Raw genomic sequence first — 72,089 nt, forward strand, 5'->3', positions numbered from 1 at the left:
TAGGTGCATTAATTGACATGACTTGGTGGTTTTATATCTAGCTGAAAATTATTAGAGAGTAAAAATCAGTTTTAATATTTAATTCATTTGGCTCTTTCCAACCACCAGCCCAAAAAGCTAAAGATGAGCCTTTAGATGAGAGTGATGAAGAGAAAGAACCAGGCTTCTTTGGAAGATTACTAGACAGAATCAGAGGAAATTAATCATGACATCATGGCAGAACTTTCTAGGTGGGTGGGACATCATCAATTCATGTGTTTTCCCCATTGTTTTTTTTTTTTTCTTCAAATCTAAATGTTTTTTTTTAATTAGTGCATCAAAACATTTCATGAAAAGTTTGGCTTGTGTTTGATTTCAATTTATGACTGTTTACATGGTTTGCATGAATACTTGCAAAATTCAAATTTTGAGAGAGAACGTTCATCAAGAGTCAATGAGCCCATAAAAAGAATATGTGATTTGTGAGTTAGTCACATGTTGCTTTTGATAAATTTGAATTAATTATAACAATCATGAGAGATTTCATTCAGGTAAAATACCCTATCCAGAAAGATCTGCCCATGGTCAGTTGAGTACGATGTATTAAAAATGAATTATCCATAGAATATAGTAAGTTGTAAAATGAGTAAAAAAAACTTTCAATTCAATATGTTTTTAGATGATCAGGCATGCAATTTGAATCTTTTCCACCCTTTTATTTTGTTTACCCTTCCCAGGAGCCAACATTGTGACTGACGACCCGCAGGGCATGGTGGGAAGGATCCGTCTTGGTCTAAACACTCCTAATTCTCAAGAGTTTGCCACAAAGGTAGCAGATGATATCAATGAGAAAGAAGATGATACCAAAAGATCCAGCAAATCCTGAAACCCTCAGACATTTTAGATGCATATCCAATCACAATTAACTTGTTCATCATTGTGATGGGCCAGAAGAGAGAAGGGATATTGTCTTCAACTATGGCAAACTGGATCAATTGCACTGATTGAATTGAATTATGGCAAGCCATTTGTGCGGGATGTGTGTCACAATATCCTAGACACTATTTTAAACCGTGACAAGTCATCAATTTCTTTAATTTAATTCAATTATGGCAGGCTATCTATTTAGGTGGTGTGTTGCAAAGTCCTAAAAATTGTTTCTAACGTATGGGAAACCATTTGTGTAGGAGGTCTGTCACAAAGGACTCCAACTATGGCAAGCCATCCATGCCATTATTTTTTCTCAATATTCCTGGTATTGGTCAAGTGCAAGTCATAACACTAATTATCAGATATTGCAAGTTTATGGTCCATTAAAGGAATTAAAAAAAAATGCACATACTTTCAAAGAATGATAGTTGGTGTAATTTCATGCATGAAGAGCCTGTCATAGGAAAATGGAATCTCAGTTCTTTTTATTCTTGGAAATAGGATCCCCAGCTGATGGTGGTATTGATCGAGTGAAGACCTTGGCCCTGTCTTACAAAGAGTTGCAATTGATCCAATCAACCACAGCTATGGAAAGCCAGCAATGTCAACATTTTCACTGCATGTTTGTTCAAAACATTTTCTAGATATGATGTATATTCATACATTTATTGTTTTCTTGAAAATTCATTGTGCTCCTCTTTGTTTACAAAGGAATTTGTGCAAATTTCCTGGAGTAATAATTATGACATTGATGGATTTCCATATAGCTGAGGTTGATGGGATCAATCGTAACTCTTTGTAAGATGGGGCCTGGATGTGTAATAAAATGCTTCATGAACCTGGGAGCGTTTTACAAAGAGTTAAGTATGACTTAAGAGTTGTACTTACATGTCCAGTTGCATGCCGGTCAAAGGCATCACTGCATTGGTCAAATTAAATTCTAATAGGATGCGCGCTACTGCGTATTGATAATATTGCATGTTACATATTATGTGCGCATCAGCACTAAGCATGACTCTAAATCATACTTGTAAAACACCCCCGGTAACAATCTAAATTGTTATTATCCAGTGTAAGAAAAATTGGTCAATATCCCGAGGTGTGGAACTAGAATAGAAGACTGACTGGATCTTGGTGAATTTATGAGGAGTGTATAGAGAAAGGTATACATTGGAATTCACATTCATTATTTTTATTTCCAAAGTCACAAGCTGCTTCTGATGTATATGACAATACTGTGTAAGGGCAGTTCCCATGAATATGATTATTTCTAAGAGGTTCTTCCAGTTGCAATTTCTTGAAAGGGAAATCAAAATATCACAAATTTTGCTTCCTTTCATCACCACCCACCCATCCATCAACCCTCAATCTTATCTTGCAATACAGTACGCACTTTAACTATCATTCAGTTACCATGTCATTCTCCATTGTCTGAAATAGAGCAATAACTTATCGTACTAATCACTAAACATGATTTTACAAAAGGAAGAAGTATGACAGCTGTGGAAATTGATATTCACCATTAACTGATGAAATTTTGTATGTTTGAACCACTTGTACTCCTTTTAAGGTGCATATTCTTTTTCATTGTGATAATATAATCGTACAATATATTTTTATTTAACTGTAACCATTGGGTCATTATTATGGAGAAGTTAGAATAAGGTTACGTGAGTGGTAGATGAAGGTTCATAGCTGGCCAGTGATAATGATGAACATTTGGATGTCCATTCCTGAATAATGCTCCAGTCACAATGGGTAAATCGACTCCATACCAACAAACTCTGCCATGTTATTACCTATGACTTACCATCAGTAGGTTTGGAGTCTATTCCTGTTAGATGTGACTGTAGCATTAGGGTATGCAGGTCTATCAATATCTATCCGTCTTACAAAGAGTAGCAATTGATCGGATCAAACACAACTATGGAAAGCCAGCTACGTCAACATCTAAAATGCATGTTAATTCAAACTATTTTCTAGATCTGATATTCATTCATCGTTTTTTTAAATTTTAGTGTGCTTCTCTTTGTTAACTAAGGATATTATGCAAATTTCCTGTACAAGAAATTATGATATTGATGGATTTTCATATAAAGGTTGATAAGATCAATTACAACTCTTTGTAAGACGGGGTCCTGGTTTCCTTCTGATAAAGCAGTGCAGTATGTTCTTAGCATGTATTAAAGAATATGAAACCATCATTTAACATCCTATCCATAGGACACATTATTATTATTATTATTATTATTACTTATTATTTGTACTGCGCTTTTCCCATTAGGCCCAATGCGCTTACAATGAATTAATTAAATGTAATATTTTAAAAACTACAAAGTACGAAAGAGATGAGTTTTTAATGACTTTTTGAAAATTGCTAATGTTGGAGACTGTCTAATTATTAGTGGCAGGTCGTTCCAGGATTTTGAAGCCGACACTGTAAAAGTTCTGTCACCAGCTAATGTACGAGTTAATGAATATGTGAGGCGAAGGTGATCACTGGCCGACCTAAGTGCTCTAGTTGGTGTATACAGATTCAAGCAGTTACTTAAATACTGTGGAGCCTGTTTATTCAGTGTTTTGTAGACAATCAAGAGTAATTTGAACGTAATTCTCTGTTTAAAAGGAAGCCAGTGAAGAGAATTAAAGAGTGGTTGGGAAGGATGATCTCGGGAAACCTGTAAAATTAATCGTGCTGCCCAATTTTGTAGTCGTTGAATACGAATTAATTGATTAGAGGGAATTGTAGAAAGGAGCCCATTGCAATAATCAATACGAGACAGAACCAATGAACGAACAGCATTGTGACAGGCAGACTGGTCAATGAACCTTCCGATTCTAGAAATGTTCCTTAAATAAAAAGTGACTGTACTACAGATATGAGAGATATGGTACGACATTGACATGCGGGAATCAAATATGACACCAAGGTTTCTTATTTTTTCTGATGGTCTAAAAAGTGTACCATCAACATCAAGTTGAACATTTGGAAGATTGCGCAAGTTATAAGTAGAGGCCGCAACAAAAAATTCAGTTTTTTTGTCATTTAATTTTAGCTTATTCACTATCATCCACTGTCTTATATCTGATATACAATTCTGGAGTTTAACCAGTGCATTATTGAGAGCTCCAGGAGTCTTCGGATCAAAAGAAACGTATAGTTGTATGTCGTCAGCATAAAAATGATAATTGATACAGTGATTTCGGATGATGTCGCCAACTGGAAGAGTATATATTGAGTAGCCTATGGGTCCGACTATTGACCCCTGAGGGAGTCCAAATTCTAGAGTTATGGGATTTGACAATGTGCCGTCAATATCAACTTGCGAAGTCCATCCAGACAGGTATGATTGGAACCAGGATAAGACTTTGGACCTAACGCCTATTCTATTGAATAACCGAGATATGAAAATGTTATGATCTATTGTGTCAAACGCGGCAGATAAATCTAACAGCACCATAAAAACTACATTATTTGAGTCGAGAGAAAACATGATATCATTTTTTACTTTGATCAGAGCTGACTCGGTGCTGTGACCTGGCCTATAGGCAGATTGGAGAGGATCAAAAATATTATTAGATTCAATATGATCAGCTAGTTGAGTACATGCCGCCTTCTCGATGAGTTTACCTAGAAATGTTAAGTTTGAGACCGGTCTATAATTACTGATGTCATTTACGTCCAACCCTGATTTCTTCAAAAAAGGTTTGATGATTGCTGAATGTGCTTGATCAGGGAAAATACCTGTAGAAAGAGATTGATTGATTACATTTGTGAGCAATGGTAATAAATGAACAATGTTTTCTTTCAAAAACCATGTAGGAATCGGGTCAAGTCGGGAGGATTTAGTAGCCGAAGACATAATGATTCTGGATACATTTGACTGAGAAAGCACCTGAAATTCTGCGAAAAGTGGAATATTTTGATTTTCAGTATCACTAAACTGAATGTTAACAGGTACAGTACATGCATCAAGTTCAGCTCTTATTCTCCTTATCTTGTTGACAAAAAACAAAGAGAATTGATGAGCTAATCTGGTTGCAGATTCGTATAAGGGAAGTTGATTCGACTTCTTGTTCAAAAGTGAATGAATGATCTGATATACCTCCTTGACAGAACACGAACCTAACTTTTCTTTCAAGAAATCTTCTTTAGCGGTATCAATGATTTGGCATACATTCCTATTAGCTTCTATGAACAATGTGCGATCTGAATCTAGTCGTGTTTTACGCCATTTACGTTCTGCTTTACGTCGGTGCTGGCGAGCAACAAGTACAGACTGATTAAACCAGGGTCTACGTCGCTTCAGAGGGCGGGACTTGGTTGAAGATGGTGCACAGGTATCGAGTACCTTAGTGACGCCAGAAACATACCAGTCAAAAAGAGACACATTATCTAAATCTTCTGGTTGAGATGAAACTAAGTCAAGTAAAGCATTACTGAATTGAGCTTTATCAATCTTGCGATAATTACGTAAGGAAGAAGTAACAGAGACTGGCTCTGATTTCTGATGAGCCAATAAAAAACGAATCATATAATGATCAGAAATACAAGTGTCGAATGTGTGACACTGTAAGATAACTGAGTCATCTCTGGTAAAAACTAGATCTAAAGTATGACCAAGATTGTGTGTTGGACCTTGGACATGCTGAATGAGCCCAGCCGAAGAAATGGTGTTCCTCATGTGAAGCACATCATTTTTATTCATATCTTCCCAATGGACGTTGAAATCACCTAATAACACCAATTTTCCTGGACATAGTGATATCTCACATATGTATTCATCAAATTCCTTCAAGAAGTCAGAACTTGTGAATCTATTTGCTGAAGAAGGGGGTGGTCTATACACAATGAAAAAATGGATAGAGCTTTCATCTCAAGCATTATCTATGTTGATTAAAAGGGGAAAGGCCAAAATTTGAATCCTTGATCCAAACTTTGGATGGCAAATGTTGTACTGCCCTCACCTCCCCCCCCCCCCCCCCACGTTACTTTTCTTACATCTTCACATTGACTCAATTATTAACAGAATCATAGTCTGCTTGAATATATGACAATGGAAATAAGTCAAAGATGATTTATTAATGATTTTATTTTTTAGCTATGCTTATAGATAGGATGATGATTTGGGGGCAAGAGGAGTGTTATATCTGACATGAGTGCTGCAGTCAAAGAAAATGAAATACAATTCTAGGGCTTGATTTACTTTTATAATTCTCGATATGTTTATCAACATTTTAAAAAGAAAGATTTCTTGCATAATTTATCAATTTATATTTACGATAGATGCATTCTGATAATTTGTTTTGGTAATATATCTGTTAACCTGTTGAATACTGTAATCATAATTCATATAAGCTTTGTACATGGGCAACCTCTTTACATTTAGGAAATGGGTTAAAGTATAAAATGCTTCTTAGATTTTCAGGACCCTGTTTTATAATCTTTCTAATTTATAACTGTGCCTGTTATGATGATTACCATAGAAACCTTGGTTTTGATTGGCTTTTCAGCAGGTGTTGCTATAAAAGCTACTGCTAATGCTAGAAATATCATAAATTGTCATCATTGTGTATTAACTCCAGTTAAGCTTCCAGAATGAGCTGCAAAAGGGATTAATCCTTAAAGGTTATATGGTTGACACCAATATTGTATGGTCAGGACTTTTTTTGCTATATGACATACAGTAGGCCAAATCATCCAATCCATTGTCCTATGATTCATAAACCATGTCCTAGGGCCCGTTTTATAAAGGACTTGTAACTGTTGTAACTTTGCCATTATGGCAACTACCATGGCAACAGGGTTCAGCAGCCAATCAAAATCAAGGTTACCATGGTAGTTGGCATAATGGCAAAGTCACAACAGTTCTAACTCTTTATGAAACGGGCCCCTAGTCTAGTTATTAGAAAATTATTTAGTGATTTTGACTGCCCATGTACTTGTTTAAAAAAAAACACTTGCTTGTGAATATTCACCTGTTGCAAATACAGAGCAGAGATGTCTCTTTGTCCGCTTGTCACCCTACTCATTCTTGTAATATTCACCCCAAAAAAAGCATTCTAAAACTAAAATAAAGAATATTTGAAGAGAGGATTTCAATCTGCATTTGGGAAGGGTTTGCATGGAGAATGAAATCACATTCAAGATATTGGTACTCAGTGGAGCTGTTATCTGAAAAAATATTTAATGATTATTAAAATTGAAACATACGAATGGCATGTGTGCTTTCAATATTATATCATATGGAAATTTAATATTCAACTATTTGACATAATTTCAATGATAGTTAATTGATAGAAGTGTTACAATTTTTTGCCGTTTTTATGTAACCAAACCCAAAGTCGACAATGCTCTGTTTAAGCGCATGATACCACATACATGAGTCATGATCTAATCTGATTCTATGTTGACTCTTCATTGCATCATTAATGTAACTTTATATAAACACTCATTGCAAGTAGGTTGGAGAAAGAATGATTGAGAAATTATCGTAAATAAATATATTCATGAAATATCAAGTGCTTCCAGTGTTTATTTTAGTGGATTTTGAACCAATGTGGATTATTCTTTAATCAAAGTATAGATGAGCCAGCAAGAGAGAGAGAGAGAGGGGGGTAAGGGAGGATGTGGGCCTCTTTAGCAAGATTAATGATGGAGAGAGAGAGAGAAGGGGATGATAAGAAGAGTATTTGGAATTTGCCTTTAGGGTCGGAAAATTAATGATTAAGCAAACGAAACAGAACAGACATCAAACGGAATCTGTCCTAATAGCAACTGCCGACATCATGACATGAGCAAGGGTGAATGAGAACAGCAAATTTGTAATGGACTTTGAAGACTTGGTAAAGGTTTAATAATTAAAACTGTTGTCTGACGGTCCAATTTGAAAAAGAGTTCCTTGAGCATCGCAATGAAAATTTGATATTTTTTCTCTTATTTTCCAAAACCGAGAAAAACCGAGAAAATCTAATTGAAATCAAAAGAAAGTTATTGAAATTGAAACTTTAACAATATTTTTTTATACAATTCAAATCATTCATTAGGTGGGCTGATGACATGATACAACATATTCAGCCAACTTAAAATGTTTTGGCTCATTACGCCACTGTAAATAAGTCATTTGTTCTTAAGATAGTGCCCCTTTCACAAAAAAAGCTTGCCCTTTTCCCCCTTAGGCCTCCCCCCCCCCCCCTCCACTTTTAAATTCGCTCCGCCGCCCCTGCCGACTCGCAGTGGCACCGCATTCTGTTGCTTCACATGTACACAAACAACGCAAACCGCACCTGCGCGCACCTCAGAGACATTTTTCTGCACGCCATCAACGGCCGAGTAGCTCTGCATAGGAGGATATATATGGTGTCACGCGCGTAAAACATTCCCCATAGACTCGTGTGTGGCACTTTTGAAAAATTCATTAAAAAATAAACGTGAAATTGGAGGGTCGAGTGTTTACTACCATTGGATAGGATATATATCTGGCATTCCATATCTGACCAGAAAAGGGTATCGTAGCCAGCTCATTTTAATAATAAATCGCCATTCATGAAGATAACTGTGCAAGGGATCAAATTTATCAACTGAAACAGTGAATAGCCCTAATTCTTTCGCCAGCTAGTCAAAAAATAGTTCCAAAGTCATTGATCTATTTTCCCAATTTGGACAAAAGAAGTTCAGTAGTTACCATTTCAGCGTTAGATTTTCAATTATGTTCATACACTTTTGTCAATCAGCAATATCAAATTGAAAAAAAAAATCGAATTTGTTGGGTCGAACGAATATCTAAAGCCTTCATGTTGTAATTAAGCTCATTGAAACATATGCTCTCAGGTATAGGTCGTAAGACAAAGACACACTAGTAGCCCGATTTCGACAAGGCAGAAAGAAGGCCGGAAGCAAAGCTCACACTTTTCGACAGTTTTTTTCCCCGGAGCTTTACACACAAAATAAAAAACGTTTTCTCCGGCCGACTTTTGTAAAGTAACAGCTTAGTGGTGGTTCAAGGACCACCATGTCCATGTTTATTGAAACACGCAGCTTATTCTTATCTAAAACATGCTTAAATTATCGAGTTTCAGATCAAAATATCAAAAACTTCCTGCTCGCGCTTCGCGCTCGCATTATCAATGTAGCCAGATATCCATCCTTTGCATGATTTACAAAACATGAATAGAGTGTCCAGTTTTAAGCTCTGAAGTATAAGTATCCTGTTCATGATTACAAAAAGTGCTTAGAATATCCACTTTTAATGAGATCGGAATGTCAAAAAATTATAACTAGCGCTTCGCGCTCTCTTTATATATTTTTTTAATCAGGACACTGATGTAAACAGCAATTTAGCTGATCTGTTTTGAAAAATAGATAATATGAATAAATTTAATTGTTAAAATATTTATCGTATTCATGGCTAATTGAAAAACAATTATTAAAAGGTCCATTTTCGATCAGGCCAGAACGTGTATTAGTAGTTATATATTTATCTTATTATGCGCATCGTGTTAAGGATCACAAACATTGCCCAGAATATTCAATTTTCAGAACAAAATACATGACTAAAAAAAAAAATAGCTCGCGCTTCGCGCTCGCAGTATTTAGATATGGCTTATGAGATTAAGTATATTTATGTTGTTTTAAACGAATAAAGCTAAGAATTGACTGTTAGGACTATACCCCTTCAAATTAACAAACAAAAGTAAACTTCGAGCTGCCGATCGGGGAAAATATGGCTGAACATTTTTTTTTCGCCCCCCCCCCCCATTGGCAAAAGCTGGATCCGTCCATGATTTAAGCTATATAAAAATTGAGTATTATTATTACTTATCAGGTAGTTACCATGCAGACGGTACTTTCTGATTCACTGCCTATTAAATGCGGAGTCCCTCAAGGAAGCATTTTAGGCCCCATTCTTTTTATGTCTTACATCAATGATATGTGTACTTGTATTAACGAATCTAAATTAATTTTATATGCTGATGATAGTGTCTTGCTATATTCGGATACAAATCCCAAGATAATTGATAAAAAACTTAGTGCTGATTTGGCTAATTGCATCGAATGGATGTCTGACAACAAGCTTAGTTTACACGTTGGGAAAACGGAAAGCATTTTATTTTGTTCTAAACGAAAGTTAAGATATACACACGATTTCAAGGTTTCATATAATAATCAGGTAATTGAAAAAAAAGATTCAGTAAGATATTTGGGAATTAATTTAACAAGTAACCTATCATGGACGGGTCTGGTAGACTCAATCGCCAAAAAGGCTAATTCACGCTTGAAATTTTTGTATAGATATCAAACCTGTTTGAATATGAAGTCTAGACGTATTTTATGCTTTGCGTTAATACAATGTTTATTCGACTATGCTAATGCGGCTTGGTACGGTAGTCTGGGTGTTACGGATAAGAAAAAGCTAAGAATAATTCAAAATAAAATTGTGAGATATATAAATGTTTTAGAACCAAGAGCACATGTCGGATATAATGAACTTGAAAAGGCAGGATTGCTTCATGTAGATCACAGGTCACAACAATTAGTATTACACCACGTGCATAAAATATTCTATTCGGATAAATTAGATCATTATATAGCAAATAATTTCACCCGGGTATCAAATATCCATAGGTACGATACTCGAAATAGTAATTTTAATTTCGTATTACCAAAACGTGAAGGACATATTGGAAACACTTTTTATTTTAATGGCATCCAATCTTGGAATGCTCTTCCTGATAAAATAAAAGCCGTTAAATTCTTTTGTCAATTTAAGAGTGCATTAAAAAATCACCTAAAACTGGAAACTGCCCGAGAACAGCATTACCAGTAAAATAACACATTTTGTACAGTTGGTTTCTAGTATTGTAGATAATGTATACATTAGGGTATGTTAAAATATAATCTTGTTTTACATATTAGGAAGATTATTGTTTGCTTCAGATGTTTGCAAATTATATGACTGATGGATATGTTTGTATGTATTTTATTTTTTCCCCCCAATATTCCAGTACTTTTCGTAGTTTATATTTTTTGTTACAATATGTTAATGTTTTATACTAACTATAGGACCCCATTGGAAATAAGCCTTTCGGCTTTCATGGGCTATCCTGTCAAGGTATTTCCTCAATTTCATTGTAACCTCCTGTGATATTCTTGACGAATAAAATCAATCAATCAATCAATCAATCATTAATTATTATTAACACAACTCTACGAGCAAAGGTCATATTTCCAAAACACCAATCCAGATCAGGTCATATATCATTCATGAACATTAATCGTTCCATTAATCGTTTAATGCTCTACAAAGTACGAATCGACGGCGTCCATGCTCATAATGTTGATAAAAAATCTATGGAGACGTACAAAAGGGGCTCGATTGACCATAGTTGTAACCGTGATCACCCTCGTTATGGTACTGTGGTATCTAAATTTTGTTAAATTCTATGGCACAATTAGACATGACGGATCTGAATATATTATATATGAACCAACGTTCGAGGAATTGATGAGCTTGTATCAAACAACAACTCATCAAGGTGAGTGGTTTGTTTTCAACCGCAATAATCAGGTCTTTTTTGTTCTTATTTTATAATTTTAAAGTTTTCCATGATAATTCCAGAATCTAGAAATGTTCAGGGTATTACATGATTAGGGTGTACTACATTTTGTCAAAGCAGGTACGGGCCTGCTCTAAACTTTTTATTATTTTTATTATTCAAGTAGGTCGTCTATTTGATTTTGTTCAAATGTGAATGCATCATAAAATATAATGAAACACATTGAGAGATATATGTCATTAACTCACCTTACAGAGAAAAGGACATCAAACGAATCTCATTTGAACCATTTCAGGATATTTTTTGTTTGGGGGAATTTAAGGAACCTGTAATATTCAAATTCAAATGAGGGTAATTATTTTTGTATGTGGAAGCAGAGGTAAAACTATCAATCCATTCATCATAATGAATGATCACCTTCAGAGACAGCATTTTCTTGTTTTATCACCGTTGTCGTTAAACAGCAAATGATCATAATAATTGTGAATCCATACTGTGTACTTTCTATATGATTACACTCAACTGCATTACGCTAGCATGTAAAACCATGAAATAATAGTTATAATCAAATCATAGCCAGAGGAGAGAATCGGATAATTTAAGCCTATGCCTATTAGCTTTTTGAAATGCACTACAACATGCAGAACCTGTCTTATTTATTAAAAACTCTCTTGGAAATGTTTTCATAAATAAAATGTTTTTCTTCAAATGTTTTTTTAATCGGCAATGTATGATTTTCTTGAGTAATTATCCTTATGCCTATAACATTATCATTTTCGCGTATTACTCCAGCCAACCTCAGCGATATTCCTCCTCCTTCTCGACGTCGTGCTCAGCTGATGAAACCATTGTCCGTGGACGCCAGAGAAAATGCAAGGTAAAATTAAATAAAATGCATTTAATGCATAATTCACTTATCCATAAAATTCATACATATTAAGCATGTATTTTTTCAATAATTAAACATGGCGTCACATTTAAAACGCTCAATCAAAATAGCTTGACGCCGACCTTCTCTCAATGTATTCAGTCGATAAGATAATTTTTGTTACAATGAGGTTATACTTTTTTGTTAATTTGAATTTTTAAAATTATGTCGCCATTTCGACCTACAAAAAACTATTAAGTCGACATTGTCTGATAAATATCGTAACAAGTCGGGAAAAATATGGACATTGCGTCGATTATATCAAACTATAGTCGTCAAGTCTTTAATGATTCCATATCCATCTATGACAATGCATATGTACAATGTATATTATTGTATAATACCTTGATTTTACCATATTTGAATTATTGCAATATTGCCTGGGGTAATACCTTCCAAACACATATTAATAGAATATTTCTTTTGCAGAATAAAGCCATGAGAATTATAACTCACTCTTCTTATCTCTCCCATTCTGGACCATTGTTTACTTCTTTGAAAATTTTGAATATAAAAGATTTGAATGGAATGAATATTGCACTTTTCATGTTTTTCTATAAAAGGATCTCTTGCCTAGTTCCCTTAAGAATTATTTTTTATTAGACACATCTGTACATACTTATTCAACAAGAAATGCCCAAAGTATCCATATTCCACAGTGCAGTACTTCCATCTTCAAAAACAGTATATTTTATCAAGGACCAGTTATTTGGAACTCAATCCCTTCTGACATTCAATCAAGCCCTTCGGTATCTGTTTTTAAAAGGAAATACAAAACATTTTTATTGTCTAAGTCTTAGATTTATTTTTGGTTCTCCCCCCCCCCCACCCCATTCTCATTCGGTTAAGGTTTAGTTAGGTGTTTGTTTGTTATGGTTTTTTTCTCATTGAATTTGTGATTATATGATGTTTTTAATATTTCTTTAAGTACAATTTTTGTTATGGGTTGGCCTCACACAAGGTTTCTTCCTTTTTGGTCATTACCTTCCTCACTTTCTTTAAATCTAATGTTCATTGTATTTACAATTTTACATTGTCTATTTTTTATCTTGATCTCTTGAGGAAAAATAAATGAAACTTGAAACTTGAAACAATTAAAATGTATATTCGTGTCGTAAGAATCAGTGAAGTCATAAAAAGAATACTATACTGTAGTATATCAATTCACAGGTTACATATGTTATTTCGTGTTTTTTTTATCTGTAATTGTTTCAAGTCGTCGGATTACCTCAGTGCAAAGTATTTAGCTTTAATTTCCCTCACCTGCTTTAAGATAAGATAACATTATTTCATTCAGGTCATGCAGGTCTAGTGCATCCAAAGATCACGTATTATTGGTAGCGAATCAACTTATCACATTGTGGCGTCTTTTCTCTTCTGCATTTCGAAATATAAAACAAACAAAAAATGGTGCACAGGTTTGCATGTATTTTTGTGAAAATTTGCAATAAAGTAAGATTTTGGTCAGCATTTGAATTTTTGGGGTGAGGGGTAACCGAATCTCTGCCCTATGGAAGCTTAACAGTGCCACCAGATGTTCGGATAATAATCTTGTTATGTCTATACATCCCTTAGAAAAAAAAATGACCTGATGACGAGATCTCAGATCTCATCATGTCTCCATCCTGTGAGAGAGATGATCAGAGGTCAAGATCTTGGATCCATGTCATCTCATCATCTGTTCTAAACGATGTAGATATGACGAGATCCAAGATCTTGTCATCTGATCATCTCTCCCACAGGATGTAGACATAACGAGATCCAATATCTTGTCATCTGATCATCTCTCCCACAGGATGTAGACACGACGAGATCCAATATCTTGTCATCTGATCATCTCTCCCACAGGATGTAGACATGACGAGATCCAATATCTTGTCATCTGATCATCTCTCCCACAGGATGTAGACATGACGAGATCCAAGATCTTGTCATCTGATCATCTCTCCCACAGGATGTAGACATGACGAGATCCAAGATCTTGTCATCTGATCATCTCTCCCACAGGATGTAGACACGACGAGATCCAAGATCTTGTCATCTGATCATCTCACCCACAGGATGTAGACATGACGAGATCCAAGATCTTGTCATCTGATCATCTCACCCACAGGATGTAGACATGACGAGATCCAAGATCTTGTCATCTCATCATATTTTTCAAGGATTGTAGACATGACGAGATGATTATCTGAACATATGAATGGCACTTTTAAGCTTCCATACCATGCACACTGCCCCCCCCCCCTCCCCTGCGTGCACTTTGGGAGGAAGGTACAGTACTATCAATACTAACTGATAACTTATTCATCCACCATACAGGTCCAAGATAATGGAATACCTGAATACAAGCACAACTTTCAGGATATTTCGACGTGACATCGAGCCCCAAAACTATAAGTTTGGCGTCAACTTGACCACAATCCTACACCAGAATCAAACGGAAGTACTTCCCTCCCCCGTGGGTCACCGATGCGCTGTAGTAGGTAACTCTGGTATCCTTCTATCAAGTCTGTGTGGACACGAGATCGATGATTACGACTTTGTCTTCCGATTGAACCTTGCCCCGGTTGACGGTGAATTCACCAGAGATGTGGGAGCCAAAGTCGATCTCATTACCTTGAATAAGATGGAGCTCGTTCAGCTTGCCAAACTCTCAACGGGTCTAAAGACTCAGAAAGAAGGCTGGATGTATATCGATAGACTTAATTTCATCACCAATAAGAGTATCATATGGTATCCAAAGGGGTTTCCAGATAAACTGAGTAAAATAGCTGTTTCCTTCAGAGATACCCTATATCTTCAACCGACTTGGGCGTATAGCCCTAAATCTCTCATGTACCTGGCATCAAGGTAAGAAATGAGGAGCAGATTAGATTTGTGTTCACAAAACCTCATTGAAAGTCTTGATTTGTAACGATGTATACATTACGTTGACGTATGTCGTCATGTTTGTTTCATTTGTATTTTTTTTCAAATTTCATTACATTATCTAGATTTACCAATCATGTTATGTTGAATTCGAATCATGTTTAAAATCTCAGAATTTTTTATTTGACTTACATGTATTCTGCTATTTCCCCCAGCCCATTTTTCAGATCATAACAATCATATTTGTAAATATGGAAATTCGTTTGAAATTTTGTTTGTAATTTTGTTTGATTTGTTTCAATATAACTTATGAAAACTAAAATAGAGATATATGTTTTTTTCAATATTTTGTTTGTAGAGTATGGAAAAACCCAGTGTCTTCGACTGGTTTATCTGTGATGACTGCAGCTCTACTACACTGTGATGAAGTCACCATGTATGGATTCTATCCTTTCCCAAAAGATACCCGAGGACGACCCTTAAGGTACCATTATTATGAGCCCAATACAGGCTCATTTTACTCAAAGGGGAACAGTACTATTGGCGTTCACAGGATGCCCAAGAAATTCGCGCTTTTACAACAGCTAGCCATAGATGGCGTGCTCCGATTAGTCACAGAGCGATGTTATGAGGAAACTTGACAGTGCCTAGATGGAGTAGAATGGGTATCGATTCAACACAGTTTCTAAATAAAACTGGTGCATGTGCGGTGGGGCAGGTCCCTTTGAACAATTTTTGAAGTGGATGTATACTGTGTGAGAGCAGGCAACTTAGATATAGATATGATATTTCGTGGAATATTTTTCTGAGAAATAAAGGAAATACAGGTTATCCCTTACAAAATGATAATAATTATGACAGGCATTGTTTTTTGTCCTATATACATGACACACCCTAGCCCCTCCCCAAACCACAATCACCTCTTTAATTTCTCTCCCAAAATAAGGATGTAGTAAATTTTTGAGCTAATGTTTTCATGTTTGCCAATGAAGGCTGAAAGCAAAACAGAATTCGTTTAATTGGATGATTATGTCTCATTTTTATTGACATTTTTTAATTTGTCTTTTTGTTTTTGTTACTGTGTGTTTCTTTTAATCATTAACAAGCGTGAGTATAAGACACAGAAGACAGAGAGACTGTATCGAGATACAATATCATGCACTGATGTGCATGCGTGATGAAAGGCAATATTATTGGAAAGTGCATTTTTCGCAGTTGCCCTTTTTAGTTTCAAAATCAGTTCCATGTTTATAAAACTGTTTAAAAAACGTATGATTTACTATTGGTTAAAATTCTGATTTTGAGTCATTGTAATACATAATGCAGCCACATTTCTGCTTTTAAACTGTCTTTCTTTAGTCCAAATTCTTAAAATGTGTTTTTGTTACCACCACTAGTAGTAGTAGTAGTCGTGGTAGCATAGGCGGCGGAAGCGGGGGAACGGGGGTCCTGCCCCCCTAAAATTTTGGTTGATAACCTTTTTTTTTTTTTTTTTGCTAGTCAATTTTTTACCTGTGTCCAACCCAAAATTTTAGGTGGACTCCCCCTAATTTTTTGTTTGCTTCCGCCGCCAATGGGTGGTAGTGGTAACGGTAGTGGGTGCGGTTGTGGGGGTCTTTCTATATTACCGACATCATCATTGTTATCTTCTTCTTCTTCGTCTTCTTCTTATCCCCTCCTTTTTCATTCTCCTTTTTTATAACGCCTTTTTGCTTTTCTCTTTCATGATCTCCACAATCCATTGCGAAGAAATCGGTGAACACGTCTCACTGGGAAATGAAGACCAGCACGGGATGAGCGTGTCTTTGCCTTTTTCTTACAAACTTTTGTAACTGTTTCCTTGGAAGTTGTTAATTTTGTCATTTCTAATTTTTGTATTTGTTTTAAAATGTTTAAGCTTTTATAACGATTAGATGTCTGGCATCTTTTTGTTGTTTTTACGAACCTTTTGGAATATTATTTTTCGCATGTTAAAGTGTATTGCCTTTTTACTGTTTGTATAAACTGTTTTGTTTAAACTACCCAGTTGTAAAACAGATAAATATGAAGAAATTCGTGGAGTAGAAAGGCATCAGATAAAAGAAAACTGGGGGTAGACAACAAGGAGAGGGGAAGGGCCAGTAAGTGAGGGTATTTTTTTTAAACCAATAACTATAATACAAATGAGTCAAAATCATCCTGATTGACATTTTCACGGTATAATTTTATTACAATGTACATAATATACAAATACGAATTATGACAAAATATGAAATTAAATACATGTATAGCTGCAATTATCACAAACATCAAGCAAAGGGTATAAATCGATTTGATCTCTCTTGAACAAAACATTTCCCGAGAGAGATTCTTGATTCAAATTATCGAAAATTCATTCAAACATGAAAGTCGCATTGAGCATGTGGATCAATCCTATTGTTTGAAAGTATTTGATCAGGAATGACAACGTCCAACTTTCTAGTAGTGCAAAAAAAATCAACGTCTCTGATGTTTTGATTCGTATAAATATAGGCGTAGCTTGTTTTAACATACTCAACAATATTATTATATACAACTATTCAATGCAAATCACAACTAATCACCTAGCACAATTCAGCTCACTTACAATAACTCTACGGCAAGCATGATCACAAAATAATACTTAATAACTCAGTCTTTCTAAAAGATATGGGATATAATACTGGTGTAAATATCATTGTTCGAAAGGAGAAAAATCACCAGTATCAAAAGGCACTTAGGTCGAGCAAACAAAGAATAAAATTATGTATCTATTGAATTGTTTTCGACTTTGATTAAAATACGCATCTATACCAAGCTGCGAATTCATTATTGAAATGGTTTGTACAAGATGATGACTTCGCTTAGGTCATATTATTAGCATTAACCCCATTCCCTGTATTTAAGTATTGACATCAAAAGCAGTTTCAGACACCATCATCAACGGCGATGGGTTATGTTATCAATCACCTTTGGCAATACATTGCATATCTGAATGCTCCTTTATGACGAGTAGGTTGTGACTGATTGCCACTGACGATCTACTGCCATACGTGATAAAGTTCCCGCTATGGGTAAGACGTCTCGATAATGACATGTTACTGATCACCACCCGTTGGTGATAGCGTCTGAAATCGTCTTTAATGGCAAAACTTAAATTTTCTTTGCATTCAAAACCATGGAATAAAACAAAGTATAGTTTGGTTTGTAGAACAGCCATAGCAAAATAAATTAGTGAACTAGTTTCATGGTAATAACAGCATGTATTGCAGTAATGGTTAGTTTACCAATCCTAGCTAAATATGAATAAGAAATACAAATATTGATACGAAAAACATTAGGTACAAAGAATGAAACTAATGAAAATAATACAACTATGCTACAAAAGATAACATTGGTCAACAATTCAAATGAATAGCAAAACAAAGCTCCGAGGAGAAAAGATAAAAATGCACAACTAAAATATTGTCCAGATTTGAGACTTTTCAAATTCGAACATGAAGGGGCCTATACTCACTCTAACCAAAGTGTGTAACAGATTTACCCCCATCTACGACTACGGATGGCCACTGCTTCACCAGATTTTTTCTCCATTTTAGAGGTTCAAGCACACAAGAATTGGTAAAATAATATTGAAGATGAACTAAAAATGAATTAACTCCGACAATAGATAGAGACGATGAAGTATAAGATTTTACTCAGTAAATGCATTCGAACTTAATGAGATACAAAGTTTTTTTTTTCTTTCTTTCTTTTGGAAAGGATATCAATGATGCACAATAAATCGTGTGCTGTCTGAGAATATGTAAATATAAATTCAAATGTTGTCGGACGTGCATTTTAATCATTATTCGTCCTTTGACTCGTTTTCTAATCATTTGATAATTGTGACCATTTTTAAGATTGTCAGGTGCAATTCATTTTGAATTGGCTTCCCAGTCACCAAGGAAACAATTCTACAACAAAGAAAGAAAAATATTAGACTCTCAGATTTTTAACCAACCCCAAATTGGTTAAAAAAAGAACTGACCAACTGTTGGTTAAAAAATCTCAATCCATATTGCATGCATTTTGTTTTAACCAACAATGATAGGTTCATATTTGAATCAAATGTTGGTTTACACAATTCTGAGAGAGTGTTAGATAAGTGCAATGATTGATTGTCAAACTACGCAGTAAAATAGGAAGATAGATGTCACCATATAAAATTTATTCTAAATGGTCACAAGAAATATGACTACGGTAGCAGTAAGAAGACAAATCTAAAAGAGGAATACAATTAGGTGAATACAACGTAATATTGCTAAAAATTCTATGTAGTAAACAAAATCATAAAGAATGATAATAATTTCTAACAGGAACCGTCCGTCATTCTGACGACTGGTTTTCGGGTAACATATTAAGTTATTAAAATGAATTTGCTTCTTTGGTTAAAGTAAGATCTCATTCCATTGTTAGTGTCAAGAGACTTGCTTGAAATACTTCTGAGATTTATGTTTATAGTCCCAATGCAATAGGGTTTACCGTGCGCTCGTTTTTAGACAATAAAATAGTCATATCACAATCACGTTGGAGGGGAAGTCGATTTCACAATTTCTAACACTTAAATAAGCAAATAAATTAATAAATCTAGAATGGCTATGTTTTCAATAATATTGTATCATATTTTTCAAAAAATGAAAGGTAGTTAGATATCAAAATAACCTTAAAATGTTACTTCTGTGCTACCGATTTTCTTTAATATTGATTGATTTCAGCTCATATTGTATTTCTAATGTTATTGCTCTAAACACGATTCATTTATAAATCACTCATTGAGTATCCAATAAGATAGATAATTTGATTATCTAATAATACATGAAGAGTTTCTATTTATATTTACAGCACAGTTACAATCTGACTACATTAGTACTTCTATATACGTAACACACACAGGGCGGTGCGACTATGTCACAACTACGCATAGAACACAATTCAATATACATGCTTCTTGCAGTCGAACTGAAATAAACAGTTCTTGTCAAAAGCATAATTAGAAATAGAATAGGTATATAAATTTAAGCTAGAGATAATAATTTATAATATGAGAATTTCCAAAGGTGTAACTGATATTGTAATCTATAATTTTACCCAAACCAGGTAGCAGTTAGCATGGTTAGCATCTTACATTCACGAAGAAGAAGATAGCTTATATATTTCAGGAAAGGGCTTTATATTTTATGGTCTATTTTCAAGAATGTAAATGTGAGGTAAATATACCATGTATGTAATTTTAATGTTTGCTCTGCTAAGTAACCTTTTTTTTTCCTGTTTGAATTCTAAATAAAATCTAAAACGAAAATTTTAGACTCAGAGCAAAGGCACGAATGCGGTCAAAAACCCTTGCATAATAACAACAAATTCACCATCAAACATCATAAATTATTCTTTACAATATTTACTTCATAAATAATAGATATTTACAAATCTCGTTGGCATGAAAATAAGTAATATTTGCACATAATCGTGGGGAAACGTCACATAACGTGGAGGGATGATATCGTCACGTGTTCATGATCACGTGATGTAAGAGTCAGGTGATGACGATGGGCTTTGGGCCCAGATCACGTGTTATACCCAATCTGTGTACATCCTCTCGCCGTCTGCTGATACCCCTCCTGATCGATCTCCTCCACATTTTTCGAGGACGGCCTCGACCTCGTCAGGCGAGTAACGAACTGGTGTCATTTCGTTGCTCGCAGCCGACGAACTCGAGTACGTTCCAACACTATCCGAGCTGGAGTTATGACTATCACCACTAGAGTTCCTGCTATTACTCCTACCATTCTGCATGCCATTTGGTAGGACGCCATTTGGGGTACCACCGTTCGGTATGCTACCGTTCATACTGTTTCTATGCAAAGGGTTTACCCCGTTTATATGTCCCCTATTAAGGTCATTGCGGTATCTGACGTCACCGTTTAGAGCGTCATTATTATTTCTGTATTTATCCGGAGAAGGTTTGGTTACGACGAGGCTAGGAGCGTCTTGCGAACTTCTTCTCTCAGATGGATGCTCTCTAATCGGAGTTAAGGGCAGTGCGTTCCCGTTACGTTCATCGTCTACGATGACCGCAGGGATGTTGCCATAGTAATTGTTGTGATCTCTCGTTGTAGGCGGTTGCTGCCCCAGTCCAGGGTTGGTCGAGCCTTTGGGGATTGGTTTATGGTTCGGAGTAACCTTCGAGACATTCCCGAAGGCAATGGCAGGGTTGGGTGGCTTGGGGCTTGTTGCAGGAGGGCGGTCTGTGTTAGATTGATAGCTGCGGTAGCTACCGCCTGATGATCGGTTATCATCATGCTTTGAGAATTGGACAGTCTTTGGCTTGGTGATAGATGATGGGCTTGGCATCCAACATTCATCGGAGTGACCAAGTGTCCTACATTCTGGTGTGCAGTGAGGGCTAGCCATGTAGCTATGACGGTGGCTTCCAGAAGGAGCTACAAGAAGAAAAGAATATTCATTAACAATTATAATATCAAATAACATCATTCTGTTCTCTATGAGTATGATTATATGAAATCTAGAAGAGCAACGCGACCATCCAGTAACTGGCTTTCAAAATCAAAATATTTTCAAAAGCAAAAATCCTTGGAAACAGTCTTAAATACTTTTTATAAGTCCATGTTCAGAATCTGACTTGTATTGTAGTTTTGAACAAAAATCCGTGCTGTTTTGATAAACTTACTTTGGCTATTGCTGATATTCTGTGCTGCCAGAGCTGCGATACGCGGGTAAGACGCTGACCGCCTGGAGCTCCCATCAGCTGAAGATAAATTTCCTCTATATCCATTTTCCCGCTCAATTTCTCGGTCTCCACCATGTCCACTGTCGTAGCTACTACCACTGCCCCCTTCTGAGTTACGATCCTCGCTGTCACGACGGAGCTTACGAAGAAGACGCTGGACCTGTAACGCGAGAATGACCAAAGAAAACACAATCATTAGTGATGTAAAAATCACAGTATTGAGTAGCATAAGTAGTATTTTGGTAAAAACCATGTTTCCTATCAATTTTCTAAAATATTTGGTCTATTGATCTTTTTTCACACATAAAAATAATTTTAAAAATCAATTTAAAACCTCATCAATTTTTTTTTTCATTACCTTTGCTCACCCGAAACTCAGCCCTCAAAATTGTAAATCTCCAAGCCCTTTGTTGAATATCGCGTGTTAATTTCTTCAATCTGCAGTTTGAACTGTTTATAAGCTCTTTAATAAGTAAAAAGGTCCCCTAAAAATTGTTATACCTCTTATGATTTCAGAATATGATTATGAGCTTATTTATCATATTCATTTCTAAAAATTTACAAAATCAACTTGAATCTATTTACAAAAAATCTTTGGCACTTGCTTGCAAGAAAACGTCACCCATGAGTTTGAGAGAGTCGGCAAAATGGGCGAGTAAAGAATTATGTGAATTACGAACAACATCGAATAAATTGACTCCAAAACAATAGATTTTTTGTAATAAAATACCTCTAACAATTCATTTTGACTGTAAATTGAAAGTAAAACCACGATTTGACCATGTGTCTGAAATTTAAGCAGTTAAAAAGCAAACGCGACACAAACTAGTTTAGAAACTGATCGATTTTTTTCTTTGTGCATCTCCAAATTCTGGAAGTGTCTTTACATGAAGGAAGGAACAAAGACGTGAAAAAATCGTTTTCATACATGCATCATCGGATCACCTATTGTATATTTACTTCTCTCACTTCTGTCTTACATCAAAATTCCCTTTGTGACTTAAAGCTTTTTTCTTTAAGAACTCGAGTCTTGTACTCGATGGAACATTTGTATTGTTCGATTCTTGTACCACAGGTATTGCTGAATGCAAGAAATTGGAAAGGCTATTTGTTTATATATCGATTTGTACATCTGCAGATGCGACCAGCCTTAATTCGAATCGTGTTCTATGTGTTGTAACAAATTGGACTGCATGTTTTTAAATATTTGGACTGTCTGCTTTATGAATGAAGAAAGAGATTATTTGCTTTGTTAGGCGATGACAGGTGTTTTTTTTTTCTTTTCTTTTTATTGTTAGGTTTCTAGTACTAGATTTTGTACACATCGAATGTAATGTAATGTAATGAATATAATGTAATATTATATTTAGATATGAAGACAAATCATTTTATTCAGAATTTATTTTTCACTGGTGTAATTATAATATCAATGACTTTGAAGATAATACTCGTCTTTTAAACATTCAACAAAAATACCGGGTATACAAAATATCACAGCTTTTTAATAAAACAGTCTTAGCAAAATTATTTCAGGAGGGTGTTGTTAAACTTGTCAGCTAACTTCTAAAATAAAGCTAAAACGTCAAGTATTTAGCTCAAACTCGTGTAGAATTCATAGTATAAATTTAAAAAAAAAAGACTTTAAGTAGTTACTTGTCTGGTTGTGTTTAATATTTTGATAGTATAAATTGTGGATGTAGAATTCAGCACTTATCTCGAAATGTGATTTTTTTTGTGCGTAAAGCCCAAAGGAAATAAACTTAACATAAAATGAAACAAAACCTTAATCATGATATTCCTAAATAGGAAGACGTTGATTGGAGGTAAGATGACTTGACAGATTGTAATTTCTTATAAAGTTCTTTACTATCTCTCGTTTCTAAATCTACATCTTCCCCGTAAGTTTATCGAGTATACCTAATGACTAATTCAGACTTTGGAACATGATCCGTAAAATTCTCCACAACTGAAACTCATTAAACCTATCCAAAATGAATTTGAAATTCAAACCTCTATTTCGTAAATATCTGTCACCTTTCATCTCGATCATAACATATGTACTACTGCAGCCACAATCATGACAATGCGTACAAAAAGGTACATGTCGACGACATTCTCCCTCTCTTTCAACTGAAATTGTTCAATACAATTTCACATTAGAAAGAGCAAACATAACTCTTATGGTCATGTTTTGAATTCATTTAAAGTCATTCGACGTGTTCAACAAGTTTCTGAACCTTTCATCATTTGCTAAGAAAATGATGTAAGTACGCTATAATCTCTGACGTTTTGAGGCCACCATACCGGAGGGTGATGTATCATGCTTTTAACCATTCAGAGTTGAAAAGGGCTACTCTGGCTACTTGAATTTGAAGTAAGAAGGATGAACATTAAAATCATACCGAAAGGCTTTGTGGTGTTGCGAAGCTCTCATGGGAAAAAGCTTTCATTTGCATTAATACTGAGATATTCGGATGAAAATAAATAGGCCTATACGGTAGACCGACCAAACATCCCAACTGAATATACGAGGTAAACTTGGTTCATCCGCCCCATAAGATACACATTTTACAAACCCAAGAACAAGAAAACTGTGCATATCAAAATGTCTGAATAATATATTTCTGAGGATTATTTTTTTATCATTTTTTAAAAATTTTCTTGTGACTGACAAGGGGGAGGGGCATGTTGATACCAAACAATCGATTCAAATTTGAATTTCATGTTATATGTTGCGATTTTGCCTATGTATTTTGCGCTATACAAAAATGTTTTTCATTAGTAGTAATATTATTATACGTTTTGACCGTGTTTATAGAAAGGGGAATTTCATATTGAAAATGATTTTTAATAAACCCCGAAGATCGTTAGCTCTGTAGTATGCATGCAAATTCCTGACACGATTTAATTCTGCAAACTTCTTCCGAAGACATATTGGCGAACATCGAATTACCAATTAAACAATTTTTTTATAATGGAAGGTAGCATTATACTGCTAAAATATTAATAATAAATAATTATTGAACCCAAGCATCGTTTTGACCATAGGCGATGAAGAGGAATCTATAGGTTACTGTCAAGCAAAATGGCTCGCATTTTTATTTCAATTGCCTCCCCACTCGTCGTTTGAGGATCGGTATAGTGTACAGTAAACATCAATCTTGAAATTCTTTCTGAGCAATTCAAACCATTTAAAGGTGCGGGACTATTCCGTATTAATTGCACGTTTGAGCTCGAGTGTTTATTCAAGAGCAATTCTTTCCATCAAACTTTCAATGTCCTCATCCTTTATCCCTCTCCTTTCTCGTTTTCTGTTTCTAAAGGTAAGAGGAGAATGTTTGTGATAAGGATTGTCTTTCCGTAAAGGACCCTAATGCCCAAGTCACATTTACGAAACCGATTAAAAAATCGATCGATAGTATGTCATCGAAAATAGTGCTATCGTTTTGATCGGTCTGGAATCGGTTTCGGTTGTCTGACTGTAACATTACTGACGAAACGCTCGGTGTGTTTAGTCCGTCGTGTTGGGGTTTTAAAGAAGTTCAATTGATGTCTAACAATAGTTAGACGACGTTTGTTTTGTTTGCATGTTAACTGTAGCGATTGTATGATAAATGAAGATACTAACAGAGAAAGGAGGTTCTAAAGTACCAAGAAGTCTCTTTCGCACGTTTTAAGGGATACTTTCCCTTAATATCTCCCGATTTAGTCCGATTGACAAAAGCAAATTTGAAATCTAAAAAAAATACGTAATTGGAGATAATTAAATCAGAAGACAGGTGCATGGATTTTACTTTCAGTTAACTGTTAGAAATTTCGAGGTAATGACATCATGGCGATCGAGTCTTTCAGTAAAAACCAAATAAAATGATGTGACGAGGCAAAGTGATTTTTCAGAGTGTTTCAAATTTAAATTGTTTTTCTTTGAAATATTCTACTACTTTTTTCAACTAATATGCTTCTTTATTTAACTGTACTTTCTTACAATGTGGACAAAATATCAATAAGTAAATTTAGGAATTTTGTGCAATAATTAATTTCGAAACCCCATAATCATATCCACACATTTCACCATCACCAGATTTTCCAACAGAATAATCAAAGTTGACTAAATAGATAAACGTTCATTCAAAAATTCCCACAGTGACAACGATGTACTGATGTTATTTCATAGTACGAGGGTATAATTCATTACACGTTACTGAGTATCATCCCAAAGCGGAATATATGATTTAATTACCACGGTTACAGCCTTACCTAACGAAGCAAAACTACACGCGACATAAAACGGATATTAATAAATAAATCATATTTACAACCTTTCATTACTATTCTAATGTCCGAAAAGTATTGTTTATTGGATTTTGAAGGTCCCTCTAATAAACGCAAACTGTGTGCCCCTAAGGCCTACTATCATAATTTATTTTCATTGGTGCTTTCTAAACGCATATAGGTGCGTTTTTGTCTAAATTAATACTAATAATAAAATCCTTAGTTTTTGATAAAGGTCCCATGGCTCTATTTCATCTAATTTCTGACAAGGTTAAATATATCCAGATTGAAGTGATGTCTAGATTTAGTCGCTAATCCCCAGGCACGCCACGATTATATTCAATGTTACACGATATAAACCTAAAGTGCATTGACTAATTTTCGAACATTACCCCATTGTCTATACGATGTCCTCTTGTTAGCGCGATATAAAAGTGATTTTTAAACTAATTTCTGATTTTAGGAAGGGTGTTAGCCGCTTATTTGATACCGTTGGCCCATAACATATCGTAAGTGAGATAGTTGCAAACTTAAGATAGCAGTGATCATGGTGATAGCGGTGGTACATCGATGGGGTCGTATGATTATGATTATTGGGACAAATGGAATGATGTATAGGGTCCTATATATATTTAAGAAAAAATCCGACTTTCAGCTATTGAAACGATATATTTTTGTTAAAGAAGAATAGATAGCTCAGTAGTGATCAGGATAATGAATTTACTGAGCATAGACAGAGGAGATTGTATCAAGACTATATGTCATTAATGTATTGAAACAGATAATGCTGCATTTAGCGTGATGCATAATTATTATCCTTGAAATGTCTCATGATTAAACATAGGGTTGAATATTTTTCAAGCTTTAGCAGAAAATGATATTCTTGTGGTCATTACTGTCATTATTATTATTCAATCGCAAAGTGAATTATCCGTCACAATTCTTTGCAGAAAAAACAAAATTCGCGGTAAATCAAATCGGTGGTAGCATTATTCTCTCAAGGCAGACCGTTGAAACCTGATTGGGGCGCGAAATAATTCACTGTGAAAATGCTTTAATATTGATCTCATAAAACAATAGCTGATAATAAACCACTGTCAGACCAACAGACGTTGTGGTTTTCAAAGAATTGATCCAAAGCCAACATCCCCAAAATTGAATAATTCAAGGAGTCAGTTATATGTCGAAGTATCATACCATATCTTGAGTGTAATGAATTGCGAATGGGGCAGAAAGCGAATTTCATCCCCTTTTATGAAATATTGAAAAATATCCGATCTGCTGTTTTCTTAAAGTATACATTCTGAATTGAAATCATGTTTGCAGCGAATAGTGATGTTCTTTGGAGTTTTATATTGGATTATATTATAATATGACTAATTGGCAAAATGATTTATACGTAGGCGATGATTGGACGCATTCAATATCTGCCAACAATTTGAATTCATACTGAATCCTCATCGTATATTACGATGTCACTCCCTCAAAATCGAATCCTACACCGAAATGTGACGCATGCAGAAAATGGCGCCCTTAGTTCCCCCATTGTTGTTTTTTGTTTCTACACACCCATAGAGTTATACGTCACATATTCGCGAGTTATATATTGATTAGAGTACCTCACTTTACCTCGCTAGAAGACCACCAACCCCTCACACGTATCCGGAATATATTAAAGGACATTCAATAAGGGAGACATTTTTGCTTAAAAAGTATACAATATTGGGAGAGTTAGGCCATTTTGATAGACGATGACTGCCGCGAAAATGAATTTAGGGGGTCGACTTGGTAACTTTATCGTACGGGGCAGCCCTGACATGATTATGAACAATTATTCAGGAAGGAATAATGAACAAAACGAAACTTATTGTATAATTATTCATTGATCAAGAAATTTAATCATTTCACAATCACATAATTTGCGGCTCTATGTAATAAGATTATCAGTTCATCTTCAATTCATCAAGGTTAGGAGAAATTCCCAAATATATTTCTTCCTCTTGAAAAAGAAAGTGCTCTTAATTGAAATACATTTCAGTTCACTTTAATTCTCCTCTTTATGAAACGGCCTTCAATTCATATCCGTACATCTGCTCTCGCGATTTAAAAACACTATTACAAATCGTGTGCCATATCGATATATGATTACGTAATATCTTCTCTCGTATTGATCAGAATCGATTTGTGCATCTAGCAGTACCCCATCATACAACTCTCTTATGCATGCACACAGCTCTATCTTAGCAGAATCACCGCTTAGCTATAGGAATTATTTGCATATATTGGTCCAACAAGGTCTTTTTGCTGAAATCAATATTTCCCCGGTCCCCTTCGTTAAGAGATGTTTGTTGTCCCATTCCCTTTATCCCTGCCAAGTTTTAACAGATTGTAAAAGGGAATTAAAGATGCCTTCTGACATGAAAGAAGACAAAGGAATCCTGTTTTGTTCATGTGTATTTCATCAGAAGAATCGGATTGGTAGAGGGGTCTTTTTTGTTCTGGGTTTAGCGTAGTTACCATATTTGACGCGTGTGTCGGGCACGCGACTTTTGAATTCTTTAAAAAAATCGAATTTTACATTCCACGACCAATAATGGCAGTAATATAGTTCTTCCGTAAAATTTCAACAAACAGCAGATTTTTGGTCTGTTTATATCTTGATCCTCGTTTGATGATTCAATTTTAAAGTTCATGAATATCATTTGAAAGGGGGACGTAAGTCGAACTATCGCATATATTACTGAAAGTGGCGGATTTAGTTTGTCGGATTGCCAATGGGGAATCTGGTATCATTTAGGAAATGTACACAGCAATCTCATTGGTTGTACTTGCCATGGGTTAATCAAATTACACAAAATATACTTAACTTTGTAATCCAGTTATGAAGTAAACGAAGTGAAGATTAAACTGAGTAGCCGTAAGGATTCCCTATCTATCTTTCTTACTACATGTATTAACCCCCTCTCTCTGAAGCAATGCAAACAGCGTTGTGAAAGGATATGAACATTTTATTGAGTTACTTTTGTTTTCATTATTATCTGGCCCTAAAAAGCTATCATTTCCTGTGCATGCACATCAACAACCTCTAAAATGAACAATATTGCTTTTGAAATTAAATGAAGAAAAATCTTTGTCTTTTTTCTATTACGAGACGCAAGACGCCAACATAACTTTGGATAGTGGTCATATCGACATGATCAACGTATCAAAAAATCCTAACAATTATAAAACTTAAAATAAATCATATTTTTCAATTTCATTTGGGTTGATATTTACCTCTACATCAGGGTCTGGCGTCCTTCTGGCTGACGTCATAGATGCGATGCTTTCTGAATGAAGATCAGAGTTGCTACCAAACGTGCTCATCTGCCTGTTACCCAGTCTCATGTCCACGTTCGCTGCTCCGGTGATCCCAGGTGGTAGTGTACCAAGGTTAGTAGTTGACCCAGGGTTAGATGAACCCATCGAATCACGATCCCTCTCCTGCTGTGCCCGCCATTTTCGAATATTCTTCGATTGAATGGTAGATGCATTCGACGCCGATGTCGATGTCAGCCCCGAGTCTGTATCGGACATCTTGCCCCCGATGTCGGCGGGCTTTGCTGCCTGCCGTGACGCGAAGAGCTCTTCTCCCGATGGTACAATGTACTTGCCTTGTTCACGGTTCTTTGTTCGACATCGGGCAGCGACGAGGAGAAAGACAATGACGAGGATGACGGCGCTCCCGGCCAGTGATATGATGACTATCATAGGCCAGTCGTTGAGAATACCGCGACTGCTTGCTCCATTGTTGACTGATAAGTAATAGTCAATTGTAAGGTTGAATAAGGATGTAAAGTTTGCAGGTGGAAGGGATCGCTTAAAGTCTTCATTTGCTATGACAACGCGAAGAACGGCTGTGGATGATGAAGAAGGACTGCCGCCATCAGTAGCACGTATTGTAATGTCATGGACACCTTCCCACATTGGCTCAAGATATTGGGCCGTCACAACCTGTCCATTGGCTTGGATACCAAACGCACCATTAGTGTTTCCATGACTAATTGCATACGAGACAACAGCATTCTCGTCTTTATCTTTATCTTCACTCTCAACCGTCATAATGTGGAGACCAGGTTCTGCAGAAACTGGAATGAATCGAATATCATCATTTGCCGAGGGTAAGATGAATTCTGGACTGTGATCGTTAACATCATTGACGGTTACGACTACCGTGGCAGTAGCTGTTTTTGGGGACAGTCCGTTGTCGACAGCACGTACTGTGAAATGATAAAGTTCTTGAATCTCCCGATCGAGTTCTGCTGTTGAAAAGATCCTTCCGTTGTCTTCATCAATCCTGAATACAGCATCAGTCAAGATACTGTACCTCAATCGACTATTGTCTCCTTCGTCAGCATCTGTAGCTATGGCACGACCAACCAAAGTACCACTAGGTTGATTTTCATCTATTCTTAGCTCGATCAACTCTCCACCAAACGTCGGAGCATTGTCATTCATATCAAGAACTCGGACTGTTAAAGGAACGTCTTTACACTTCTGGGGTTGTCCACGGTCACACGCCCTGATCATGAGCTCAATGTATTGACCATTCTCTCTATTAAGACTCACATTAGCGGTGAGGACACCATTTGTTGGATGGATCCCAAATGCACCATCTCTATCATCTACGAGGCTGTATACAACTTCGCCATTCTCAAACTCGTCTTCGTCTGTTGCCTGTAGTGTAGCAACACGGTGGCCAGGTTCGTTGTTTTCACTGATCGTCGCGTGATATTCAGCTGACGAGAATTCGGGAAAGTTATCGTTCTCGTCATCAATGTACACTTCAAACCGTTTCCGTGAGGATAGTACAGGGGACCCTCGATCTTCAGCGAGAATGGTGATATTGTAAAAGTCAATGTCTTCACGATCTAATTCAGCTGCCGTCTGGAGAAAATACTGTCCTTCTGTGATTTGTTCTAATCTAAAACGCTCAAAATCGTCTTCTATTGTTAATCTTGCTCGACCATTGTCTCCTGTATCTACATCAGTGACACGAATAAACGCGAGGTCTGTACCCTCTGGAGAGTTTTCTAGAATGTGCTTGAATCGTCCTCCAGAAATGACTCCATCAATAGCTGATATGGTCATGCGAGGCTTGTTGTCATTGACATCATTTAGATTAACAGTCACTGTCGTGAAATCAGGAAGTGGGTTTGGGACGTTGTTCGTTGCACGAACGGATACCTGATGAGAAGCTTCATCTTCAAAATCAAGATCACTCTTAACTAAGAGCCAGCCCGATTCTGAATCAATCTCAAACAGCTCTCGGATCTTTGCCGATACGCTGCCGCCAAAGTCATAGATAATTTGGCCGTTCGTACCGGTGTCCGGGTCGGAAGCACGGACCTGGATGATTTGTTGTCCCACACCAATGTCCTCATCGACAGATACCTCATATGAGGCCCTATCAAAAACAGGCGAATGGTCATCCGAATCGAGTACGGTGACGTTTAGAATGGTGCCCCCTGATTGAGGAGAATCACCACCATCATCGGCAATGAGAGTCATCTGATAGTTGTCTTTATTCTCCCGGTCAAGATTCTGTAGGACTTCCAGCTGGATGATAATCAGTCCTCCAGGGTACTCGTTCTGCACAAGTCCAAAGATATCAGCGTATTCACCAGAGAGGCGGTATCCCTGAATGCCATTATTTCCAGTGTCTTCATCGTTTGCCCCAGACAGTGGGAACCTCGTTCCGGGAGCGACGGATTCTGGGATATTAATATTGGTGACGGCATTGTCGAATTCCGGAGCGTGATCGTTGGTGTCGTTGATGGTAACTCTGATGGTGATCACCTCCCTGGTTCCCAATTCGATGGCACTGATTTCGATTTGACAGGGAGCTGATGAACCTGGACACAGTGCCTCACGATCCAGTTCAAGGACTGTTGTCAGTTCGCCTGTAAATAGATCAATAGTAAACATGATTCAGTTTAGATGATATCATAATTGATATTAACACGATAGATAAAAAGATAAGATTATTTATAAACAGTAATGGCATATTTTTGCAAACAAAATAAGAAATCTTATAAATTATGATTTTTTTTTCTTTGAGCGAGGTCTACATAAACATTATTACTAATACATTGAATTGATATCAGTTTGTAATTACGTAACTTTCGTCAATGAAAGTGACAGACATGGATAATGAAATGAGATTCAACTCAATGAATCATCTAACTTACCAGTTTGCGGGTCTAGCGAGACATACATCGTCTCGTTGGGCACGCCTAACAGAGAGAACTCGGTAGAATCATCAACAGTAATCGCGAGGTCGTCAGCTACGTTCCCAATGACGGTCCCGGGCACGACCTCCTCGTCAACATAGTAAAATAAGTCGCTCGCTGAGTCGACCGACATCATAAGAAAGGAAATTTGAATCAAAAGAGGCAGGAAAATCCTTAGTGGTGTCATGGTGATACGTCAAATTAGCAGACGACAGACTGATGAAGTAGAAAAACACTAAGCTATGCTTAGAACTGCGTACAAGGAGATGGCGGAAGACGTTGTATTTTGACTGGTTACTCCAGATAATCAATTCATTTTCTATTTGTTCCTTCTTGTCCAGTTATTGCTACGCTGACAGAACCTGACATCTGAAAGACACAAATAAAAAAATGTTACGTGTTAAGTATATATTATGAAAACATTCGCTCCAACTTAAGACCCGCTTAATTGCAATGATTTAAGTCATTTCATGGAAGTAGTTCAAAGTATTAAAAATCCACAACTAAGAGCATATTACAGTATGTACAGTGATTGCTAAAAGTGGCTGATCGGGGAAAATCATCTCAAAAATTCTAGAGTATATCCCACCTCATAATAAAAACGGACAAAATTCAACCTTTCTGCTTAAGCTCCAGTGCAATAAATGATGATTGTATTTTAAAACAGAAGGACAAAGAACATCAGAGTTGATAAATTCATCCGCTCTGAATCATTTGATCAATGTTTTCCCTCTCGTAAATCAACAACATTTTTCAGGAAGGGATATCTTGAAATGATGACCATTTACAAAAAAGGTGTTTAATTTTCGATCGGATCAAACGATTAATTCGTTTTTAATTCGTTTTATAAGAGATGAGTCATCGGGAAGGGGGTATTCCACCGATCATGACTGGGTCACTCCTACTACATGGTTCCTTGCTTCTTACACAACCATTTACTTAGTGACCATGGAATGCATGACCACCAATAAAGTAATCTGATTTGAACAAGATAAGGAACCACTTAACCATTTCAAACAAATAAACCCATATCTCGAGTACAAAGAATTCCATTTGTTTGCCTTCTTGTCTGTTGTTCTTTCGGCGAGATTTGGTCAATAAGATATGGAAGTAAATTATGACATTTGTCGTGTTTGATATTGACTGGAGACATTTTTACTGGTTGCTTAAAACAAGCAATGTATTTGCTTTGTTTGAGAGGTCATTTAAGGTTGCGTTGATATCATCAGGAGCATGGATGGAGAATGGTCGTTAAGAAACAAGATACATTTTAATCCAACCAAGGTACGTTATACTTTCACAGAATAACAATAACAATATAAGAATATTATATAGCTAAATCATTTTCATATCAATATGAAATATATAGATATGTATATTGGGGGAAACATAGTGGTATAGAGAGGGTGGGAAGGAGATGAGAGGGGGAATGAGAAACAGAGACACAGAGAAAGAAAGACATAAGATCAGAATAGAGACAAAAGCTTTACATATACGCAGAGCAGGGGCGTCGATCCATTTTTCAGATTGGGGGGGCAAAATCATAAAATAATGTTCCAAAGGCGCTCGATCACACAAAACGAACAAACTCACCCACACACACCCCTACACCCACACACACACACATAGGCCTATATTATATATATATGACTCATGAGAAAGAAACATATCTCAGGCTCACCAACAAATTAATTCGAGCGCGAAGCGAGAGCTGAAATTTTTTAGTATACTGACATGAAAACAGGAAAAATGTACCTGTTTAGGTTTGTTTGTAGTAACTCATGAGGAGGATAGATACATGTATCTCACTACAAAGAAATAATGCGAGTGCCGAGAGCGAGATGAAATTTCTTTATATTCTGACCTGAAAGCTTGATATTCTAAGCATTTTTGGTACCAATGATTAAGATGGGTATCAGAACAATGGATGCGAGCGCGAAGCACGAGCTGAAAATTTTGATATTTCGATCTGAAAAATTGAGTTTAATGGACGCTTTTAATAAAGAACGAGATATATATCCAACAAAAGATTATTGCAAATCGAAGCGGAGTTCTTTTGAGGTTTAGAACTGAAAACGGGACATTCTATTTACCTATTTAATCAATTCAAATTCAAAAGTCTATTGATATAAAATCCTGACATTTAAGGATCATCATAAAAAAAATTAATCATGAAAAGTATGAGTTTTTGCTACAGAAATGATGCGAGCGCGAAGCGCGAGCTGAAATTTTTTATATTCCAATCTGAAAAGCGGACATGTTGAGCACGATTTTAAATAAAGAACTGGTATAAAGAGTTGGTATCTCAATCTCGCTTGCTTATTTCAGTGTAACATTACAATCTTATTTTATTTTTTTAGTTGCACATGCGGAATTATTGGGGGGCAAAACGATATGTTTGCCCCCCTAATATTTTCATTGGTGGGGCGATTGCCCCCCTGCCCCCCCAGGATCGACGCCTCTGACGCAGAGAGATAGAGATGTGGACAGATTAAAGGGGAGTGGTATTGTGTTTTAAAGACGCAAGGGAGAGCAAGTGGATGGGGTAGGGTATTTATGTGACATTTTTACAAAGAAAATTCCTGGTATTCTATAAATTTTTCACCATTACATACAAGTACTTTTCCCTGTAGAGTATATGCAACGTAAACGTAAATACAAGGGCGAGAACCATAAATTGCCCGAAGTGAAATTCTTACACTGTTTACAGATCGGATATATTTGACTAATAATCTATTCAACTGAAATAGAGATATATACTAAGAACCTGGGAAAGTATAACGGGTGATTCACTCGGTGAAAATATTCAACCATGACCAGACAATAATGGGATCAAAATCAATCCGATTTTATGCAACAAATTCCTCTCGGCTTTGGACAAAAAATGAAGAAATTTTGTTGACTGTTTGTGAAGGCTTCTTCTCGCCTACAGGTATTTAACTATCATGACAATGGAGGATTAGAGAACAATATAATGTGTTAAGTAGGAGTTACAGACCACTTCTTAGCTGAATTGAAAAGATGAGGTAATTACCAAACAATGAAAACGGAAAGAGTGTTCGACCGCGTTCTGAGGGATAGGTTTATAATTAGGGCACCACGGTAATGTTCCAAATTCAAATCACGAACGGCCCTGGGGAAAGATCGACGCGTTCATGGGTGATGTTCAAAGACAACACTAACTATCACACTTTTCTCTCTAAATATGAAAGGCAAATTTGAATCAGTTTGATCTCTTCCACCAGAACGCTATGGCAAGCCATCTATTTCACAAGTATTACGTGTAGGACTCTCTTTGAAATTAATGTTAATGTAATAAGCCTGTATTTTTTATGATACATCATACAGTAAGCACGTGCGATCAACACGCCGAGAGCCAGACTGACGCCAATATTATTTTTTGCCAATCAACATTCTATTCCTCATCCCTCTAAAAGACCAGCCTCCCCCATTTTCCATCACAATCGTTATTATTCTCTCCATCACCATCTAATATAGTAGGATTCATCAAATATTTATACTCATGGTGGAGGGCATCTACAGTCAAAATTCATCAACAGCGGTTGATCTTATGCCGAAGAAGGCCAATTTAAGTAGAATATTCCATCATTGGCAGATGATAAGCCTATATGCGTTTTAGTTTTTACTGGAAAAGATGTTTTATAGCTCTTTTAACTGTATAAGCAATGATTGTGTCTCTTTACACGAAAATAAAGACAACGATTTGCCTTCGTTATTTCCTTTGTTGAAATGAATAGTGTGGTTTCAATGAATATCAAAATTACATGTTATCGTATCGATAACATTTTGATCATGATTTTGAGAGTGAAATAAATTAATAGAATAATATTCAGAACACACCGAGCTATTGCCACAAATACAAGATTTAACATCGAGTCTCATATGATTTTAACTTTATCATGACCTTAATAACTTAAGTTTCCCGTTTTCTTTTAAGAATTTAAAATAATGTCAGAGACAACTTCTCGATAATAATTGAAATTGATTTCCTATTATTCCAGGTCATTCGCCATTGTCATAACTCGCTGAAATGTCAAAACAGGAAGAACTTTAACAAAAATCCATGACCCCAAACCATGAAATATTTAAATTGCAGTTGACATACTAACAATATTCCTGCAATTACATAGTTGTATCATGAAGCTATGGTTGTATAATTCAATACACGGTCTTTGTACAATCTGTGGACAAAGTGAATTCAATATTGTATGGATTCTGAGCATGCCTGGGTGATATAACAACCCCGTCTCCCGGTTAATTTCAAATGTCATTGACTAGTGCTATGCCCTTTTCTCGGGACTGTCACAGATTTATCAGGTTTTATTACCAAGTGCAAAGACACATCTTCAGAAGGATACCAGCATGGTGTGTCGCCGTCAGCGCTCTTTCAAGGGGTAAAGAATTGGCCTAACAGGGAGTCAATAAGAGGAGGAATGGTGGGCGGTAGAGGCAATATCATGATTAAAGTGGCAGAGATAAACCCATAAAGGGTTACAAGGGGTATACTGCTTAGCCAATTTTGCCTATAGAGCTACTAGTGGTTCTGGATTACTTTATACGAAGTCAAAAACTATTCTTCCAGAATACAGCAGGGTTTTTCAACACATAATTCACGCTAAGTTAGGTGAAGATTAGATATTAATACTAAATTGTAATTGTAAAAATTTATATCTTTATTTATTGATTTATCTATCTATCTATCTATCTATTTATTTATCTATTCATGTTTTCTCTATAAAACAAAAGGGTATTCCCATTCAAGCCAGTTATTCAGTTAAACAAACCTAAGTAACTGAAGACTAGTATTGGGGTATATTGTCATGGGTCATTGTGATAACTGTGCGCCCTCCTCAAAACATCAAACACCTGCACCTTAACATATACCGTACCTCTATGTTAATGCAATATATCAATATGAAGGAATACCAATACTAGAGAAATGATCTTCATAAGATTTACAAACACACTCCCTGCTGCTCCTCAGCCACCGTTACACGGCCTGAGCCACAGTGATATGACCTGCTTCCATTTATTCAATATTAGTTTAAAGTGGTAACTCATTGATCGCAGATGGTGGTCAATTATCTTCATAATTCTCCTACATGTACATGTATAGATGTACCTTTGTTAAAAAATATGAACATGTATGAAACATTGTCGTAACTTTCTGAGCCAAAAGAATCTTTCAAAAAACCGTGCAAGATTGTGCATTCAATGTACTACCTTTTATATTACATGAATGAATTATTTATGAACAAAATGAAAATGAATGACCTATAGCCATTATAATGGTGAGGCATCACGAAATTTAGAAATAAGTTTAGATTTAGCTTTTAGAAGTGTAATTGAATTACATATTCACATAAGTAATCGTACTTCTGAACATGCTGAAAGGGTTGAATGCATGGTCACACCTCACACGGTTATATTATACATGCTAAAATATCAGTATCCATTTCTGCCCCCTTACAAAGCTTACAATCAAATTAATTTCAAAAAGATATATTTCAAATCTATTTGCATGAAAAAAGAATGGAATATAAAGGAAAAGTGAACAAACTAATAGTGGTTAAAAATAACGTTGTCAAAAGGGGAAACCAGCTTATCATTGATGTAAATAACATGCGATCTAATCAATTACTACTACATTCACACCAATGAAACTGACTCCAACCCGCTCATTGGAAATAACTGAATAGATTTAATCGGTCTGAAGGCGGTTGCATCAGTGTGGCTGTATAGCAATTAACCTGCATCCTTGGCTGGTAGTATGCATAAAGTGCAGACATATAAGAGCTGTACTATGGTAATTAAGGGGTGATGTTTATTACCCCTATATAGCTCAATCCAGGACTGGTACTTTTATTTGATTAATATTGAACGTACTTAATTAGTGCTCTTCTCTACTGACATCAATAGAAATAGGCAGACACGTAGTATTAAAACAGCAAAAGCAATGTCGTGCTAAGCATACACAAAGGAATTATATAGACAATGTAGAAGTCAAGTAATTAATATTCGTCATGACGTAAATCAAATGAAATTACTATTATTCCTTGGAATGGTTCATTGAGTTCAGGATTCATGATGGCATACTATTTTCTAGTATAGATTATCACAATGAATATTAGGGATGCTCGTGGATGATATTTTAATATCAGTAATTTCTTATTCGCTTGTTGATAGTCTCCTTTCACTATTTCTTATATCATGCTTATTTGCATATTATCAAATACTTTATTGAAGTGATCATCTCTGAATTCTAAATAGTACGCAGTGAGTGCAGGAATACTATACATTAAACACATAACATACATGAAAGAAGAGAAAGAGAACTCTCGATACTTCAGATACAATATTTGAGTGAAAGACGAAGCATTTCCAAGCCCCTACCCTGGATATTCTAAATCACGCCCTTATTGCATTCGTGATGGTAATATTAGTTATAAAGGAAGAAGAGACAAGGTCGAAGCACTATCTCCGTCCAACACCAAATGAAGCCGAACATGGTATTTTATTTAAACATTTTATTTACCAACTCATTCCATTCTTTCTTTGGTCTCCCGCAAACAGAAGACCGCTAAATTTAACTGGAGTTCCAGATGATTGGATGCTTGTGATAGGATGTCGCTATGCATTGATTAGCAATTCAAAACTCATCAATCGTAAACAGTGGCCAAACATGTGAAAATATTGTGTAAAGTGACAAGATGACCATTGTAAACCATTATAAATGAGAACGAGCAGGGCCCTCGTAGTGTCTTCTTCCCCCAAAGGAATAATCTACTACCTTTAGAAGGCATTGTAGACAAGTGAAACTTTTGAGGGTCTTCATTATCCCATGCATGTCAGGAGTTGTGGAAACCTGCGGTGTACATGCGAAAGCCCTTTTTTTTCTTTTGAAAAGTGTATACAACTGTATCCGCACTGATGTTCATAAAAGAGTTTAGCTGAGACATTTGGGAAAACACAAATTGTCTGACAGAACTGCACAGGTTTCACTATTTTTGGTCAGCGGAATTCAAATCTTTCTTGACCTAATTGTGTATAGTGCATTTCTGGCAAACGATTATTACAAAATTACAAAATTGCAATAGCCAGCGGCTCTCTTCTCTGGTTGTCCATAGGTAACAAAGATATAAAAACAATCTTTTTGGGTTTATAAGTGGGCATTTATCAAAATATCTCACAGTTAATCATGCTTATGATTGTAACCATTGCTTGAAGTATAACAAACCACAAATTTTCATTCATTCATCCCGCAGACGAGGGGCTAGCGCAGGCAGCCCACGTCGGCCAAGGGGTGTTTTGAATTGATTTTCATACGAGATACGTAACAAAATACGGGTTTAATGAAATAAGGTAAGCCGAATCCATTCAATAATACCATAGGGTTGTAGAGCACCCCGTATATTATTTATTACTACCAACCACTGTAGAGTAGAATGATATGCCTTTAACATGTTTAATATAGACTGTTAAGGTCAAAGTCTTCGACCAAAATGGCCAAACTGACCGACAGACCAACGGCAGCGACATGATAATGGAGAAAGCTCGGAAGTTACATCTTCAGTACATTTTGTTCTCGTGAACTTTGAATTTTGTAGTTCCATGAACAAAAATGCGGTTTAAAATCATTTCCCATTTTTACTTAGACTTCCAGGTTGAATTCATTTCCTTGAAACAAACTTTTAATAAAGCTCCCGCAACAAGACAGAGCAAAGACCATCTGTGTTTCTTTTTCTACTCTTAACTTTCTTATTTATATGCAATTACATATGATGTCATTACAGTACGCAACTTGTTATTTATTTGTATCTGGCGACCCGGGCCCCAACTCAAGCTCTGCTTTCCGGGTTTTCGCCTCCTTCAAAATTGTGTCGAAATATATACTGTATTCGTTACTATGTCAAATATTATTTTGTATCTGTTTGAAGGAAATAAATGTGATTTTCAATCAATCAATCAAAGAAAGGCAGTGTCATTTCCTTAGTAGCTCTGTATTTTGGGTTTTAAATCGAATAAATTAAGTAAATCTTTCATTAATAATGATTTTTTTATCTAACAAAATTAACTATCATGAAAGATATTTTTTATTGAAATAGAACTGTTGTTATTTTGTGTATGCAATCTAAGATATTGAATAAATGATAATTCATCAAACGTGCGTGATTATACTTATAACTAACCAAACTTGGCCTCCAACTTAAGTCAACAGCAATGCCTTCTCATTCTTCAATTTGAAATAGGAATAATACAAACACAAATGAAATTCAACTTTTTAATATAGTAAACATGGTCACAGTGGTATATAGACCTGTAAATAAAATATTGATAGACTTTAAATTAAATCAGAGTCTTGGATGAAGACAACCCGATTTTAAAGTTATGGAGTCGAAGCACCACCCCCCCAAAAAAAAAAATTCATAATTTTACCCCAATAAGCTTCTTTTTGTACCACCATTGCGTACTTTTTATCATCACATTTTATATAGTCTATTGGGAATCCTAAAATCATTTCGAAAAAATGTTATTCGTCAATTTATACCTTCTTAAGTTTCGGCGTCGAGTTTGACACATTTCGGAATGTCTTGGCAGACTGTTGTATTACGTTTCTACGCGATAGTCCCACCTAAATGAAATTAAGTTTTGTCAGTGGAGAACTTGACCGATTGATTGAATGATTGATCATGCATGCAGCTTGGTGACAATACTCCATACCATGTCACGGTTAATAGAATATAACTCTCAAGACAGCCGAAGAAAAAAAAGGCATAAGGGATGGAAACCCAAGCCAAGAAACTTAACTTGAAATTGGTATTGGGTTGCCGCGCTGACTTTGACTCTAGGTTCACTGAAGGTTAAGAAGTATGAACTTTTTATCCTTTCCTCTTTTGGGTGTAGGGGTAAATATCTTTGGGTTTGGCGTAATAAGATTAGTCCATTCCAACCAGTAAAAAGGGGGCGTCTATTCTACCTACTTGGTTCGTAGTTTGATTGGGAGTTTGCTCTCTAAAGTCATGATAGACGAAAAGGGGGATAATATTTCGTTGGAGATTATCGTGGACCAGATGTTGACGATGGAATTGATATGTAATTGAGAAGATCAAATCCTTAACAACACTCGTCTCGCCAATTATAACTGGTCTACTCAATTTTGGCGGGGGGGGGGGTCGCGTGCAATTTACCATAATGTTCCGTGGTATATTCATAAGAATATTTCTTACACAGTGTAAATTTAACTGTTGAGTTGATGAAAGCTGGCAAGCTGAATAGTCAAGTTTCATCCATTATTCGACTCAAATATTCGAAAGTAGATCTCCCTGTCGTAATATTTATAGGTGATTTTTTTTTCCGCGACCAACATTTAACGTCACCATCCGAAAAGCGCGAACGGGGTTCGAACCTCGAACCTCTGCATGCATGAATTCGAATCGTACATTAGACGCGCGTTGTTCTAGTACATCAAATATCATAGGGAAACCCGAAGTAATAGTCTCAATACTTTATCTTGATTATGAAAAAGATAGGTTTCATAATGATGTAGCGGCACAATTTATAACCACAAAGCTTCAATGTCATAGTCATTACTTCCTTGGCATGCAGTTAATGATGAAAGCAGACTATTTTAACAATATTTGGTGAAAATACAAGAGAAACCGCGGTTCAAATCCCATCCGGATTAATGTAAGCACTCTTAGGATTAGAAGATTATAAGAACATGTTTACTTTCTTAGCTTAATGAGCTGATCATTAATGATATACATAGGGATAATTGACTGAGAAAGTGTGTACTTTGTGGCACCTGTTCTTGAATATTAATCCCCGTTAAGTCAGGACATGGTATACACAGTATATAACGATTATAGGACGTGGTATATAAAGATATGGACAAAGATAGTACTGATGGAACTTCATTAACACTCCTGGTACGCCATGTAACTACAACAGCTCCTGCTAAGCTATATAATACCTAAATCCGTATTGACAAGTAAAGGTATCGATTTTGAGCCTGAAAGCATCTACATCGGCTTACAAACCACAAGGGATACTGCTAAAGACAGAAACAAAACGAACAAAAGCACATGAGGATACAGACCGATACAGACCAACCCGCCGTACGCGCACCATGTGTGTCCGCCCGCCGTAGGCTGCAGCACGGTATGGTTCGATTTACTAGAAAAACATGACACTCTGATACCTTTCAAATTTCATCTACATTTACACCTTTATATGACATTTTTATCAGAGCAAAGGTAGATGACTTGTCAGAGAGGAATTTGGAGAAATAGTGCTCCTTTTTCTGAATAGTGAATGGAGTTCAGGTTGTTTTAAAACAGACGTTACGCGAAAATTGACGGACGTCTAAATGAAATCTTTGACGAAGACAAGGCAAGATGTTTGTGACGTGCGGGGGACTAAGCTTTAAAAATAGGAGCAAATCCGCCCCTCTAACCAGACCCTATCCGGTCACTGAAAGTAACAACATGAACAGATTTCTACACCTCTTAAATCAAAACGTGGAAGAAAACAAAATGAAAATCCATCAAAACACATCCACCATTTCATGCACGATTTAAAATAGGAACGAGCGAGAGCCTCCCATTTTACGATACAGAATGATAATGACTGCCATATTATGAAGTCAATTTTAAAGATAAGTCCGTATAAACATCACAAATCATTCATGAAGATAGAGAGAGAGAGAGATAAGTACATATGATCCCCTCCAATTGGTAACAATAAAAAGGGCATCTTTCAATGGCAGTCGGTAAACATTATCTGACATATGAGAGTTATTACCTAGAATTTATTACCTTGAAATGGACACTGATTGGCACACGACATCGGGCTCTTTAAACTTGTCACATTATATTAAGATTCAGAGATATATCTTTTCTTTAAACTGGAGTAATAGTCGGAAAGCCATTAGTGGGGCCTTTTCAAAAAAGATTTCAACATCAATTTAAGATTTTATGGGAAATCGGATACGCTGCACTGGACCTGCTGGAATGGCGTCATTCCGTTGCAAGAAATGTTATTTGAAGATATCTTATCACGGCTCACATCATAACACACAGAATTCAGATATTATTCGATAAGCAATTGAATAATTTCTTCCTGAGACAATATTAGCCATGACAAAATATTTCAAAAATCAGATATTTTATAGGGTATTTTTAAGAGAGCTTGCACCAGCTATCCAATTATGAAGCTGCACTCCCGTTATATCACTTTGTTCAAAGTTGCTGAAAAATTCACCATCTTATATTTCATATGCCTAATTATGCAACAAATTAATCTAAATTTTAAATGATTGCTTTTAAAATCTAATTTTAGATTCTCGTGGTGTGACGAATAGTGTGTATCCTTGAAACAAGTATATCGTTTATTTGAAAAATTATTGATAAAACACTCCACCTGATGTCACCATCTCTGCTGATAAAGTAAATCATCAAATTTTCAAACTTGGGATGGTGTTTTACTAGCATGACTAGGGGTCTTAATTATATTTAGAGAAATTGAATTATGGCATGTTTCTCGATTCAAATGTCACCAAGAATATTCATGTATACATACTAACAGGAATATTCTTACTAATATCTAGAAACGGTATAAGAAATACGGTTTGAACTTATCTGATTTTATTGTGATAGCTTGAAGCTATCCATATCATAATCCTCTTTCGAGTTAACGCCTCGAGGTTAAGAATTTGTCAAATCTACCGCTGGAATCTCTTTGATTCCAAGGCACTCAGATTGATTCAGATTATTAATAATAACTGCATCTCTGTTGATTATGAGAGGAGGATACACTCGTGGGCAAACGTTGGTATTTTATGAAGCAATCTTCTGAAGGGAGCTCTTGACTGGTAGAAGGCAGAGGTGCAGGTGTTTGTACTCTTACCCGGCGGCGAGCTAGATGGAATCCAGAGTTCAGAGAATGGTATAGAAAATGATATCATGTTTAGCCTATCATTTTGCTTTTCATACCCTGAACCATTTTGCTCCACTCTGAAAATATGACATCTAACATGTCTAATGTCTTCCGTAAACCTTCCACTTCAGAGTTCTTTTGGGTGTACTTTTCTACATTTCTCTACCCTTCCCTTCCTTCTCTTCCCTTTCTATTTCCCTCTCTCTCGTTATTCCCTTTGTTCAAGTAGTGTTTCTGTATACATACCATAACATTATTTCTACCTACTTTCATTAACAGAAAGTCACAAACTCTATAATTTATCAAATAAGATTTGAGACCGAATTAACGCCAGGCAATCCTCTGTGTCGCTATTGAGAGCAATGCCTCATGTATACGGCGCCACTATCTTCGGTAGATAGATCGGCCAATCGAGTGCATAACTATTTACAAATCATATTTGACATCAGCAGTCGCATTTATATTAGTAACCATTATAGGCTCGTGTTCCTATACATACTGGTAATCAAAGTAAAGTTAGGATATACGGCATGTTTGATTTACCAAAGACTATCATCCGAATGTTAAACGTATGATCTCAGTTATCATATGTGGATACGTTTGCATTACCATTGTGTACATAATAGAATAAAAACATTATATTTCATATTCATTATCGTAACTTTAGTTAATAACCTTAATATACATGTATGATGTAATTCCATTGCGTATAATTGATGGCTTAGTAGTAAAAAAGAGACATGCCATTAACTTTGTTAGTTTATATTAATAGTCAGTTCATAACTTCGTCACATGGGTGACGAAACGTTACAACAAAGAATAACATCAATAAAAGAGGGCTAACATGGTTCAAATTTGTTCTCGTAAATTGAAACAAGCACTCGGCTCCTTAGAAATGTATAAAATATGAATTCAGATCCCTGCGTGGTTTCCAACTATTCGATACGGGACCCTGCTGTTCTTCTCTCCCGTCTTACTCGGCGAGCAAACCTGGGCATTCTACGGTCAGCGGGGAGCGGAGTGCAGCGACTTTTAAGAGAAACTATGTTTTTATAAGAGACACTTGGGAGGTTATTTTGTTCCTCTACAAACTGCTAATGACTGGGTAAATGGAAGGCTATTACCTGATAATGAAAAGAAACACTCACCAACAGAGAACGTCATGGGCTACCCCTACATACATTTCAAGTTTTCGACAGGTCAAACAATTTCATAAATGAGACTGTAATAAACTGTAGGACGTACATTGAGAGAGTGAGATGGTGTGAGGTTATAACAATAAACCATGGTAACATCAAACTACATTTTAAATATAAGGATACAAAAACTTACATCCAATGATGCTCGGAAATATAAATGCATCCATCCAACAATAAGACAGTTTGTGATGTGAAGATTCAGTACAAATCCATTGATTCAACCTAATCGTTATCTATTAATCCTTTCGATGTATCTCCATCTCGTCAGGGTATAAAGATGAGGTAAAATAAAGTGTACTATTATATTCCAAAAGTAGATGATGTTGATTATGAGTTGAGGAGCACACGCACTTCGTTTTTAGGATCTTCATCAAATGATGGTCCTTGGGATATTGATGCTTGGTTGGATGCAGTGCGCTACTCCCTCGCTCTCTACACACCCACCCTTCTCTTTCTCAATGAGTAGTGGACGAGTCCATTGTTCCAAATCAGGGGGTCGCGCGTGATTCATTCATCAAACCCAGGCGGATGGGATAAATAGCAAAAACTATTAAACGGTCTTAATCCGCAATTAACGACGATCTAAACAATTAACCCTGAACAAGTTCAATTCCACACCATCTATACATAGAAAATCACACCAACTTTGTCGGCTCTTCAAATCATCTGTATTTTTACAGCTATCTCGGAAATCCCTTTTGTTACAATTTTATGTCCCTCCTTGTTCCTCGAGGTCTTTTGTCACCTACGAGGTGTGAATGGTCCGGTTGAAGAGCCCCGGCCTTCGGCGACAGGGGTAAAAAGGTGCATCTTACAAAGTAAGATATTGATCCATTTCGGACACTCGGCCAATTTGGACCAAAACAAACATCACTGAAAGAACAAAGTTTAATAAGATGTTCTCTGGAAATCTTGATGGCTGTGACTAAACATGTTAATGTTCATGAAATCAGTTTAATGGATGGGATTAAACAGATTTACCCGGATAACCGTCTAAAAGAGTCAAGATCATGGCAAACAATGAGTCAACTTAAAGTTCAAGTTTTACGAAGGGCTGTTTCTAATAAACATTTGATTCATTAAATGATAATGGTGAATCGATATATTTTAGTTCTTATTACCCATGTTTTACTTCCAACATGGAAGAATAAACTTGCCAAGATAAATATTGCATGAATTATGAGAAGTCTTAATAAAGCATTTAAACATTTCGATTGTATATAGCTATAGTTTGCGACAAAGAAGTAAATTTCTTTTATTTGTCTACAAACAATTACTTTGGTGAAACTTGCCATTTTGAACAAAATGAAACCCCCAATTGTATTCCAATATAATGCTAATAATACATTTTATTTAAAGTGCCTTTCCATATACAAAGTGCCTCGAAAAAAGGAAAGAATCTAGAAAAACGTAAGAAGGGGGTCAAAAATTATAAACTAAAAAACTGCAAACATCATAAATAACAAAGCATTTACATCAATAAATACATTCCTTTTGAAAAAATCTTCGTTAAAGATTATTTAACATCATCTTTGATCGGGTTAAGCAGTTTAAAATAACAGGTGATGTCATGCTGAAGACGAAAAACAATCCTAACATGCTAAACAATATAGATCCTATATAACAAACAAAACAATCGATCAAGGTCGTATACGGTCGAATCTTTGTAAACTTCGGTTATTCTCCAATTGACAAATAACTTGACGGAGAAATTCAATATCTGAATAAAAAGCTTGGAATTGATTTTGAAACTTTCAATGATTCAGATTTTTGTTTACCCGAATGTTCTTTCGACTTGACTTTTTCAATCAATTTGACTTAGACGATCAATATGTCTCAATTATTTCAAAAGATTTTGAAACACTCAATGCCTCCAAACAAGTATAGTATTACATGTGCCCAACCAGACTCGAAATGTTAGTACATGTAGTTAAAACTACGGCACATATCCCGTTGTCTTATAGAAAGAGGAATATATCATAAATATGAACATGTACCATGTCACATTTTATTTATGAGGTATTAACTCGGTAAAACATTCTCAAAATGAGAATTTGTATTACATGTAACTTAAATACTTTTAGTCAACTTAAGATACACTCGTGCACTTAATCTTAATTGTGACTTAAGTGTGACTTAATTTATCTCAATAGATCTAGTAAATATTTCGAAGTAGATTCGGCGTCAATTCGAATTGAATTGCCTTCAATTGTATCTATCAAACAAACACAAGTAAATTACTTCAGGCGCCAAACGAATTGATATGAAACATTTTGGCATGTAACGAGTGTTTGGAAAGCTAAGGGACGACACTTAAGGAATACATTAAGTGTCCACGGACTTCCGCAAAGGAGCTCTCCTGCACAGATTGGCTCAAGTGTTTTGATGAGTAAAATTATTTTGAGGTTTTGAACGAAAATTTCACGTGTACGTATTGTCTTTCAAATTATGTTTGTTTGTAAACAGCTGGTTATGGTACAATCGGTTATTAAGTCAAGAGTTTCTTCTTAAGATCCCTTGTTTCTTGTAGAGTCAATGAGTCAATCTCTGATGGTATAAAGCAGTGTGAAAACATTGGTCTAATGCAACTCTTTACATGCGCACTTGAACAGACAATACTTCAAGATGGTTCCAATGAATACAAACACGTGGGACTAAGGGGAGTTTGCTCAGCTTAAGAACCTCATGTTTGCCCTGGAATACATTAGGCATTTTCTCTCTTCACGTAGGACAAAAAGAGGTAACCTCGTTTTGTCTTCTCGTTTGCTAAGGATACTTCGCTGTGTCTATATATGACACGACTTTGGCCTTGACTGACAAGCTGCTCCCTATTCATCTAAAAACCGTTTGCACTTGTCTTACTGACCATCTTTTGTCACCAAGTACAACACCTTTCAATTACAAGTAAATGCATTTTGTTGGGTCGATTTCACGAACAATTAGCTTGAAGAGATATTGAAGAGGTACAGTGATATAAGGGAGGGCAAAGTTATTAAAAAGAAAGGGTAGGGGCTAACTTCACAATTTCTTCGCAGGGTACGTGGTTGACTAGAGAGTTAGTTTTGTTTGACATGTCAACATGGTCAAAGATACTGGTATTAAACGACCTCTTTGGACATGTAGGAATATATTAATGAGCCGTTTATTAAGTTTTGATTAAGTTTTGTTTAGTTGTACGAATTGGAGGCGCCAAAGGAATTATAAGTCTCATGCTGCAAGTCTTAATGATTTCAAAGACAAATCTATGTAAATAGGTCTATATATACTTTAGTTATAAAACCAACAGAAACGAATTGTCATCAAGGCTTGAGCAGCTTTTAAAGTTGTGTAAAGCTGAAGTGCGATCATTACCCATGCATAGCGGTGAAAATGTTAAATCAATCATGAGTCTGAGTTTAGGAATCATGTAAAAATGTATACAGGTTCGGGTACCGAACGTAGACTATATTACTATTGATACATAATTATGTTATCAAACAAAGTGGAATGGACATGATGGAGTGCCGGGGAAATGGCGCCACTGGTTAAACTAAGGCTTAGTCCCGACCGACCTTGCATAAAGCAAATCGGCAAATGCTGGTTATGTTATGTATAGATAAGTATGATACTGTATCAAATGTATCTTGAGTACGTTTAATATAAAAAATATATATTTTGTTCAACAAAACCAACTTTAAGCATGCAAAATGTAGATTTCTAGACATTTTGATTGTATATTCGACTTGCACGTTTAATAACATATCTTGATCATCGTCTTCTCCTGTCAGGTGTTTAATTCACAGCTGACAATCAGACAACTGCATTGGTACATGCTTTCTTTCAATCTAATAAAGCTGTCCAGGTACATGTGACCGGTAATCCCTGCCAGTCATTGCTCCTTAGTCCCACCTTGTCATCATGACATACCGCAGTGAACGCGCGCGGTACGGATCGGCGTCAGTACTCGTCATGACGACACAAGAGAGCTAGCAAGGGGGATCAGTCAGATATAAACGAAGGATTTCAAGAGAGAGGATGGACTCCTGGAGGTCACTTTATAGATTTATATTAAGAAATGTCCGACATTTCTGTCTGGAATGAAAATATTGATGCCCCTTTCATATCCGAACTATTACACCCTTTTTCTCGGGTTGATCCTGCATGCTCCAGTGCATGCTCTATAACTGTGGTAAAAATAGAGATGAATGAAAGAAAATAAACATCATTCTTTTTCATATATTTGAAATTTCAAATGGGGTCCCCTTATAGACACTTTCAGTATCATTTGAAAGCTGGCAAACTACACACAGAGTAAAAACCCACAGCACAGGGTTTCAAAAAACGTAACGAGTTAGTCGAACAGCACTAAAGGAAATCGGAAATTCAGCAAAAGAGATCCGATTTAAGTAAATATCCAGTAAATTTGCAATCGAATATGTTTTATAACATGATTAAAAACACCTGCAAAAGACTGTAGCAACTGAAAGTAAAATGTTACTTTAATCTCAAGTTCTTTGGAAGATGTTGGGTGTGTGCATTAAAGGTATTGAAATGAATTAAAGTATTAGGTAAAAAAAACTTTCAGAAATAATATCATAAACCCGTTTCTATCTTCAACCTGATGGCGATTTAATGTAAACTGGGCCATGTTGGATCTGTTGGTAGACTGCTGAATGGAGATTTTCTTTCAAACCTCATATAAATAAGCAATCATGATCCTCGGCTCTGCTCTCTACATCTTCCAAAATCTCCCCATCTCACTTGGCAAACGATTTAATTTCGTTTTAAAGCACCACATCAATCTCACTCTAAATGTAAAATCAAATTTAGATAATGGATTCTGTTTTTCATCGAACCAGGAAGGAATAGTAAAATTTCGTCAGATAATGCTTTACGATCATGAAAGATGATGTTTAATTTGTAAATACATGTACATCATTATTGTCTACAATGAGTTACCACACTGTGTCAATACTTCACCATACCAATGATACACCACGATGTTCATGTATTTTTTACCATATTGATAGTGATCGGATATTGCTCACAGTTTAGAAACATTGCAATTATGATGATAAAAAAGGTGGTCACACTTTGTTCACAGTGTGAATACATTACGGTATTGCTTGCGAGTGTCCACACTTTTGATAGTATGAGTTTACCAGTGTAAAAAATCTAAACACTCTAAGTAATATTTGGTAAAAAGGCTCCAACATTGGGCAGTTTTATTTATCCAGTGTGATGAAAATTTTGCCCATTCTAAAGTAATTGTTGCTCATTTTTTAACCTTACTGGACAATATGCTTCCCGCATTGGGTAAAATACTGCCCCAAATTGGTTGGACGCATAATTACCCTCGTGCTGGTTAAAATTTTACCCAATATTTTTTACATAGTACATTTTGGTATATTGAAGAAAAAAACTGCTTGTAGGCCTAATTACTAATCACTAAATCTCTTTTGTCATCTATTATCGCAGTACTGTGCACACAGTGAAACGTGCTCTCCAAACTGACAATAAATTTGGGGAAAATACAATCACCAAAGAACTACAATGGTATAGAAATAAACAATATAAAAAAATCAAACTTCGATGTGGGAAATAAGTGTGTTATTTTCTTTTCTATTTTGGTCGCATTGGTGTTACTATTGTTACGTCATTGGTCACCTACATTCACAACTGCCTGAGCTCAGGGTTCAAGTGTACAGTCCACATCTAAACCGACCCTGCCCTCATTGCTTGAGGTATCCCGTCATACCAACGATCCTAGAATATCATCGATAGATAGGTTTCCAATCATAGGGTAGCTCAATATAGGCTTTAGATAGTTTATACTTTGATCACTCGACACAAGCTCATAACCTATCCTTCTCAGAAGTTTCCTTTCCTTTAAGGGTGGGCATTGTGAGATAGCTAGGGTTGTAGGGTTTTAGATAAGTCCGAATATACCTTGATATTTGCTTCCCTTCAATTTAATTTTCTGTCGACTCGTTGCACAGTTATCATTGAAAGTGGAAATAGTTTAACATCTACATAAAACAAAACAAAGTTGCTCATAAGCAACAATACTTGACAGTTTGTTGAGTGCTAAAACATCATTTTCATTTATCATTTATCATTTTCTTCGTTTATTATAAAAACGACAGATAGAACAAGCCAACAGGACTTGGGCATCAAAATAATAATGGGTTCTATTTTAGTGAGAGAGTTGATGTCATCTCAGGAAAGGTATTACTTAAAGTTATTCCTTTCTTTTATATTATTTGAGGGCGTTACTCCCCCAACCCCCCCCCCCCCTTCTCTCTCTCGCTCTCTCCCTCTTTCCCCCTCCTTCATGCTCCTTCCCTTCTACATCATACATGCCCTATGTATTTCCTCGCGGTCAATGCCAGTAGCACTTTAACACACTGTATCAGATGAAATCCTATCTTCATTTCTTTATTTTCCTAGATATAAACAATTCTTCGATTTATAATTAGTGACCCAGTTGTTTTCATTGCCAAAATTGATTTCTACTGTTATCTCCAGGAAAATATCATCTGAATCAAATTGTTTATTTGCTGGGGATTTTCTTCCGCTGACGTATTTCATGGGACAATTTCTGGATATCAGCTTAGGAGAAAGAAAACGAATAAAAGACGACCGCATTGCTTCTTGAAATGCATGCATTATTGATTTCAGATTTCTGAATTGAGAATTTATAAATCCGGAAAGATTGCAATATAAACCCATTCGAAACATTAAATCGCTCTTACCATGAAAACAAGAGTATGGTCAACAAAATTTTATATTTTTTATTCGAATATATGCTATTCAACCTACATCCTTCGGTTTAAATAGACATCCCAATATTTATCATCTCTTGGGATTTATTTTACAAAGTAGCTGATGGGCATTATTTTATCTGAGCGGCTTTGATTATTGTTGTTATTAATGCTTTGAAATGCTGAAATTATGATATCATTCAAAATTTAATTCAGTTTCTCTTTTTCAACAATATCCATTAGGGCTGGATGAATTATTATCATTAATAACTTGTCAGCTTCCTTTAAAAAACCCACCTGAATATACAAATCTAACTAAAGATGTAATATAAAGGCCATAGGACCAACAAATTTCAATTGTAAAGGTTTTACACCAAATTCATTTTCTATTAATGCCATCACAAATAAATATGACCTCATATATCAGATAATACTAGTGACAACAATTATAATCTACATGATTTTTTTTCTTTAAAAAATCGATATCCAAACCAAATCGGTTATTTCCTCGGGAGGTCGACTCGCAACACAACTTAATAATTTATATTACCTCTCAACTTCTCGTATATAAACACCATTCATCTCGACAAACTTTTATCAATATTGAATCTTTCCGCCATAACAACGAGCCCAAGCGTTTCCGAACTATTGTACGCTCCGAAAGAAAAGAAGGCAATATTAAAGACTATTACCCGGGGTTAAGATTGCCACCTTTCACGCCCATGGCCACCTCATCTATAGCTGGAAATATTCAATTGTCATATCGTCAAGAGATGTCAGGGATAGATTGCTTTTTCGTACATTTTCGCAGAATTGACCCTTAAGCGAAGTTTAAAGACCCGAAAATAGAGTCAGCGTCTTATTACAAAGAGAATTAAAATGGCGGCTGTACGCTTGTATTCAACAGTCCATATCAAAGCATTGTCCTTTATACCTTACAGATATTGTGTTAAACCACAGACCTGTTAATGAACTCGTATAAGATACAGTATTGAGGTAAACTGCACTTCTATTGCGCATAAATTAAAATCAATATAAGTTATAATTGAGATTCTTGACTTCGGTTCATCGCAGGTCACCTAAATTGAATTCGACATTCATATTTTAGTAGAGTTTAATTTATATACTAAGCCACTCATCATGATTCTGTTATAAATACAAAATGCAGGAATTATTTTATTTGCTGCAATACTTATATTGAGTATCTGAGGAGTCGATGACCTGTTTAAAAAAAAAAAATGAGTAGTTAGTATTTCAATTTGTTTCCATGCAGTACATTATAAAAATTATGTTAATAATTTTTTGCAAACGTACATTTTTTTAATGAAAATTTTCACAAAATTCACCAAAAGTGTACACAAAGTCCTTCAATTTCACTTTAATAAATGCAAAAATACCCCATGACAAACTTTGTCGTTTCGCTCTCCCGCTTTAATGTTTCTTTGATAATTTTTACGGGTTCCCACTGGAAAAAATATATCATGCGTACGGTCGTGCGAGTAACAGTAAATATAATAGCAGGAATCATTCAACTCTTGTGTGTATCATTACCGTCTATCACTTGCTTCATTATTTATATATTTTATGACCGGTTTATTACTAGAATTGACCAAACAACCATTTTCAAGTGGTATCCAGCTATAAATGTCTTATTTGTTCGATCCAGAGAATTCCTGTCCTCGGGAATCATGAGAATAATCTAAACCAATGCGTAGAACAGATTTAAGTTTCCCATTCGATATATTTCACCATCAGAATCACGATTTAATTTCACTAACATAACAAATCTTAAAACATGATTTATAACAAATCCACTAATTTCCTTTCGTGGAGAGAGAGATAAAAAAAATATTAGATCTCATTTAATATCGATTCTTCTCTTAAAACACAAGCATTTACAATATTACGAAGACATTAAACGCAACATGAAAGCTGGAATGTAAGATAACGCGGAAGAAATAAAAAGAACAAGGGGAATATAATTGATATCTGATACAGAGAAGGGTGGAAATTTAAAACATACATAATACTGTGCAATTTCATTCGCAGAGTAATTGATGCTACAATTACACTGAAATAATTGTCTCCAGACCGATATTTTCAATGACTTGCTATCGGTCGGTTTGGAGTCTGTTTCGTTGGTGCGACCGTTTAGAATAAGTCCAAGAACTTCTTGAACCCTGTTCTGATTACCAGGCATCAACTAAAAGGAAATGGACTATAAAGTGGACGGACAGGGGTACATCAAATAGGATGAAGACGATGTCAAAGGTCAATGCCAAGGTTACAGGTGTTGAACTAGTTCACACTATCACGGGGTCGCGTGACCTTTCGCTGCAATGCATTTTTGTGAATGACCATCGAATACGTGAGGGGAGCGTTGTACAAAGAGTTGCATTTGAACGTAACTTCAAAAATCAAACACAAGTTACAAATGCGCGCATCTGATTGGTTAAAATTCAAGTTACGTTTTATTTTTGGAGTTGTCTTTAATTGCAAATCTGTCTGCAACGTGCCACTGGTTTGGTTTGGTTTGGTTTGGTAAGAAACTTAAAAAGAGCTGTCTTTCATTTTGTATACAAACTAATATCATGTGTTGAGCTTTTAACAAAGTGATACTGTTTTTACCGCTCAGCCATCTTGAAGTCGTTGTGTGACTGATCAATGCTGAGATGTGAGAATAGTCTACCTTTGCTTATATTTTTTTGGTCTGGATGTTTCTTATTTACTTCCTAAATGTGTTATGTATAATGGTTGATACGTGATAGCTTTGTAAAATGAAATCCATCTTACACTCTACCAGAGCGATCAATGAGTCCAAGGCTATGTAATGAATAGCTTGTGGAAGGAAAACTGATAAACACTACGAAGTTTGTCGAGTTCAGCAAGGATGAATAGAAATGTTACAAACGTAAAATACAGAACACTAAAAGATCTTATTTCGTATTGGAATAAGCTGTCAAGATCAAGAAACCAAGTTACCTGAAGTACAATTCAATCTATCATATAGACCTACGACATTTGAATATAATATTTAAATATAATTTGATTGAAATCCATACAACAACATAAGCATAATAAGGCTTTGTCTACTCTGCTTTCCTCTTAAATATCAATAAGATAAATTTACAAATCAAATGATAGCCACATTATGGGAATATGTCCATTTGGAAATGTAATTTAAGTTACAAAACTGCAGATTTATCATTGAAAATGATTTTAATTATCAGTATTTTCTTCTTCGTTTTTTTACTAAACACAACGAATATTTTTTACCGAATGTATAATAAGGAACTTTGGAGAAAACAGTTACAAAATCCATAGTATATTTCATGAAGAAGTTGCACAGGATGAAAAGAAAGGGCAGAAAGTTTACATTATGAAACATAATTTCGTAAATATCTAATTATACAATCATGGTAAATCAAGGGGTCAAGAAGTTTAATTTGTACCAGTGACTAAAATATGAAGCAGATGTTGAATATGAGAGCCAATCGATCATTTTCAAGAGAGATAATTATCTTTTCACAAGAAATTTGAAATTCACTGACAACTTACAGAAAAGAATCAGTTGAGGAAAATCAAACAACAAAGAAAGTATCCACACTTCCACAGGATCAGTGATGTAGGATGAAGATTATAATATTCAAGGGAGGTTAGGCACGTGTGAGGGGGTAACATGGATTAAAAGAAGGGTTCGTGTCTTGGTTTATTAAGGGGGTAAGGTGGTGAGGTGATATTGATGTATCATACAGGATGTAGCTTTCGTCATAAGATGTATGGGTGCATTTACTAAACATCGCGCATACCCTCTGGTACCCTTAACGTACCCTCCCCTCTCGGTGTTTCTCTCTTTCACTTTATTTCTCTTTTCTTCCTTTCTTTCTCTATTTCCATCTCCATCTGTCTTTACACTATCTACTTTCCTTTACTTTCTACTTCCTATACAATCATGTCCTGCACCCCTCTCTGCCCCAGCCTCTCTCTCTTCATTTACTCCTCTTTCTCTCCTAATTCATATCTCCATCTGCTTTTTACCATTTAATTGACACCAACCTTCCCCCTCCCACCCTTTCTCTTTCTTTCTCTATCATACGCGCACACGCACACACAAGGCTTACACACACACGCACAAACCCACACACCGTGACACTTCCAATCCATTTGCCTTTTAGTTTTAGTATTTTATACTCCCCCACCCTCCCCCTCTCTCTCTCTCTCCACTCCCCTACCCCCCCCCCTTCTCTCTCATCCTTATTTTCCACCATCCATTTCATTCAGTCTCATCGGAAATGCGATGCTAAGCAGGAGTTATGCAGCGACACACTTGGTAATGAACTGGTGAAAGCTATGGGCAGCCAACGGAGAGTTCTACATAATGGATTGATCTCGGCATGTGGGACCTATACATCCATCTAAAAAAAAAGTATAACGACCAACTATAACAAGTACTTCTGGAAATTATACTGAAAAACCTTTGTATCAATCTCATACCAATATTGCTCCACCTTTTGCTTATTATGCTTATTTTCTAGTAGTTTTATTTTTAGACGTTTATGTTTGATTGAAATTTTCATATAAAATGAAAAAAGGCTTAATAGGATATACGTTGAAACTTAATTTCAATTATTATCTAATTTATCGGGTTTTCTTTGTTCTGTGAATTTATTTCGTTGTCCTCGACTTCTAGTTTAAAATATGCAGCTGGAGTAGCTTGCAAACACTAAACAATCTCATTCATTATTTCATGACCTCCTGAATGAAATCCTGTATCCGATTTCTTCATCTTAGCCCTGGTTGGTAAAAACAGAAACTATGGCTATAATTGAAATTCCATTGTTGAAACTCACACCCATATTCCGTCTCAGCTTGGTTGACATTTCGTGATATTGCAACCATCAGTCCCACACACTCGATTCAAATGTGGGTTTTGACAGCAAACGTCCATCAGAACCAGGCATTTTAAGTCCATTCATGAACTAAGTACACATGGAATTGTCTCGCTTGGAGAGACATGTGGACAAGTGGTTGGACTGTTTGCTCGAGGTCTTTTCTCTGAAGAAAAGCGGTTCAAAAAGGTCACTTCTTACATCCAATCTGGAACGTTAACGAAATAAATGTGTTTTCTTCGTTGTTTCTACCTACTTTTACAAAGACACGAAGTGCAAACAAGATGCTTGGATGACAAATGCGTCGTCCGTGCGACCTCACACTGGACGCGTATCGTTCAAAATAATCAAACAACAGGGGAGTTTGATTAACGAATTTCTCGCCTTGTTTGCTTGAATTAAAAACCATTAAAAAAGGTTACAAAGGGAGATGTTTCGGACTTCATGTCCACGAACTTCTTAGAATGGTCAAGAGAATGTCAATATGAGGCTGACCAGTCATAGTACATCAAACATGTCAGTGGGTTTAATGAGAGGTGATGAATTGATATGATAAGATGACGGTCATTAACATGTATAGTCCGGGTTATAATTGAGCAAGGTGCCACACGGAAAAGGAGAAATTTTCATATAGTGCTTCTAGACCAGTTTTTCACGCTGAATATGAATATATGAGGTAACCAGGCTGTATCCTGAAAATTAACCCGTGAGGGCGCTTTTTTCAAAATGGCCGCCAAATTTTCAGAACATTTGAATTTTCGTACATAGATTTTGACATAAACATTCCATTGCCACAAAATTAGTGTCATATGAAAGACAAATAAATTTCCTACAATTTGGTACCATTTATAGGGGATAAGTAAGTCATTTGGCTGAGATTTTAAGTAGAAAACTGCATTTTTTGTCATTTTTTTCAAAAAATTGAAAATTTTACAAATACATGATTTTACATATTTCTAAGAAAAATGAATCAATTACCTTGAAATGTTCCAGAAAACTTTATTGATATACTATTATCATGTGGATGAAATTCCAACTCTGTATCATTCTTCTTAGCAAATTTATAAGGTATCAAACTTGAATACTTCAATTTCAGAAATGTCGCTTTTTGTATGCATTTCCATAGACTAATACGTATAACATGTATAATATGTATAATGTATAGTTACAAATTAAAGGCAATTATCTCTGCTCGTTAATCACTAGGATAGTTAAAAGTAGGCTTTTCTCTATCAGCTACATAAAACAAAATGTTGGCACATCAAGGCCTAACACTCTCATGGGGTGGGGGTATCGAAGCCCCCCCCCCCTTGGCTATATCATGTTGTTGTATATTGCCTATTTGTTGGAAAAAAAAATCACTGTTTTTTTGGAGCACCCATTGAGGCAAAAGGCATTTCTGCTATACAATACAGCCACTTTAATTACTTTCAAACCACTTGGAGAGGAAAAGAGTAGGCTTTGTTCTACCAGCTACATCAAAAGAAGTGGCACGTACATCGTAGCCAACCCCTCTCGGGGGGGGGGGCGCTGGGGAAGTCACCCCTCCCCCTTTTGCTAATTGCCAATTTATTTGCAAATTCACCATTTTGGACCCAACATTGAGGTAAAAAAATGTTTGTGCTTTATATTATTTTATTGCTTTGAGAGAGTAGAATTAGTTCTACCAGCTACATGAATAAGCGCTAGCACATCGAACCCTAGCCCTCTCAGGGGCTGTCAAAGTCACCCCCTCCTCTATATCATGTATATTGCCTACTTATAGAAAATTTCACCATTTTGGATCACCCATTGAGGCATAAGGGCGTTTCTATATCATACAGCCAATTTTATTTTCTTGCAATTACTTGGAGAGAAAAGCTTAGACTTTGCTCTATTAGCTACATATTATTAAGAAGCGCTGGCACATCGAAAAATATCCCTCTCAGGGGCTGTCTAAGTCAACCCCTCCCCCTCTATATCATGTATATTGCCTATTTATTGGAAATTACACCATTTTGAATCGCCCATTGAGGCAAAAGTGCGTTTCTACTATATAGTACAGCCAATTTCATTTTCTTGCAATGACTTGGAGAGGAAAGAGTAGGCTTTGCTCTATCAGCTACATATAAACAAGTGCTGGCAAAGAAAAGCCTACCCCCTCCGGGAAGCTGTTGAAACCACCCCATCCCTTTTGCATTATAGCATAATTATTGAAAAATTCACCATTTTGAAGCCCCCATTTACGCAAAAAGGGGTTTCTGATATATAGTTATGCCACGTTTACTGCCTTGAAACCACTTAGGGAGGAAAGAATGGGTTTTGTTTTATCAGCCACATAAAGAAGTGCAGGAAAATAAAAGCATACCCCCTCCGGGAGGCTGTTGAAATCACCCCATCCCTTTTGCATTATTGCCTATTTATGGGAAAATTCACCATTTTGGAGCCCCCATTTAGGCAAAAAGGCGTTCCTGATATATAGTTCTGCCACTTTTACTGCCTTGAAACCACTTAGGGAGGAAAGAATAGGTTTTGCTTGATCAGCCTCATATAAAGAAGTGCAGGCAAATAAAAGCCTACTTCCTTCAGGGGACTGTCGAAATTACCCCCCCCCCTTGAAATTCACCATTTTGGAGCCCGCATTGGGGCAAAAAGGCGTTTCTGATATATAGTTCTGCCACTTTTAATGCCTTGAAACCACTTAGGGAGGAAAGAATAGGTTTTGCTTTATCAGCCACATATAAAGGCGCAGGCAAATAAAAGCCTACCCCCTCCAGGAGGCTGTCGAAATCACCCATCCCTTTTGCATTGCCTATTTATTGAAAAAGTCACCACTTTGGAGCCCCCATTGAGGCAGAAAGTCATTTCTGATTATGTTTCTGCCGTTTTTCACCCTTGAAAATATTTGGAGAGAAAAAGAATAGGCTTTGCTTTAACAGCTACATATAAAGACATGCTCGCAAAAAAGGCCTATCCCCATCAGAGGGCTGTTTAATTCACCCCACCCCTATTTCTTTATTGCTTATTTATTGGAAAATTGACCATTTTTGAGCCCCCATTTAGGCAAAAAGGCGGTTCTGATATAAAGTTCTGCCACTATTACCGCCTTAAAACTACTTGGAGAGGAAAGAGTAGGCTTTCCTCTAACAGGTATATATAAAGAAGAGGCTCTACTATATACCAGAAACACGTTTTTTTGCCTCAATGGGGGCTCCAAAATGGCGAGTTTTCCAATGAATTGGCAAAAATCGTAAAAAAGTGGGGTAAAATCATGAAAAAGGTGAGGTAACATCTACATGTATCGTCCCCTGAAGTGGGTCAGGCTTCGATATGGCAGCAATTCGTTATATATATCTGAAAGAGGGGAACCTACTCTTTCATCTCCAAGGGTTTCAAGAAAGAGAAATTGGGTGTTTTATACAGCAGAAGTGCATATCGCCTCAATGGGGGCTCAAAAATTGTGAATTTTCAAATAATTAGGCAATAATGCAAGAGGGGTGGGGTGATTTGACAGCCGCCCAGATGGGTAAGCTTCAATGTGCCAGCACTTCTTTACAGAGCAAAGCATATTCTTTCCTCCTTAATTGGTTTCAAGGCAGTAAAAGTGGCAGAACTATATATCAGTGATGCCTCTTTACCTCAATGGGGGCTCAAAAATTGGGAATTTCCAATAAATAGGCAATAACGCAAAAGGGTGAGGGGGCTGATTTCGACAGCCCCCGGAAGGGGTAGGCTTTTATTTGCCAGCACAAAATTATGCAGCTGATTGAGCAAAGCCTATTCTTTCCTCTCTAAATGGTTTCAAGGCAATAAAAGTGGCAGAACTATATATCAGAGACACCTTTTTGCTTCAGTGGGGGCTCCAAAATGGTGACTTTTCAACAAATAACCAAATACCGAAAATTAGTGGGGTAACTTCTAAAGCCGCCTGAAGGATATAGGCTTCGATTTGCCAACACTTATGTAGCTGATAGAGCAAAGCCTACTCTTTCTTCTCAAAGTCATTGCAAGAAAATAAAATTGGATGTACTATATAGTAGGAACGCGCTTTTGCCTCAATGGGTGATCTAAAGTGGTGAAATATCCAATAAATCGGCAATATACTTGATATACAGGGGGGGGGGGTGACTTAGACAGCCCCTGAGAGGGCTAGGGTTCGATGTGCCAGTGCTTATTTATATGTAGCTGGTAGAACAAACTATACTCTTTCCTAAGTGGTTTCAAATAAATAAAATGGGGTGTACAACAAAGCACAAACGCTCTTTGGCCTCAATGTTGGGTCAAAAATTGTGAATTTTCAAATAAATATGCAATATTAAGCAAAAGCCCCCCCCCCCCCCCCCCGAGAGGGGTAGGCTTCGATGTTCCACTTATTTGGATGTAGCTGGTAGAACAAAGCCTACTCTTTCCTATCCAAGTGGTTTCAAAGCAATCAAAGTGGCTGTACTGTATAGTAGAAATGCCTGTTTTTGCTTCAATGGGTGCTCCAAAAAACAGTGATTTTTTTTTCATCAAATAGGCAATATACAACAACATGATATAGCCAAGGGGGGGGGGGGCTTCGACACTCCCACCCCATGAGAGTGTTAGGCCTTGATGTGCCAACATTTTGTTTTATGTAGCTGATAGAGAAAAGCCTACTTTTAACTATCCAAGTGATTAACGAGCAGAGATAATTGCATTTAATTTGTAACTATACATTATACATATTATACATGTTATACGTATTAGTCTATGAAAATGCATACAAAAAGCGACATTTCCGAAATTGAAGTATTCAAGTTTGATACCTTATAAATTTGCTAAGAAGAATGATACAGAGTTGGAATTTCATCCACATGATAATAGTATATCAATAAAGTTTTCTGGAACATTTCAAGATAATTGATTCATTTTTCTTAGAATTATGTAAAATCATGTATTTGCAAAATTTTCAATTTTTGGAAAAAAATGACAAAAAATGCAGTTTTCTACTTAAAATCTCAGCCAAATGACTTACTTATCCCCTATAAATGGTACCAAATTGTAGGAAATTTATTTGTCTTTCATATGACACTAATTTTGTGGCAATGGAATGTTTATGTCAAAATCTATGTACGAAAATTCAAATGTTCTGAAAATTTGGCGGCCATTTTGAAAAAAGCGCCCTCACGGGTTAATTTTCAGGATACAGCCTGGTTACCTCATATATTCATATTCAGCGTAAAAAACTGGTCTAGAAGCACTATATGAAAATTTCTCCTTTTCCGTGTGGCACCTTGCTCAATTATAACCCGGACTAGTAGGGGTAATGAACTCAGGGATTAATCATTCTGATCTATCAGGATGACGTCATCAAACTGGTACCACGTCTGACGCTATTAGTACATTATCTGATAAGCTTTGCTTTCATCCAATCTACGGACTTAAAGGTCACAATTTAAGTTACCATCCATTTTATTGTTTATTATTTATTTATCAGGTAAAGGGATACACCGATCTTTGACTATGAAAAATGGACAATCCGTCCGGAAATACCAAAGGGTGGTACACCATTTGATAATGTACAACTGTTAATGTAAAGGTCTAACTATTAAATATATTGAATACTTAAACCACATAGAAAGTTTAAATCTATGTTCAATATCTAAAGACATCTTACTAAACTTATTTTTATTGTGAGCGTATTTAGATGAATTAAGACAAGGCTTTACCAACATCAGCTTGTTTTTTTTTTCAATACAGAAACATAGATATACTGAGAATTGAGTTAATAACATTCTGGTATGTCTGTGTGTTACCCTCTTTTTTCAAGATTGAGACTAAAACGATGATGCTTTTCCTTCAAATAAACACTTCTCTATTTTTCTTCTTCGAGGTCCTACAAATTCTGGTACTGTATACAATGCAACTTCATGATAAAGAGCAGACTATATACAGGGATTTGGATACTTTCATATGAACCCGATGCGGATCAATCTTCTCATCTTCATCGCTCAAAGCATTAAACCAGTGAGTATCACAGTGGTACCGGACAGGGGTGCAAGGGCGGGGTCGAGCTGGTATCAAGGGGTAATGCGCCTCGGGATTGGGAGATTATTCTCTCTTCTCTGGTCTTTTTCAAAGTTGCAACAAACAAAATAACATGATTCAGGTTTACCCCGTTTGTTCGTGATATAGTTACTTGCTACGTGAAAGTGTATTGGACATTTCCTTGTGGTTGTGATCTATGAAATAGAAGACAATAATTTCCTTTGTATTATTTTATCAAGAAATATTCCCTGCAATATCTGTCAGAAATAGAGGGATAAATAGTTGACCATCTTACCCCCCCCCCTTCGAAAAACACTAGAGATTCGTCTGACTCATGCAATCCTAACTGACATGAGTGTGATGGTGGAACGAAGCAGTAGAATTTAATCTTTCAGAACAAGAGGATTTTCATTCTTAAGGCTTGACTAATAGCATACCATGGTTTAACTCAAGAAATTATTGTTTACATTTTTACTTATAATATCTTATTTATATCAGAATTGAGATTTGTCTGAAATATTCCAGATGTATTTGTTGTTTATGCGGTAAGTGCCCCCCCCCCCTCACCGGAACTTGAGAGTGGAAATGGGTAACCTTTGTAGTGAAATCATTCTTTCTTTGTTTTAGATATTCTTTGCTCGTAACATTTTTCGTAAGAAAATTATCTTTATGACATTTCATTCTCAAAATGAAGATTTTGGTTTTTTAATTTCTACATTTCAGCTTACCAACCTGATTACTATATAGGGTACTACCTATGGTTTATAACGTACGGAGCAAACCCAGAAATAGCACACCGGCACCAATGTTTCCTAGGACCATGCCACTACCAACAATATCAACCTCATCAACACCATAGTAACCATCACACCACGGTACCCACACCACTACTACTACCAAATCAATCAAGAAAAATCATCCGGTAGACTGAAAATATCTTTACCTTCTAGCTCAACCTCAGTTTCATATCAACTAATTCACCTTGACAACAACGCAGAATAACATCACACGAACATTGTTAAGGTCTTGAAAACATGAACCAATCTTGATCGAAAGTCAATATCATGACGGATTGGCCAATTTAAAAATCAAGTCACACCCGTCGAGTTAAAGTCACAATGAAGGTTTGATCTTGAATCATTGGATGAGACCTTTAAAGCAAGTGAGAGTGATTGCAAATGAACATGTTGATGTCATAATTATTATAACTAAGCTTTTCTTCTATTTTTTACGAGAGCTCAGAGTGTTACATCCGCGTTACATCACCAACTGCTACGTTACAAAATTGATATTTATATACATTTCGAAATTAATACTGTTGAAATAAAAATTTTGTTAAAATTTCGTTGATTTTATCATATATTTTTAGGATTAAATCATCTTTTTTAATCTCATCAATAGAATAATAATTTTTATTTGATCATGATTTCATGACTTTGTTTGCACTATTATTTTTTTAACCTGTAAGGCACCACCATAAAGGCTAATTAATTTTTTTTTAGTGAAAGAAACATTTCATTGGCATTAAAACTGAGTTTTCAACTATAACATAATCTCTAGTAATAAAAAGCGATTCTTATTTATCTGCAGTCTAGTAGCTGTTTTACTGATCGCAATTATTTTCTTTTTATATCATGTTATTGATCATTGTGAATCACTACTTAGTGCAAAGTTTAACCTGTTGGAGATTGAGACAGAATATTGTATGCAGGCTGGGGTCGGTTTGGCTATCAGCCAGTCTACAATGGATTAATGGTATACGGCAAGAATTCATAAAACAAAATGAATATCTATTAATAAACATTACCTAACTTGCCCGATATAAACACTATTCAACACCTGCAGACAGCAACCGTCACCGACTTCTGATTTTGATATTTTAAAAGTTGTGTTCATTCTCAACCATTCCATCACGATTCATTTGAAATATTTCATTAGGATGTGACAAATTGGTGACAAATTGGTCAATTTACAACAATGTTTTTGAACTTGTCTTCATTTGAACTTACCTGAGAATTCAGCGCGCAGACGACATCCCTCCACGCGGGAAACACAAAACAATCAGAAAACAACACAAAAACAGGAACCGGGAGTTCTCTTCCAATATTCAGCGCCTGAGGTGGGAATGACACAATTACAATGACAAATTGGTCAATTTAGCTCAGAAAAAGAATGCAAAGATATGCGATGAAGTTCAATGTTGCGTATTAAGCCCCCATTCCAAGGATCTAGAGAGAAACGATTTCATGTGGAATACGGGACATGATCAAGAGTAATATTGAACTTCATCTGGATCGGTTGCTGCAGGCATGTTACTTCATATGTCTGATTTTCAAATTTGATTAGGGTTTGGTTTGAACTTTACCTGCCATGGCGTAGAGAGGTAAAATTTGCAGGAGGGAGACTGAGGGTGAAGCACATCAGATCTACATAATAGATGACCATACTTTAAATATCAATTACCATGAATTATGTACTCCACATTTTGCGAAGTTATCACAAGTATGTCTGAAAATCTACGAGATTATCATTTTTTAAAAATTATTATCATGATAAAATAGTTTATATATCATAGGAAGCTCATACTAATAAGGGCGAAAACCTCATCAGCTCATGAAATTGAAAATATACTTTTATAATTATTTTGCAATAATTATGCCCCAGGATTTGCAGATAGTGGTCACAGTGATCACATGTTTCTTATCCTTTTTCTTATCCATATTCCTAGAAACAATATTCATGAAATAGTTTAAACATTATCATTATATACAGATTAATGTTTATCTAGAGTTGAAATCAGATATAATTTAAGGGTTTGTTCTGCAAAAAATATAGAGTGACAGGAAATGGGTTTGATATCTTTGTTTAGACATTACTTTTCGCTATAACCTTCACAAAAATAACAGAGATAACAAGTAGTCTTGAGATTATACGACTATGTTTGACCCCATGTATCCATCTCAACCAAGTACGTATTCACATCTCACATTATACCCTTCAAAATTAATTTAGTAGAAATAAAACATGACACAAAATATCAGATTTTTATGCACAGTTTCAAATCTGGTTCTGGGAGGTAAAGTAAAATTGAAAAAAAAGAAAAGTAAAAGGATTTATGGTGTTCATTTTGAAAGTCATGTTTCAAATTACCTTTTCAGATATCTACGGTACACCTGGGAACATACCACTGTATTTACAGCTACCTCACTAACTTAATAGACCCTCACTGAGATAATTTAATACAAGACTTCTGCACTTTCCTTCTCTGTTTGATGTGTTTGTGGGAAATGTATGGTAAAGAATGAATAGGTGCAGTGAGAAATTTCGCAAGCCCGCACAAGCTTTTAAGTTGGGATAAAGATTATATATATATATATATATATATATATATATATATATATATATTTGGTGGGTCCCCCCCCCCCCCCATTATTCGCTGTGAGGCCATGACGTGTGTATGTGAAAGGAAAGAGAGAGAGAGGGGGGGAGATAACAACATTATTATTGTACATTACATCAACAAAAATATCAATTGGATCTTCGTGATAAAATGTAGAAGAACAACACAGTTTGCTTGAAATAGTTAGTGACGTGACCTTCCCCTTCTCCCCTGAATAGAGTAAAATAAAATTTCCATCCACCACCAAAATAGACAGTAAATTTCAAACAAAATAAACAAACAAAACCGAAATCAAAATAATCTGTCCGCTTGATTTCTGTGGCATTTTATCGAGGGACAAACAAATTTCAGAAAAGTGGAGCACAATTTTTTATTGAACTCAGCAAACGTTTGCGATTCTACAATGATTGAAAACGTTTGGGCAGGCAATAAAGTGCAATATTGCAAGAAGAGGAGGAGGAGGCGAGGACTTTGACCCAAGAATGATAATTTATATCGAAGTTTGGGCATAATTTATTTACGATCGTCCCATTATTAGTAAGAATGTTGTTAAATTAAACGGTGATTTGTACGACATTGGAAAAATTGCAATCCATTATACAATAACCATAAAATAAAAGTTAACAGACTCTCATGTCATCTGAATGTTGCTGCCAACATGGCCATGGGAAGCAGGGGTGCTAAAGCTGAAGCACACCCAGAATTTCCTTGGGGGTGCTGCGTGTGTTATTTTCCATAGGCAGCACCCCTGCAAATCTGGTATGATAAATGACAAAAATGTAATGAAAATGAACGCCGTGTTATAGGAATCCCCTCTCCCCACTTCAGCATTTTCCCACACAGTGCTTGAAATATCAAACATTTTCAGCTCGTGCTTCGCACTCGCATTTGTGTTTTTCATAATAAAAAAAAATGTATTTAGAATGCCCAGATTCTAGGTCTAAATCTAAACACGCTGCTCGCCGCTTCGCGCTCACATTATTTAATGTAGGAAGATACCCAATTATCCTTCCTTTTCCTGATTTACAAAACATGAATAGAGTGTCCCGTTTTAGGTCTGAAATCTCTTTTTTTTTTCCTGCTCACATCAGTTGTATAGTTATATACCTATCATTTTCATGATTACAAAAAAGACTTAAAATTTCTAATTTTTAGGTCGGAATGTAAAAAATTCTGAGCTCGCGCTTTGCGCTCGCATTATTTGATTGTTGACATATGTATCGTCTTCATGGGTAACTGCAAACAGTCCTTTTCGATCAGACCAGAATGTATATTAAAACTTTTTGTTAATTGTTACATAAGCATCTTGTTCAGAATCACAAACATTGCTCAAAATGTTCAATTTTGCAGGACAAAATACATCAAATTTCTATTTAAAAAAAATAGCTCGAGCTTCGCGCTCACACGATTTAATTATATGTCTATGTTCTTTTATAAGAATGTCTGTGTGTGGGGGTGCCCTGCGTGTTTTTGTATATATAAAAGAACATTGAAAATCTCAACTGTGCCCCCCCCCCCCCCACCTTTGAGGAAAGATTTCAGCCCATGTCAGCACCCCCACTGAAAAAAAATCGTTCCATGCAGGACCCTGGCTGCCAATAAGCTTTTGAGATTGTATTTCATTAAAGGAGAATGAAACTCTTGGAGCAAGTTAGCTTTTGTGAAAGCAGAACAATCAAAGAATAAGATCAACAAAACTTTGAGTAAAATAGGACTAGCAATAAAAGAGTTATGAGCATTTGAATGTCGAGATCACTAATGCTATGGAGATCCTCCCATTGGCAATGCGACCAAGATCTGTGATGTCACACACGTACAACTCTCCCATTTGGACACTGAAAATATACCCCAAAACATCTCTTTTTGCTCATTCTAATCATATGACAAACGATTCATCAATGATATAATGTTGTGAAACCTCTGTACTTGTCATCTCATAAAGAGAACACCTCACCTTGTGATAGACTCTATAAAAGTGAGAATATAAGTGAAATAAGTACTAAAGTAATGAGGGAGTTGTACGTGTGTGATATCACAGATCTTGGTCGCATTGCCGTTGGGAGGATCTACATGGCACTAGTGATCTCAATATTCGAATGCTCATAACTTTCTTATTATTCATTCAATCTTCCTCAAACTTTCAACAATATGTTTCTTTGATTTTTCTCTTTGATATGGATTCAGCTGGTTTCAAGGGTTTCATTCTCCTTTAAGGAATGATGCATGAACCGTGGCATGGAATCAACAGTAGAAAGAAAAGAATACAATTTGTTCTTCCTTCGAAGACGATACAATTTTTGTTGATAGTAAATGATTTAAAATATTCATTGTTTTCAGACAACATGAAAAATATACAGTGATTTATTTTTTATTGAATCTGAATTAGAAAATACTATACTGCCTGCGAAAAAATATCAGAAATCATACCATCAAGGATCGTTTTTCTTATTTTTTTCTTGGTTAGTTTTATATTTCGGAATGTTTCACAATGGATTACACCCCACAAAATATCCACCGAAATTGTTTGTCATTCTCTATATTCCGTGTTCACTTTGGAATCCAATTTAAGATTATTAATACTGTGTATCGAGGTTAACCCCCAGTGCTTGTCTTGTAGGCCATACAATGTGTCTTTTCTCAGTATTATTACTCATAATAAACCCGCAGATATAAGCTTACAGTATCGTTTTAAAATGAGTGACTTCTGGACAGGCAGTTTGATTGGAAAGTGATGACTTGATTGCGAGCGTTGGGATTAGAATGTAATATGATCGTCGTAGGGGGCAGCAACATGAAAAGAAGCAAGGGACCGAAACACCAAAATTTCTATCTGCGGTTGTCCCGTCAGTTATGCTCTCATTTTTGATGTTCGGAATCAAGTTTCGTTTTAACCTTTCTTCCGATCGGGATTTAAAAGTTCAAATTTCAGCATTGGTCAATAAAGAGATGTTTGAGAATGGAGCTTTGGTAAATCCAATTTTTTGCCATTTAAAATGTAGGCAGGTCTATTCTAAATTTATCATACCTTTATCATGTTAATTATTCTGTTTGCTAGTACATTCCACTGCTATAAAGTATTGAATCTAATAAAATAATTCAAAGGGCTGAAAATGAAATGTTTTTAAAATGCATTCAATTAATTAAGTATTGTTCATTTATTTGTTCTTCAAACTTCAAACTCGGTAAATCAGTAAAAAGTTAAAAGTAAAAAATTAATTACTCTAAGGCGTTGCCCCATTTTAAGGTTTGTGAGGAATGAGGCACTTACAAAATCACATCTGAAATGAAAAATAAAACGTTATAATATTGCTAGAATGCTAGAGATTAGTGGGAGAGCCGTTGGACTCCCAATCAGAAGGGTGAGGGTTCGAGTCTCAGTGTGAGACTCATTTGAAAAGGCATAAATCCTCACTGTCCACGTTGTACCCATGTGTTTGATGAGAGAGTAGTTTTTGCGTATTTTAAAGTGGTTTAAAATTCCTGAATAACTGAAATAGTTATTCTTTGGCTTCACATCTACGGAGTACGACTAATTAGTACCTTTAAAACAACACGATGTGGACATTTTGTTACATTTTCTAGAAGAATACTCGGGGACGAGAAAATAGGGCCGGCTCACATATCACATACCAGGGATATCCTGAGCTGAGCGTCATGGAGAAACAAAAACAGAAGAGAAACGTATTCAAGTTTCGAATTCATCTCCCCCAGCAGACCAAATAACTCATAACCTCTTATTCAACTCAATTAAGTTACCCAGGTAACTAATACCAGGTACGCGAGAGAGCTGGAACCATCGTAGAAAATAGATATATTTGAGGTTTGCCAAAAACTTTGATACTGGATAAGAAGGCACATGATATTAAAGGGGTTCTTCACCCTATTATCATTTTGGTTTTTAATTAAAACAGAAAGATATCAATCTAGTTTTAGCGAAAATCAATAAAAAAACAATAACTGAGTTAGGAATTTTAAGTCTGAAATTTGTGACGTCACGCTCCCCATTATATCATGTGATGTCAGAATATTGAAAATAATTAAATATTTACATTTAATACATACAACCAGATACAATAACAATTTATGGAATTCATGAAATAAAGGCAGCAAATCGTATGTGACGTCACAAATACACATTTAAAAAGTGTATAAATATATGATTCTCTGACGTAAACCTTCATCAATATGTTTCTCTTATCTTATCTTTTTTTATTTTTTTATTTTTTTATTTTATCCAAACCAACTAAACGTCATACTGGAAATTATACATTGTTGATAAAATTGCCCCCTAAACATTGCTGGCACATTTTTACAGGAAACGATTGTATCATATTTTGTGGCAGATATGGATTAATGGTTAAAATGACAAAGTCACCGTGACATCTTAGATGCTAGCACCAAGTGCGTATGATTCAATTCATAATTGCTAAACACAAAATGTGAAAATGACTGATGTGTGAGGCTTGCTTCTCAATGATCAAAAGAAACATGGATACATATTGTGATTTTAAAGAGCCAATTGTGAGTTATGGGGGAATAAGGAATGATCATTCTATTGTATCATAAATCAACTTTTAAAAGAAATATAGGGTTTGTGTAGGCTCACCAATGAAGAATTGTTACCTGCATTGGGTTTGATTTGATAAAATGATCATTTAATGTTGTTTACATATCATGATAATACGAAATTCCCCTATTTTTTTTTTTTTTTTTTTTTATCTTATCGACGGGAATGGATTTTCTTCACAATGATGATAGTTACATTTATACAGTGCGTATGAAAAAAACGGGACAGATTTGAAAAGTCTATAAAATCTTTGTTTCAAATTATGATTTCTATATTTTTGTGTTAATAGATACTCTGAGGTGTTATCTTTCAAATGCCATTAAAAAATTTAGTTTCGTTCATGCTTGAGCGAACACGGAACGTTTTTGTCTGGGGGTTTTAAAAAGGAGGCTTGCGCCAAAATGGCATAAAATGATATATGATCGGACTTCTTGCTAATCAGCAGACTTCCTCTTAACCTTTTCATTATCTTTGCCATAATTTTCGAATTATGCGGTCAAAATTCATTTTCAAATTTTATTTGCTTGAATTGTTCTGTTGTTTCTTTTTAATATGTTCTCTTTTAGCTTTGAATATTCCTTTTTTAAGCAAGAACAAAAATTTTCAACCGAAGTATGGGAGAACGTGCATTTCTTTTTCAAATCCTTTCATTATGTGCTACAAAGGTTATGGTGCCTCTGAACAATGCCATTCAGATGGGCGGGGGCTCGGGGTGCCCCCCCTTCCCCAATAAAAAAAACGTCCCATGT

At 35.9% G+C, this 72,089-nt stretch overlaps 3 protein-coding genes across 4 annotated transcripts in view; 2 read left to right on the top strand and 1 right to left on the bottom strand.

The window, feature by feature from the left end:
* The window catches only part of LOC129260771 (dnaJ homolog subfamily A member 3, mitochondrial-like), a 20,756-nt gene extending 17,517 nt beyond the window's left edge, over positions 1-3,239 (top strand). Inside the window, exons 10-11 of one of the 2 annotated variants that reach the window (XM_064114302.1) lie at positions 109-230; positions 717-3,239. In XM_064114302.1, the coding sequence (XP_063970372.1) occupies positions 109-203 (95 nt within the window). In that variant the 3' untranslated portion in view covers positions 204-230; positions 717-3,239. The remainder of the gene's footprint in view (positions 1-108; positions 231-716) is intronic. The other variant, XM_054898739.2, reaches the window with a different exon arrangement.
* Positions 3,240-11,207: 7,968 nt separating this feature from the next.
* LOC129260263 (CMP-N-acetylneuraminate-poly-alpha-2,8-sialyltransferase-like) lies at positions 11,208-19,295 on the top strand. The gene is made up of 4 exons (XM_064114109.1): positions 11,208-11,445; positions 12,259-12,343; positions 14,717-15,247; positions 15,624-19,295. Exons 1-4 carry the CDS (start codon positions 11,235-11,237, stop codon positions 15,904-15,906), a joined length of 1,110 nt encoding a protein of 369 aa, XP_063970179.1. The 5' UTR covers positions 11,208-11,234; the 3' UTR covers positions 15,907-19,295.
* LOC129260770 (protocadherin-11 X-linked-like) lies at positions 17,448-46,420 on the bottom strand. The gene is made up of 5 exons (XM_054898738.2): positions 45,884-46,420; positions 32,552-32,962; positions 29,598-32,263; positions 21,990-22,209; positions 17,448-21,741 (listed from the first exon to the last, which is right to left on the bottom strand). The coding sequence occupies exons 2-5, from the start codon at positions 32,778-32,780 to the stop codon at positions 20,873-20,875; spliced, it is 3,984 nt and encodes a 1,327-aa protein (XP_054754713.2). The 5' UTR covers positions 32,781-32,962; positions 45,884-46,420; the 3' UTR covers positions 17,448-20,872.
* Positions 46,421-72,089: the final 25,669 nt, after the last annotated feature.

This window comes from Lytechinus pictus, unplaced genomic scaffold (assembly GCF_037042905.1).
Source record: "Lytechinus pictus isolate F3 Inbred unplaced genomic scaffold, Lp3.0 scaffold_19, whole genome shotgun sequence".
Classification (NCBI taxonomy): domain Eukaryota; kingdom Metazoa; phylum Echinodermata; class Echinoidea; order Temnopleuroida; family Toxopneustidae; genus Lytechinus; species Lytechinus pictus.

What these genes read in the sequence shown, in the direction of transcription:
- LOC129260263 (XM_064114109.1), top strand. Translation starts at nt 11,235, where the DNA reads ATGCTCATAATGTTGATAAAAAATCTATGGAGACGTACAAAAGGGGCT. An exon ending in TCAAACAACAACTCATCAAG is followed by an intron (nt 11,446 to 12,258) that starts GTGAGTGGTTTG and finishes GTATTACTCCAG; the next exon opens with CCAACCTCAGCGATATTCCT. An exon ending in GACGCCAGAGAAAATGCAAG is followed by an intron (nt 12,344 to 14,716) that starts GTAAAATTAAAT and finishes TCCACCATACAG; the next exon opens with GTCCAAGATAATGGAATACC.
- LOC129260770 (XM_054898738.2), bottom strand. Translation starts at nt 32,780, where the DNA reads ATGACACCACTAAGGATTTTCCTGCCTCTTTTGATTCAAATTTCCTTT. An exon ending in CTCGCTAGACCCGCAAACTG is followed by an intron (nt 32,264 to 32,551) that starts GTAAGTTAGATG and finishes ATCTATTTACAG; the next exon opens with GCGAACTGACAACAGTCCTT. An exon ending in CGCCAGACCCTGATGTAGAG is followed by an intron (nt 22,210 to 29,597) that starts GTAAATATCAAC and finishes CTCGCGTTACAG; the next exon opens with GTCCAGCGTCTTCTTCGTAA.